This window comes from Phodopus roborovskii, unplaced genomic scaffold, assembly GCF_943737965.1.
Source record: "Phodopus roborovskii unplaced genomic scaffold, PHOROB, whole genome shotgun sequence".
NCBI lineage: Eukaryota > Metazoa > Chordata > Mammalia > Rodentia > Cricetidae > Phodopus > Phodopus roborovskii.
The window spans coordinates 678,792-750,880 of NW_026126541.1; the positions used below are offsets into that span (position 1 = coordinate 678,792).

The 72,089-nt window shown below is 41.8% G+C and overlaps 1 protein-coding gene across 1 annotated transcript; it reads left to right on the top strand.

Annotated features, from left to right (window-relative positions):
• The first annotated feature begins 2,080 nt into the window (after positions 1-2,080).
• Positions 2,081-54,715, top strand: Cacul1 (CDK2 associated cullin domain 1). Its single transcript, XM_051200074.1, has 9 exons — positions 2,081-2,491; positions 12,506-12,632; positions 13,439-13,541; positions 34,271-34,366; positions 36,297-36,399; positions 41,607-41,696; positions 45,168-45,306; positions 50,424-50,467; positions 50,779-54,715. The coding sequence occupies exons 1-9, from the start codon at positions 2,140-2,142 to the stop codon at positions 50,817-50,819; spliced, it is 1,095 nt and encodes a 364-aa protein (XP_051056031.1). The 5' UTR covers positions 2,081-2,139; the 3' UTR covers positions 50,820-54,715.
• The last annotated feature ends 17,374 nt before the right edge of the window (positions 54,716-72,089 follow it).

A 72,089-nucleotide genomic window follows, 5' to 3' on the forward strand; every position in this document is an offset into this window, starting at 1 on the left:
AGTTAACTGAAGTATGTCAACCCAGGACATGTTTTTTTTTTTTTTTTTTTTGGTGCTTAAAAGCCCACCCAGAGAAAGGCCTGGGGCTATCTGGAACACTCAGTGTCCTCACAAAGCCTAATAAAGACTTATATTGGTTTAAACCCATGTCTGAGCAATCTTCTCTGGTGACTGCCTCACAACTATTAGTCACCCAGCTACATTCATGATGGCTCTATTTTCTAGCAAAGACTCATCAGCGTGTCTATAAAAGGAACCCTGCCTCTACCTAGTGTTAATCCCTTGGGGAGTGTTGGAGCCAAGCTCATGAAGCCTTTTGGTCCAAACACCTGGGATGCTGCCGAGATTTGCCTGAATTGACTGGCCATGAAAAGGCAGGTGTCTTGTGCTAAGTGGTGCCAATCATGGACACTGTGGCACCTGCTGTGCTAGCTGATGGCAGAAGACCAGTCTTGCATTTCAACTTCATCAGACCAGACCTAGCAGGCCAAGCTGAGCTGCATTTGATCTGGGTACCCTCTTCCACTGAAATGGAATGCTGTATCACCCTGGCATTTCATAACTAGAATTTTAGTGACCCCCCCCCCAAAAAAAAACACTTCCCATTTCTCATCTCCAAAATTTCCAACAATCACCACGGAGGCTCATTTGTAAGATCAGAGGGTGGAGCTAACCACTAGCTAATCATACAGGTCTGGATGTCTGTACAGACGGACAGGAAATAAGGTGGCCGGTGAAGAAAGGAATATAGGTGGGTAGTGAGATGAAGGTGTCTTTGGCTCGTCCTTCTTCTGATTTCTCAGCTTTGCTACTATATCTGACTCGGGACGTTTATTAAGACACATTAAGATTTCTTTGGCTCATCCTATTTTTAGCTTTCTCTATAATGATGTTTAACCAACGAAATCATTATCTTAACGATATACAGGAAGAGTTCCTTATTTACTAGTGTGCTGGGAAAAAGTCCTTGAGCAGGGCCTTACTAGAAAGGTTTACCACGATTGTACCAATCTCATCAGTTCTAAAGGTCCTCTAGTTTTCATTATGACTTTCGTATCCATGAGTTGCCCCAAGACTAATACAACGGGTTCTTACTAGTTATTGTTCAGTTAAAGTTCCTAACTGCACAGTGTGGTTAGAATGTGTTTACGATGACATCAGTCTTCAAACATGCAGAGCCGCTTGCATTGGGACACACAGCATATTTATCTTTTGTAAATGTTTCACATATCCTTGGGAGGAATGTGTACTGTGCAATTCTTGAATTATTTTCTGTACTTCTCAGTTTTGGTGCCAAGGCTGAGAAAGGCACAAATAACAGCAGTCTGCCCCATTTAGAGCCTGTGCTGTACCTAGGGCCTGCTACGACCTTGAACTTCTGCCCCCAAGCAAAGGCTGCGAGGCCAAGGCCTGGGAGGCAAAAAAGTGGTGGTGGTGGGGTCAGCCAGCACGGGCATGATGGCTTACTGTAATCCTAACACTCAGGAGGCTGAGGCAGGGAGACAGCCAGGAGCTGGAGGTCAGCTCGGGCTACTGTGAGAGAGTTTCCTTTTTCCACCGCTTCGGCGGTTTCGCGCATTCCCGGGCACACCCTCGTTCCCAGGCGTTCCCGCAACAAGTTAGAGAACGCGCGCGCGTGCGTGCGTGGCCGGCCAGCCCTTTATCACGTAATGCTGGCCGGGGCGGGGCCAGCGGACGCAGGTCTAGACACCCGGCCTGAGCAGGGCGGGCGGGCGAGCCGGCTGCTGGGTCCCGTCTCACGTCCGAGGCGACTCATAGCTCCCGCCCCGTTTAGCCCGGCCCTTTGTGGGCCGGCCGCTTGCACCACGTGCCTTCCTGGCCGCTCCGCCCGCGGAAGCTGCTGTAAAATGTCGTGAGGGCCGTCGCCGCTTTGCGGCTGCCTCTCAGAAACAGCCCGGGAGCGCCCACCGCGGTCAGCGCTTCCTCCGGCCGAGTCCCACGGACGGACGGAGGGCGAAGGCGCTCGGCTGCGCCCCCCCGGCCTGCCCGCCGCGCCCGCCAGGGCTCCGGGCGATGTGAACGCGCGCGAGGCGGCTGCTGAGCTCCCAGGCCCGGGGTGGGGGTGGAGGAGGGCTGAGGCGGGCGGCAGGTGCCCGGGAGGCCGCCGCGGCCGGCAGCATGGAGGAGAGCATGGAGGAGGAGGAGATGCTCACCTACGAGGCGATGATGGACGACCAGAACCACAACAACTGGGAGGCCGCGGCAGACAGCTTCCGGCAGCCGCCGCCCTCGAGCCTCGCGGACCCTGGCCGAGAAGCCCCGGGGGGCCAGCTGCTGGCCGCGCCCGCGGGCTCGGTGGACAGGAAGGGCCCCAAGGAGGGGCTCGCGATGGCGCCTCCGCCCCTGCCGGAGCCCAACGGGGTGATCATGATGTTGAAGAGCTGCGACGCGGCCGCCGCGGTGACCAAGGCGGCCCCCGCCCCCACCCCCAGCTCCACCATCAACATCAACACCTCCACCTCCAAGTTCCGTGAGTCCGGCCTTTCCCCGAGCCTCGGCGGCTCCTCCAGCTCGCAGAACCCTCCCCGCCCCCGGAGCATCCAGCTCCACTTCCTTTGTTTCCAGGCCTAGGTCTCTCTCTCTTTTCCCTCTTGCCCGCCTCCCTCCCACCCTCGGTCCCTGTCTGGCCGACCAGCCCGGGCCGCTCGTTTACCTGCTCACACTCAGCCCCAGATAATGCTTCAGGCAAGATCTTTACAGCGCCTGACCATCTCTCAATGTTAGTAAGCTCTTTTCTTATGCGCCCCCTTTAAAGTTTCAACCTTACAGGTGAGAGGGGGAAACGAGTTCTTTTATTTCTTTTGCAGCCAGAGGGCAGAGAAATTTGACAACTCGTGTTCTTGTATACTTAGCCACTGTCATTTAAGCAAATCGGGAATCTGAACGTTGGCCTATATCAACACTTTGTTCCCTGCTTCGCAGTTTTGCATTCTGTCTCGGAATTCTGAGTGGTTTCATTATACAGCTGTTTTGAAGCTGATCTATAAAATCACTTTTCAGAGAAGCAATTCAAGTGGCCATACTCAGGGCCCTGCTGCATGTTGGAACTTTTTAGCGATCTACCTTAACATTCAGTTGCACGCGGAAGACACAGTTGGGTAGTGTGCTTCCATAGGTAGGAAATTAATGCGGTAGTTTTTTTTTTTTGTTTGTTTGTTTGTTTTAGCTTTGGGTGGTGGTGTGGTAAAAGGAACGTGAGCACTGTTGGTAGCCAGCGCCTTGTTAACTGCAGGTTTAAAATGACATTTGGTAGTGCAACTGGAGATTTTATTTCTAGTTATCTATTTTATTAAGCTATAACTGTAATTACCCACCTAATTGTGAAGAGAGGATTATTTGTCCTGGTGCAGATGTGTAGTCATAACCTTAGAAAAAAATTTTATGGGACTAGCTCACAACCTTACATGCCTTCAAGATATTGCTTTAGGCAAAGAACACTTGTGTGATTGTTCATAGACAAGACTATCATTTAATGTAGTTTACATGTTAAAGGTAATGTGGAGACAGTAGCAGTATTTAATTGCTAAAGGAAGTTTGGATTAATGGTTAAGTAACTTTTCCTTGACTTAAATGAGCAGAAAGAGAAGTTGTCAGCTAAGCCGAGAGCAAAAGGATTTGCCAAACCAAAAGATCACTTGAAAGGATTACTAAGTTTGGGGTGTTAGGAATGAGTCTGGGTTGATGAGCGAGTACTTGCCTAGTAGGCTGAAAAAGTTTGATCCCAGTACCTTATAAAACCTGACATGGTGGCTTAAAAGTACAGGCCCACCATTCTGGAGGTAAAGGCGGGAGGATCACAGATTTATTTCCTCAGTTGTATGTCCTGTTCAAGGCCAGCTTGTGAAACATGAGACCTTGTTAACAAAACAAAAACAAAAAAGTTAGTAAGCTATGAAGACCTGTTAAAGATTTTCCAGGGGAAAAGGTGCAAATAAATGAAAAACAAAAATAGAACGTTAGATTATTTTTAAAATAATTTTTAAATTTAAATTTGAAACAAGCTAGTTTTACATGTCAATCCCAGTTCCTGAACCCTGCCTTCCTCCCCTGTTCCCCCAACCAACCTCCCATTCTATTCCCTTTCTGCTTCTTACGGAGGGTGAGGCCTTTGAGGTTTAGGATTAGGAAGTGTGGCCTTGTTAGAAGTGTTGGCTCAGGCCTCTAATACCAGCACTCGGGAGGCCGAGGCAGGCAGATCTCTGTGAGTTCAAGACCAACCTGATGTCTACAAAGAGCTAGTTCCAGCCTAGCCTCCAAAGTCACAGAGAAACTCTCGAAACACACACACACACACACACACACACACACACACACACACACACACACACACACCCAAAAAAAAAAAACCAAAAAACAAAAAAACCCCAAAACAAAACTGTCAGTGGCAAAAGCCTATGCTAGGCCCAGTCTCTGACTTTGACAGTGATTCAGTGCCATGAATTAGTGCCACTAATTCTCCAGTGCCATGCCTCCAGCCATGCTCTCCACCATGGTGATAATGACTAAGCCCCTAATTAAATGCTTTCCTTTATAAGAATTACTGTGATCATGGTGTCACTTTACAGCAATATAGAACAATGACTAAGACAACTGGTAAAGAAATCTTTTGTATTTTCTGTGGACTTCTGTTCTCTTCTTTAATTTTGGGCCTCCATAAAAAACTTTTTGCTAATTCTTTTTTTTTTTTTTTTTTTTTTTTTTTGAGACAGGGTTTCTCTGTGTAGCCCAGGACATCCTGGAACTCACTTTGTAGATCAGGCTGGTCTAGAACTCAAGAGATTCTCCTGCCTCTGCCTCCCAAGTGCTGGGAATAACCACTGACTGGCTTGTCAATGTTTTTTAAAATTGATTTAGTCAGCATTTGCTTATCTGTAGAATATTTCTTCTAAGAATATTTTTTTTGCTGGATATATAACCCCTTCACCCCCATTATCATTTTAAATGATGTTTTTCCATTGTTTCTTGACCTTGTTTCTTTAAAATCAATTTTTATTAATTCCTTTCATGCATGCATACAATGTATTTTGGCTACATTTACCTTCTGTGCTCTCCTAACTACTTCCAGATCTCCACTTCCAAATCACCACCCTCGATCAACTTTGTGTGCTATTTTTTATAACCCACCCAGTACAGGTTGTACTGTTAAAATAAGCATAGTCTCTCCACTCATTGGAGAGCATTGTCAGTCTACCAGAGTTAGCACCCTTAAAGAAATCTGGCTTTGTCAGTAGCTCACACTAAGGGTGGCAGGTCCTGAGCCCCCTCCTTCCAGTGTCTCTTTTTTTTGAGTCAGGTTTTCTCTGTGGCTTTGGAGGCTGTCCTGGAACTAGCTCTTTTAGATTAGGCTGGTCTTGAAATGGCAGGTGTGCCTGCCTCTGCCTCCCGAGTGCTGGGATTAAAGGCATACACCACCAAGGCCTGGCCCAGTGTCTGTTTCTTATCTTGAATGTCTGAATAGTCTTTGACCCTCTCTTTGTGATGCTTCCCTCTTTTCTGGCTACTTTTTAATACTTTTTAAATCACCCACCCATCCATCCAGGGTCTCTTTATACTCACTTTGTAACTGAGGATGACCTTGAACTTGTCATGCTCCTGCCTCCACCCTGGGAGGGCTGGGATTGTGCCCAGTTAATGCCAGTTCATTATCCAGAGCTTTTGAAGCATCTTACAAACCAAACCACCACATCTCTAGCTCCGCTTTACTTTTTTAAGCATCAGCAATTTGTGATGTTTCTTGAAGGCTAGTTTGTCTAAAAGTGTTTGTGCTTAGTTTTTCTGAGCTTCCTGGATTTAGAGTTTGTCACATTATCTCACCTACCCCCCCAGTTCCATTTGGCAGATGGCTTCTCTCTCAATGAGCCCTGAATCACTGTTCACTTCCCTTTTTCTGTTTTGTTTTGTTTTTGTTTTTTCAAGATAGGGTTTCTCTGTATTGTTTTGGAACCTGTCCTGGAACTTGCTCTGTAGACCAAGCTGGCCTCGAACTCAGAGTTCCGCCTGCCTCTGCCTCCCAAGTGCTGGGATTAAAGGTGTTTGCCACCAACGACGGCTAACTCCTTTAGTTTTTATGGAATGTTACCCACCTCTTTTTCATTACTTGCTCTTCTGTGAATTCTGATTCTAGCTAGAGTCCTGAAGACATCATGAGCTCTCAGATTGATCAGCTTTCAACATGCTGGTTGAATTCATTCTGGAGCTCAGGGTTCTGCTATTGGCATTGCACTTATTTTCCTTAATAGGTGTGTTTGGACTTTGGATTAAATTCACTTGGAATTCCATAATATTAAGGACTCTTTGTAATTTTCTTGTATGTCAGCCTAGTGCCCCTGGCAGTTAAGACATGCTTTGATGGGTTTTACATGCTTTGAGTCCAAATGAGCTAGACGTTGTCCATACGCCTCCCACCATCTTCTGATCAGATTTCATAGTCCTTTTTCTCATTTCCATAACTACCTCAGCTTCCCACCAGGTTGCTTTCTGTAGAAACTTTGTCACATGTCCATAGGTGATAGTTTAACTCTTTGTGGCTGCATGCCATGTGCTACTAGAGCCCCCCCCCCCCAACATACACACAACAGTGGTCATTAGTGCCGTAAAATTTGTGAGAGAAAACCAAAAGTAGCTCTGAGCCTTTGAGCCAGGTTCCTCTGGGTAATGCCATTGACAAGTCACAGCTGAGTGAACCAACTGTGCTGTCCAGGAACTTTAGGTGTGTTATGAATATTTGGCAAGTTACAAGGATGGAAGTCTTAGCATCCCAGAGAGTGGACTGCTGCCCATGTCACCTTTCCACTCCAGTTCTGTAACTTGTCTCATCCTGAGGTTAGTGGCCAGACCCTGGAATTTGGAGTTTGACTGCCACAAACTCATGCTAGTGTTTATAGAAATGCAGCAGTATTTCAAGGCCCTTGCTTTGATTTGGCTTTCCATATTGCACTAAAGTGTGTTTTCTTGTCAGAACCTAATTTGGAAGGAAAGTGTCACTTTTTTGTTTAACTTCCCATTTAGAATTAGTGTGCTTTCTTTGAAAATAACCTCCAAATCTCTGGGGCTTACATAACAACGATTTTTTTCTTTTTCTTGCTCATATTATATTAATGGGTGAGACTGGCTGTGGCCCTTCATATCCTGTCTTATTGAGAAAAGCTTATTTTAGGTCTTATTTTGTTTTGTAGAGACATGGGAAAGAAAAACAGGATGTTTTTTTCTGTTTAGATTAGCATATGTGATGTAGCCTATCTGTAATGGCAGGTTTTGCCTGTCAACTTGACACAAGCTAAAGTCATTGGAGAGGAAGGAGCCTCCATTGAAATGTCCCCATGAGATCCAGCTGTAAGACTTTCTTAGTGATGAGGACCCAGCCCATTGTGGGTGATACCATCCCTATACCATCCCTATAAGGAAGCAGGCTGAGCATAGCCAGGTCAAGCAAGCCAGTGAACAGTACCCTTCCAGCATCCAACCCTTTTGAGTTCCAGCCCTGGCATAACTGTTCATCAGTGGTGAACAGCAATGTTGCAGTGTAAGCTGAATTAACCTTTCCTCCACAACTTGCTTTATAGACCTGGGACTTAAAATGTTTCATCCTTGACTTTAACCATGCTATCTATAATGAATGGCATCAGTTGCTACTTTGACTATGAGAAAGCTTATGGGAAACTTTCTTATGTTGTAATTGCCAGTATTTGTTTTCCTTTACTTTTTTTTTCTGTTCTCTTCATTCTTTTGAATTATTGACAGTCATGTGGAATTTCCAGTTTTTCTTTCAGCTAGCTGAGCTTTGTTGTCTTCTATTTCTCTTAATGATTTCATCTCTATTAGATTTTAGCTGGTTTTTGTTTTTTAATTTTGGAAGCACCTGGATTGCCTCTGTGTTAAGATAGTTTATCTTTTTAAAGTTACACTTATTGTGTGTGTTTGCTCATATTAGTGATCCTGTGACCCACAGAGTACAGGTAGAAGTCAAAGAACAACTTACAGGGATTTTTCTGCTACCAGGTAGGTTCTAGGTTTGAACTCAGGTCTTTAGCCACTTTCAGTCATTTGCTGGCTCTAGTTGTATTCTTCTATTCTTTGAATTACCTTTGTCTTTAGCTTGTCATTTTTTGTTTTGTTCATGTCTGAAATTTGATTGTCCTTCATTGTCTAATTCATATTAAATTAAGAGACTTTTTGGTAGGTCTGTGTTTGTAGGGGCCTTCTCAAGTTGTAAGTGTTGGCTTCAGTTCGGGTTGATTGGATGCAGAGCTGTTTTTTTTTTTTTTTAAGAACTGTCAAGTGCTAGTATGAGTGTCTTTCTCTGCAGATGTTCAGTTGCCTTCATTCTGAGAATAGGAAGGAGTGGTTAAGTGGAGCAGGAAGTAGTTTACCTCTTGTTGGGCTTGACCATTCATCCCTTTTACTACTGGGCTCCACCTCAGCACCTGTCTTTGTTTCATCTTCACAACTCAGACTTTTTTTTTTTTTTTTTTTTTTTTTTTTTTTTTGTTTCAATGCCAAGAGTGATCAACTTTGGAGGAGACAATACAGGATTTTAAATCAAGGGCATACTTGTAGTTAGAGTAGTTAGTTGAGAACATATTTCTTATTTTAAATACTTTTACTTTGGTGAGAGTTTGGATTAGGTGATGTTGGTACCATAATGTCATGATAAGTGTGATCACTTCATGTGCTGTCAAGTTTTTGTTTTGTTTTGTTTTTTGTTCACACCCGTGTCTCAAGTTGAAATGTGATGGTAGAATTGTAGAGCAGTGTTGTGCAGTACACACCACTGTACAGTAGGAACAGAGTGTTGGTTTCTTTTGTTTTGTTTTTCAAGACAGGGTTTCTCTGTAGCTTTGGAGCCTACATTGGAACTCCATCTGTAGATTAGGCTGGCCTTCAACTCACAAGAGATCTGCCTGCCTTTTCTGCCTGCCTCTGCCTCCTGAGTGCTGTAGTTAAAGGTGCTACCACCCAGTGGAGTGTTGATTTCTTGAACTGTCTAATGCTGCTTGCATTTCTACTATCCTAGTCTATTCCTCATGCAGAAATGGGTTCTAAGTAGTAGAACAGTATTATTGATGTTTATAATCTTTTAGTGTCTGGGAAGAGTACTTCATTTGAAGCAAAGTTATGTTAGATAGTAGCAAATAGCTAGCTTGTTGCAGCCTTATCTAGACCAGTGTATCTTTGGGGGCAGTTGAGTAGAGCAGAATTCCTGAAGAATGTTAAAGATGACCTTAATAAAAACAAGTTGCCAGTGTTATCTGGTGATAATGTTTATGTGACTAACTCTAGAACCTATAGGAAGAGTTATTTGTTTGTTTCTTTGTATCCACAGTAGACTGTAGTTGGTTGGTTTTTTATTCCTTGACCTGCTACCCAGCTCCCAAATAAATCACACAGTCTTAATCTTATGAATGCCCAGCTCTAGTGTGGCTTATTTCTAGCCAGCTTTTTAAAAATTATCTATCTTTTGCCTCTGAACTTCTACCTTTCTCTTTCTATGTATCTTTCTTGTTACCCCATGGCTTGCTGTAGCTGGGTGGCTGGCCCCTGGAGTCCTCCTTTCTTATCCTGTTCCTCCATCCCATTCCCAGATTTCTTCTCCTGTTCTCTCTGCCTGCCAGCTCTGCCCATCCTTTCTCCTGCCTTGCTGTTGGCCGTTCAGCCCCTTATTAGACCAATCAGGTGTTTTAGATAGGCAGAGTAACAGCTTCATTTAGGCAATGCAACAAATATAAAAGAATGCAACACATCTTTGCATCATTAAACGAATGTTCCACAGCATAAATAAATGTAACACAAGTTCTCTATAGTGTCTCCAAACTCCCAAACGTAGAAGTTTAGGTAAAAAAGAAATGTAGCTTCACTAGGTTTCAGATGGCTGCTCCTGTCTATTGGCAAATCAAAACATTACAAAGTAGGTGGCTCAGAGTTAGATTTGTTCTTATCAGTAACGGGCTATTTACAATGGACAGTTCTCCTAGTAACATCTAAGTGTTAGGTTCTGTGTCTATTTTCTTTTTTTGTGTATGTTTTTGTTTTGAAATGATCCTCCCATTTCTGGAGTGCTGAAGTTAAAAGAATATACCTCCATATCTAGTTACTGCTTAATGTGATGCTATCAACCCAGGGTTTTGTGCCTGCTAGACAAGCACTCTACCTACAACCTAGCCAAAAATTGATTCATCTTACAAATAGGATTTTGCTTCTTAACTACTCCCATAGTTGTTTATTAGAATACATCATCTTGTTTTCGTTCCTGCCATCTACTCCTATTTTTGAGGACTTCCTTCCCACTCTGAAGGTTTTATTCTTGGCCTTCAGCTCCTCTGACCAGTGCTTTAGAGTTCAGTCAACTCCTCCTGATGGAGTGAACAGTGCTCTACCTGATCCTCCCTCCTTCCTTCCCTCCCTCCCTCCTAGCTACTCACCTACCTACCCACCTGCCAGATTTTTCATCATGCATTTCAGGCTGGCATTGCATTTACTATGCAATTGAGCCATCCTCCTTCCTCAACCTTCTAAGTGCTAAGATTACAGGTGTGCACCACTATGCCAGGCTGTAATAATACAAGACTTTGTGGGTTTTTTTTTTTTTTTTTTAACAGAAGTAATAGGGATTGAACTTGAGGTCTTGTACAGGCTAGGTGAGTTGTCAAACACTGAGCTTAAATTTCCTCAATAGAGATTTAGAATATTAAGTCTTAGAATTTTTTTTCCCCTTCAGTGTTGGGGGAGTCAAACCCAGTATAATACATGCTAAGCAAAATGCTAGACCATCTATATTGTTGGCTCTGTGATTCATTTGTCAATGAGACTTTCACATCTCTATTTCATCTTTACCTCTGTAGTCTACAGTTTATTCATTGTATGGTCTACAGTTCTTTTGGTTCTGATACAAATAGAGTAGTATATTATTCAGTTCCATACAACACATCTCATTGCCCTAAAAATCTCACTCTTATCCCTTTGTAGATAAGCCTTCTCCTTAATGACAACTCCCCGGCAATCTCTGATGTGTTTTCATGCTATTGTTTTGGCTATGTTAATATTATATACATGGAACTCTTATAAGTATGGAGACTTTGGATAAGGCTTCTTACATTTAGCACTGCCCCTCACCCCATGGTGTTGATAACTGGACTCAGGGCTTCTCATATACTAAACAAGTATTCTACTGAGCTACATCCCCACAATGTACTTAAGATTATGCTATTATGAAACTGAGTGTGTTGGTGTACAGCTGTAGTCCCAGGACTTGGGAGGTAGAGGCAGGAAGATCAGGAGTTGAAGGTCACCTGTGGCTACATAGAGAGTTTGAGGGCTACATGCGACCGCCCCTCCCTTTTAAATTCTACTATGTTTTGTGAGTCAGTAAGTCATTAAGTGCTCTTTAGCATATATTTTATAGCACTAAAATTGAATTGATTTAGAGAAAATTGAATAATAACAATAGCAGTGGTTAATATATAAAATATTGATCCTTAATGGCTAAGGTTACACTTTAGGAATATAATAGCAAGGTTTTCTGTCTAGAATTAGCTGTATTTTTTGGAGGACGCCACATAACTGGTTTTTGGTAAAGTAAGCAATAAGATACTTGATATGGAAGTTGTTACCTCTTATCTTCCTGGGTATCTAGGGGTCCTTGAGTAGCTCTTTAACATCTGCACCTGTCACTCCTGAACCCATGGTGAGGTTTTGAGTTTGTCCACTGGAATGAAGTGAGCCTTCAATGCAAGGTTTCTAGGTCATTGTCTTTTTCCTTGGGCTTGTCAAGTTCCAAGTACTTCTGAGTGGTACTGTGATACCAATAATCTCAGTACATTTTGTGGGAGCCCCTTTTGAGAATAGTGTTATTTAAATCTCTGGTCCTGTAGTCCAGCCATTGGGTAGATTTTTTTTTTCCCCCTAAGGGTGTCTATAAAATAGATTAATTATGGAAGCCCATAATTAATCTGGGACCTTCTTGTAGTTCATTGATGGCTCATTATGTCACGTAATTGTGGCAATATGTACTTTGAGGGTCAGCCTATATTTGAGAATGCTTCACTGGTGATAGAAGCTTACAGCAAATTGGGAAAGTAGCCAATGGCTGCTTAACATTCCAAGCTTGTATATGTGTGTGGGGGGTATACCCTCACTTGCTAGTGTGTACGTGTGTGTGTGTGCGCGCACACACGCACAGGTGTGCTTTTGCTTGCTCTCTTCTGCTCATTCTCTTCCCATCTCCTCTTTCTCTCTTCTCTCGCCCCCCCCCCCTTCCTTTATTTGACATTGTCACCTGAGCTGTCTCAGAGCTCACTATGTAGATCAGGCTTTCCTAGAACTCAGAGATACCTGCTTCCTCTGCCTCCACCTCCCAACTTTCCCTCTTTTTAAAATTAAAATGGGGTGGACAAGTAATGGAAGGATAGATTTTTGAATGAGTGTACACTTAATGTGATTTGTATTTCCATTGGCACATAAAGTAATTTTATTGTACTTTTATTTGCAGTAATGAATGTTATAACAATTGAAGATTATAAGAGCACATACTGGCCAAAATTAGATGGTGCCATAGATCAACTTTTAACCCAGAGTCCTGGTGACTATATACCTATATCCTATGAACAGATTTACAGGTAAGTGACTCACTGTTTAATTTGCCTGGTTTGAATGGGATTCCATTGCTGACGACATGAATGTGATATATAAAATATGTAAGATGAAGTTGGATGTATGTGTATATTCACCACACTGGTGAATTGGTTTGGTTCAGAAGTGGTTTTCAAATCAAGATAGAGTATACCATACTGTTAACTTCCTTCCCTGCTTGCTTGTCTGCCTCTGTCACATATAATGAAAAGCCTCCAAGACCAGTGAGAAAAATTAGTAAAGTTTTTAGGAGATCCTAGTTAGCCCTGTTGATGTTTACTGGCATGCAGTTCTAACTCTGTTAGATATTTTGTTACCTAGCTCATGGTAAATGGAATCAGTAGAGTAGGAACTGGGGGTAGGAAATGAGGTCACCACAGTGACAGGAAGAAGTAACAGCTGTGTTGTTCCCCAGACTGGTGTACAAGGAGGATGTATTGCAGACACATTTGTGAGTTGGAAACCTTCCCTCTTCTGGTTATCACTCTCTTCCTTATTTTGACAAGTATTTTTAAAAAGTGAAAGAGAGGCTGACTTACTTATAAGGAGTTAACACATTAGACCATAGATGTCATTTTAGATTATCTTAGGCTTTGTGTACTAACTATTCAGGTCATTTGAAGTTAGTTGGGAATGTCTTTTCCACCAGAGCACTGACTGGGGAGGGAGGGTAGGTTTTTCTTCCTAGTTTGTGGTTGATGCCCATTATAAGGTGTTAAGTTTTATTTTGAAAGTGGGATTGCTAGGAGTGCCTCTTTATTGATTTGGTTTCTCTGCCCGTTTCTTCTTGCAGTTGTGTATATAAGTGTGTATGCCAGCAGCACTCGGAACAGATGTACAGTGATCTGATTAAAAAGATAACCAGTCACTTAGAGCGAGTCTCCAAGGAGCTGCAGGTCAGTACTGCTTTGAGTGTTTCTGGTAGGTGGAAGGAACTAGGCTGCCTCATGAACAGTTGGGTTGTCATTAATTTGATTTACCTCACAAGTTTATACTTTGTAGTTGGATACTGAGTAAGTGATCTGATCTTTAGAATAAATGGTTTGAAAATTTGAAGTAAAATATGGGACTTTTTATTTGGAATATATTTCAGTTCATACCTGATACCACAATGTCAGCATTTCTTTTATTTAAAACCATGTTTTTCTCTGTTAACTTGATTATAAGTTGAAATTAAATAATAGATCCACCATTTTAACTTTTTTCATTTGTGTTATCTTTCAAGAGTGAGTGGTTTGCCTTCCAGTTTCTGACACTTTCAGTATGAACAACCAAAGCTATGGCAAACTCTTGTAGGTGGTCTTACTATCTGGGTGACAGCAGATAACCCTCCGTGGGTGCTGGCCCCAGACACTAGCTTTGTGCTAGAGCCAGGTCACACTTGGATTCTGGTTTGAAGTTCAGTAGGTGACCAGGGTTCCAGCCGAGGTGAGGAACAGCTCCAACAGTGGTTTGTTTTTTTTTTACATTTTATCTTGTATGTGTTGGGGAGGGGGGTGAGGTGCGTGTGTGTGTGTGTGTGTGTGTGTGTGTGTGTGTGTGTGTGTGTGCATGTGCGTGTGTGCGTGCGTGCGTGCGTGAGTGAGCACAGTTAATTTTCTTCTACTGTGTGGTCCTAGAGCTTGGTGTGAGGCATCTTCTCATCTTTGCATGCTGAGCGACCTCATTGGCCCAACGGTTTTTTTCTTTTTTTTTTTTTTTTTCTCCACAATTACTGACATAATTTTGAAAAAACCCATTAACATGTATGTACTGCCTAGGTTCATGTGTCAGTTGTAGATGAAACCCCAGAATTTTTTATTATTCCTTAAATAGTTTGCTTTATTTCTGAACTCCCCTTCCTCCTCATTCTCCCTAAAGGCAGCTCAGGGCTCTAGTCCGTGTCCTGTGTACTTGCCCTTGCCCTTCCTCTGGTTTCTATTCCTGACTTTTTTTTTTTTTTTTTTTTTTTTTTTTCTGATTGGGTTTTGCTGATTGTTCTTTCTTCCTTTATGTATCCAGTTTTTGACTGATAATGAATGCTCTCCAGCTTTTAAACTAATAACACTTAAACAATGAATCACAAAGATAGCAGGTTAGACTCGCAAATTTTAGTCATCTGTGTCAGAGTTTGTGTCTCCTCACCCTGCTAGTGCAGTATTTTCAAAACTGAATTTTGACTTCCTATTAGGGAGGACTTATTAAAGGTTGAAACAGTGTAAAGGCACTCTTTTTAGTATGTAAGAAACTGACAGTAAATGTAAAGGTATATATGATGTAAAAAGGTATATATGGTGGAAATTGTTTTTAGAGTCAATGCATGTCCCACTGAGTTTGAAAAATACTTTTTTACCCCCCTTGGTGTTGTGGGGATTGTGCATGCTAAGCAAGTGTCCCCCACTGAGCTGTACTGCCCATGAGACTGCCTCACCTCAGCTTCACCTAACAAACACCTGCTGAATTGTAATTGTGCCAGGCCACCAGTGATCCTTCTGCCTTCGCTTCCTGGGTCCTGACATTATGGGCACATTCCACCCTGCCAGTCTTTGAATTCTTTTGTAACATGATAACCAGTTTTAAAGAGCTAGGCAGAGTAGGTAACAACACTGGGACCGCAGATCCTGGCCTCAGCTGTCACTTATCAGTTGTAGGTCCTTTCGTTAAACATGTTCAGATCATCATCGTCTCAACTTTTTCAACTTTAAGGTGAAGTAGCTTTATTGAAATAGCTGTGCCTCCTTTACACTAAGTTGTAAGATACTTTTTTCTTCTGCTACCTGCCTTGCAAAACCTTCTTTCTCAGAATTGATTACTGTTTACCTATGGACAGCCTTCCTGAAATTATTGTGGAACAAAACAGACAGTTGGCATGTGTTTATGGACGACATCTAGCCTCTTAGCAATAACAAGCCTGTTATTGCTGGGGTTGTATTATTGTCTTTGTATTCATGTCTATTTCTATGGCTCTCCTGGGAGGCAAGGACTCTGTGCTGTTTCTCTTCTTAGTCTTAATAACTGGCATAATCATAACTCAGAAAACATTTGTTGAGTGAATGCTCATCAGCCTGAGTTTTGACTTGTACTAGGGGTAAAAGTATCATGACTGGTCTCTTTAATAACTGTTCTTCATGTTTTCTAGATGTTTAGGTAGTTTGCATGAGGACCAGAAGAATATTGACCAGTCTTAGAGGGCAGAAGAACATTGTATTTGGCTGGAGCCTGTTATTTGCAACCTGTTTTTTTTTTTTTTTTTTTTTTTTAATTCTTGAGCAAGAGTATTGTGGGATGATTTGTATTTGGTAGAGAAATGGATTGAGCATTGCAGTTGACAGATCAATGGGTTGGACCCACAGAGCTTCAGTTCAGCCGCTGTCAAGGGCATCTTAAAATAGCTATTGGTTTGACTTATTTATCCATGTTTAAAGGGTACCTTAGAGAATATTGTTTTCAGATTTCATATATTAGTCTGTCTAACTTAAATATTTTTGTATGGTATCACTAGCTAACTTATGGTTTTAAAGCACACACCCCCACATTCCCACATACAAATTTCATTTTGGAATAGTGTCTTTCCACCCTTTCAATAACTTAAAATGTTGCTTGTTGAAGTGGTAAAACAAATAAAACAAATAGCTAAACCCATGTGGTAGTTTTCTTACTTGTTGCACTTGATCCTTGTCTATAGTTTCTGTTTGACATTGTGAGAGTTTATCCTGCCTAGGTTTCATTTTTTTAAAACCCTCTTCCTATAACTCCTGTCTCCTTTAAATGTCATAAGTCAATTCAGTTCCCCCCCAATATCTCCAGAATATTTGAATTTTTAAAGGTTTTTTTTTTTGATTCTCAAATTAATGGAACTAGTTATACAGAATTTTTTTAAAAAAAACAAATTAAGCAAATAATCTGCTTAGTTTTTGTTTCTAAGACAGGATCTTAGGAATTGAAAGTGTGCAAAGGTATGCACGACCACTCCTGGCCTAGCTGCTTAGTTTTGCAAAGTTCTGTTTAGATTTATAGAAATCACTGTTTGGGTTAAGGACCTGAACCAGAAGTTCAACATGCCTGCTGAGTTGTCACATTTGTAGCCAGGCTTGAGATTCTACTGCTTGTTTCAAGTAATTGTAGTTAAATTCTTAAATTATAAAACAAAAAAACAAAAATCCTAAAACAGAAGACAAATGAATTGTTTTATTAGTTGCAAGCATTTCTGGTGAGGAATTTTATATCTATCTATTAGGTACAGTGGAGATGTTCTTGGTAAGGTGTGGTTTGGTTCAGTCCTACTGAACAGTTTTCAAAAACCAGACTAGAACTAAACAGAAAACTGGGGAATTAGAGGATCAAGAGAGGATCTTGGCATTTGAATTGTCCGCTTGCTAGGGCCACCTATCTCTTCTGTAAGGGGAGGAGATAAATTCTGAAATGTATTCTTGTACTCTACTAATGAGCTACATTTCCAGCTCTGGACTGTTGAATTTAATAGAGCTCTGATAGACTTGAGGGGAAGATATAATAAAATTGGATGTCAAAGCACATCGCACTAAAGGAATAGGCCCCAGCAACAGTAAGGATGAGTGACAAGCTGTAGATCGACCTCCTCGGTCTTTCTTCATTCTTAGATTTTGATGGTCTAGACTGGCTGGCACCTTTAGTCATGAGAAGCGAAAGTAGATCCTTTCTGGAGAAAATAAACCTTCCCTAGGCATGAAATTTTCATAATCAGTGTCTGGCATGCAATCAGAATTAATCAGTCAAGAGTCAGAGTTTTGGTGATTCTCAAGTCTTGAGAAATACCACATAAGAATTGAGAATTCATCACCAATAGTCTCTTTAAGGAAATACTGCAGATCATTCTTCTGATAGAAAGATGTCTCCATGTGATGGTTTTTGCATTATCTTGTTATTTTGTCATGTTTAGCAGTTAATATCTTAGAAGCCCGTTCTTTCTAAATGATGAGACAGAAAGGGAGAGGATCCAGAGGGGAGGTCAGGTGGGGAGGAACTGGGAGGAGTAGAGGGTGGGGAAACAGTTAGGATATGTTGTATGAGAAAATAACCTATTTTCAATAAAAAGGGAAAAATAGACTATCCTTATGTTAGGAAAATGTTTAGGTGAAAATTTGGTGATTCAGATTGGTGTAAAGAACAATAACAAAGACAACACAGGTAAGTATATCAATTATGGTAATTTCTATTTTTGCATTTATCTATTTGTGTATTTATGTGTGTGACAGAAAGGATCATCTGGGGGCAGGGAGACTCACATACTGCAATGCACCTGTAGAAGTCAGAGGATAGTTTGTAGGAGTTGGTTATTTTTACCATGTCAGTCCTAGGGATCAAACTAAGATCTTCAGGCTTGTTGGGCCATCTCACTGGCCCAAATGATGTTATTTTCTTAGAGGGTATAAAAGATACTTGTAACCAAAACTCATGTACTATTACATAAGGGTTTGGAAACATTGGTTTTTTTTAAGGTGTCTTAAGGACTTTGTATTATTAGAAAAGTGGCAAAGTACTAATTTATTTTAGACTCAAGTAAGGCAAAGATATAATCTGTAAATAAACTTGGGGTGATCTCAAAGGGGGATAAATAGAACATAATAATAGAGGGAGAAAATATAGTAATTAAAAAATAATCAAGCCAAGAAATGGAGGGAAGGTCACAAAGAACAGATGAGGCATAGACTAATAACTTAAACTTCAGGCCTGTCTATCTTATGAAATGTTAAAAGCTAAGTACTATGTTAAGGAAAAGCAATTATCAGAAGCATATGTTGCTGCCAATGGCACAGCTGAAAGATATGGATAAAGAAGCAGAAAAATTGAAAGTAAATGTTGGAAATGTTAGACAGGCTGGGGAGGTGGCTCTTAAGTCCCCAGAGCCCATTTATAAGCTAGACACATGAGACCAGGGCTTCTATAGGGAGATGGTGGAAGACAGAAAAATCTTACAGGCACATGGGCCAGGTAGCCTGGTATACACAGAAATGATGGTAACGTCAACACCAAAAGAGGCTCTGCCACAACAAGACAGAAGGTGAGGGTTGGATAGAAAACAATGAAGTTTGGAAAACCAAAGTGCTTTCTCAAACAGATGGTAACCTAAGGAAAGCATTAAAGCACAAGGCCTTACTGTAGACTCCTGTGTTGTTTAGAGCCACCCAGATAACTATGGTTCAGAGCAGAAGGAACATGTTGCTTAAAAGCAAAAGGTGACCAATTCCAGCCTAGTTAAGGCAGTGAAGAAGATGACAGCACCTACAAAGGTTTGTCATAGAGAAGGGACAAGAGGACTTGATGGGCACAGAGATGTGGGCTTGCCCAGGTCTTAGGGAGTAGTTACGTGAAGAAGATGGATGGGCAGGGTGTTCAGTGGAGATGGGAAGGGAAAAGGTAGGCAGATTCAGATGGTAGAAGCCCTTGAATGCCAGGGATTGCATATTAGAGGACCAGGGTCATAAGCGTATAAGCTAGATGGGATATGAGAAAGATCATCTGTAGTTCCAGAATCTAAAAAATAAAAAGCTCTGAAAGATAGTCTTTTCTTAACTTTGGCATCCAAACTCATGTATTAAAACTTGATCTAGGGGCTGGAGAGATGGCTCAGTGGTTAAGAGCACTTACTACTCTTGCAGAAGACCCAGGTTTAATTTTCAGTACCCACATGGTGACTTACAATCATCTGTAACTACAGTTCCAGGGATTCGGATGCCTTCTTCTGAGAGCAACTCTGAGCATCAGGCTTGCATGTGGCACATAGACATACATGCAGGCAAAACAAGCATACACATAAAAACAAAAAGACAAAACTTGATCTAAATTTGTATGAATAATTTACTGGGACTCTTCTTAAACTTTATCCCAGAAATAGTGATTTCACAGGCCCTACTGGTCACATGATTATGTACTACATACACAGTGCCTTCTAAATTTGTCAAGCTCTTGAGTAAACTAAGGTATACACTTGACTCTAGGAGTTTTGATGACAAAACCATGGACCAGTTAGTAATAAAAAGGAGAAAGGCTGGCCATAGTGGTTAGTCCCAGCACCCAGGAAGCAGAGGCAGGTAGATCTCTGAGTTCAAGGCCAGTCTGGTTATGTAGTTCCAAACTATCTAGGGCTTTATAGTGAGAATAACTTTGGTGCTTATATTCTGAAATGTGAAGAGTGATGGGATAGGAAGATAAACTGAGTTCCAAGTCCTGAATAATTTTCTCTGGTATGAAATTTCTCATTTATCTCTGCCATTTCCTGTCTCAATAATAAGCCTCCTTGGATGCTTGATTGGACAGTAAGAAAAGATACCTTGTTGTAAGGTGTACGGTTTTTCTGCCCGCTGCCGGTCTGGACTTGTCCCGCCGCCACGCCAGCCAGCCCCAAATAACACACAGAGACTCTGTATTCGATATTATGCTGTTGGCCAGGTGCTAGTTTCTTATCGGCTAGCTCTGTCTTAATTATTAACCCATTTCTATGTATTTCCACGTGGTCTTACCAACTAGAGGCGGCTGGCGGTTCTATTCTCTCCAGACTCTCCATGTTGACTCCTTCTTACTACTTCCTCTTCCTCCTTGTCTCCTAGTCCCTCCTATCTTCCTTTCCTATTGGCCAACAGTGCTTTATTTATTAACCAGTATGAGAAACATATATACATAATGGCATCTCCCATCACCTTGTATCTTGGCTTCATATTTTTTTCTGATCCATTTTGATTTTCAGACTTCTCATGCTACCTTTTCTTAGCCTTTTGACTCCATTTCCCTCAAGATCAAGGTTATACATAGTCCTTGATGAGGATTTCAAGGTCTTTGCATAGTAAACTCCCCCCTGAGAATTGCACAGCAGTGTTTTGCCTTTAAGTTTAGATGGATTGCACCTTTACATATTCAGATCTTTTTCCATCTGGTTTCTTTGGCCAGTAGCTCCTCCCTCCTGCTGAGGAAGCATTCTGTTGGTGTGCTAGGGTTGGCTCCATTTTTAGTCTGCTATTCTTGGCAGATATTAATGTGCTTTCCTTTATATCGCCACTGTCATGCTTTTGTTCGCGTTGGAGCATTTAACTGCCCAACAGAATGCCATCTTTGAAACAATGTGTGGTCTTGAGAGCGATGATGATGCTGCTGTCTGCCAGCATGTCATGGTCTTGAATTAGGTCAAGAGGTGAATGCCCCAGCTGTAGCGCTGCTGACTTTGTTCACAATTCCATGTTCCTTCTAGAGATAAAGTAGCGTTGTACTCACTTGCTGCCTTGAAAGAAAGTCACCTCTTGCAGTTCCCTATGTTGCTGCTTCCTTGCCTTTGTTCCCAGCGACAAAAGCTCCTTCCTCTTAACCCTGGTCCTTAAGTAAGAACAGTGTGGACCAGATTCTCAGTACAGCTTATAACATGATTGAAAAAGAAAGTTATATTTTATTTAAACATAAATTTAAAGTTTCATTTGTATGTGTATGCATGCATCACGTGAGCGTGATGTACATATTTTCATGTATTTGAGTATTCGTATGGAGTCCAGAGTTCAGCCTCCCCAAGAGAGACATCCACTTTTTTGAGGCTAGGTTTCACTGGGACTTGGGCCTTGCTGATTAGGGCTAACCATCAAAACCCCAGGAATATCTCTGCCCCTGCCTCTTTGGTTCTGGGACTAAGGATGGACCCACCATGCTTTGCTTGCTGCTGCCTTTTTTTTTTTTTTTTTTTTTTTTTTTTTTTTGAGACAGGGTTTCATTCTGTAGCTATATAAACCAGGCTGGCCTCACAGAGCTCACCTGTCTCTGCCTCCCAAATGTGGAATTAAAGATATGTACCACCACACCTAGCCCCATGTCTTGCTTTTTACCTATGTGTAGGTATTAAACTTATTTCTTCATGCTTGTGCAATACATACTTTACTGTCTTCCCAGACCTACAATTTCATTTGTTACTGAGGTAACATTACATGTTCTAATATCTACTTTTTATTACATACAGTTCAGTGGGGTTTTTGTACAGTCAAAAGTTGTGCAGCTATTATTACTAATGTCAACATATTAGTCCTGACTGAAAGGAATCTATTGTGGAATATTTAACCATGTAAAGACATGTTACATTTGTTTATGCTGAAGAATATTACCTTTTACTGTGGTGGTGTGTTAACATTTGTTAACAATGTAAAGATGTTTAACTATGTAAAGTTTCATCTTGCCTGCCTAAGGTTGATTGGTGTAATAAAAAGTGAATGGACCAATAACTAGGCGAAGAGGGATAGGTAGGGTTATTGGACAGAGAATAATAAGTAGGAAGAGAAATCAAGGCAAAAGGAGAGAGAAGGAGAAAAGAATAGAGAAAGGTATACACCCAGGGCCAGCCTCCAGGCAGCAATCAGCCAGACTTGGAGACAGCAGGAAAGTAAAAAAAAAAAAAAAAAGGGGTTTGGGGGGGGGGTGGTGGAGTAAAAAGCCCAAGGCAAAATGTGGATAAAGAAAAACAGGTTAGAATAAGATTTAAACTAAGACCAAGCATTCAAAACTAATAAGTCTCTGTGTCTTGATTTGGGACCTGGTTGGTAGCCCAAAAGAAAAAGCCAGCTGCTGGGCTGTGGGGGTGTGTCTTTAATCCCAGCATTTTGGAGACAGAGGCAGGCAAATCTCTGTGAATTTGAGACCAGCCTGTTCTACAAGAGCTAGTTCCAGGACAGCCTCCAAAGCCACAAAGAAACCCTGTCTGGAAAAACAAAACAAAAGTAACAAACAAACAAGAAAGGCCTGCAACACCAATCTATTACTCTTCAGCAGTCACTCTGCTCTCCTTCCCTTTTCTTGGCAGGCACTGAACCTGTCCTCAGATTGCCTATTTTGGATACTTTAAATGGATCGCACAGTATGGGGCCTTCTGCTTGTTTAAAACCTAGTACAGTGTTTTCAAGGTTTCATGATACATGATTAGTGCCCCATTCATTTTTATTGCCAAATGACATTCCAGTGTAGAGACAGATGACATTTTTGAAAATATTTATTGTAGGTAATTGGGATCCCCCCCCCCCCCCGCTTTGACTAATACATTAAGTATTTGAAATTGACCGCATTTAAGATGAGTAGTTCTCTTATGAACACTTTCTCGCCAGCCTGGTGTCACAGCCGGGCCAGCCCCAAATAACACACAGAGATAATGTTTTTGATTTAAAGATGTTGGACAGCTTCTAGTGTTTCTTATTGTCTAGCTCTGTCCTAAATATTAGCCCAGTTCTATCCATCTTAAGTGTTTCCACATGGTCTTATCTTACCGGAGAGAGGGTCCGGACCTCTTCTCTCAAGTCCCTACATCTTGACTCACCTTACTACATCTCCCAGAATCCTCCTTGTCTTCCTAGTCCTGCCTACTTTAACTTCCTATTTGCCAACAGTGCTTTATTCATGAACCAATACAAGAAATATATTTACAGAATGACATCTCCCATCATCATTGTTCTGTTGTACTACAATTTTGGTAATGTAATTTAATTTAGTGACTATAACATTCTTTTTTCATTTTATATATTTATTTTATATATTTATCTAATTCATTCATTCGTTTATTTAGTTTGGTTTTTTTGAGACAGGGTCTTTTTTGTGGCTTTGGAGGATGTCCTGGAACCAGGCCGGTCTCAACTCTCAGATTTGCCTACTTCTGCCTCCTGAGTGCTTGGAGCACCTCCACCCAGTTAACATTCTTTATTCTTTATATATATATATATATATATATATATATATATATATATATAAATTTTTTATTTAATTTTATATAACAAAGTCCAATTAAATGAAAACAAACATTTATACACAATATTTGGGAATTTGGGCGTTGTTCTTTCCAAACTACTTCCTGCTGGTAAGGGGCGCTGTCTTGGGGGATTCGAAGAAGATTCAGATATCCTAGCTGTAGTCTGTAGGGCTGTTTTGTCCAGCTGTTTGGAATGTAGGATCAGCTTGTACTCTGTTTCAGGCGGTCTGGCGTGATCAAACCACATTAGTCTGGAAGGAATCCACATCTTTTCATTTTCTGTGGAAACAAAAATAGAAATCCTTTTCCCCAGTAACTTGTTTTTCAACCTTCTGCTTCCTCTGCTTTGTTGTTGTGTTCCATTCTAGTTGGTGTAGATTCCCTAGATTCTGGTGGTGTCATGTTTGTCTTTCTGTTGTTAGGTGTTCTCTTGTATTGCCTTCTTCCCATAGTTTCTTCCAGTAGGTGTTGGTGGTGTCTCTTCCCTCTCTCTATGGTCCTTCCCCGATGGGCTTATGTGGATCTGAGATTCAATATCTGTAGCTCTGTGTGGTCCAAGCTCTCTAGGAGGTTTCTCCGCAGACAGGGATCCAGGGATGGGGTCAAGGATGAGGATCTAGAAGAAGATGCCAGCAGGTACTCACAGTGGTCCTCTGGCCAATAGCTCTGGCCAATAACCGGCAGAAGAGGATGAGGGCTGAGCTTGAACTTGAGAAGGTTTTGCAGGGTAGTGGGATCTCACTGGAAACTGGCACTATCGAGCTGAGACCTCGTTCTTTGGCAGGGGCCCGGATTTGGGGGTCAAGGATCTTGCCCGCAGGAACTCCGAGTGGACCCGCAGAGATAGGCTGATCTCTGGGAGGGGACTCCAGCAGAGGACTGGAGGCGGGGTCAGAGACCAAGCCGGTGGAAATTACAGGTGGTCCCGCGTGGATAGTCAGGTCTCCTTTGTTCGGAGTTGCTCCGAGAAGTCTCCGAAGTAGGGTGGACTGTTGGCTCCACCCTCTGTCCCAGTGCTCAACCAGAGCGGCAGGACAGTAGGTGGGGTAGGGCACAGGGTGGGGGGGGGTAGGCTGGAGGTTGGGATGGGTGGGGGTGTATTAGAGCTCCAAGGGTGCTCTCAATGGGGACCGGACACAGGAGCAGCAGGATCAGGGGCCAATCCAGGGAGTTCAGGCGGGGGAGAGGGGAAAAGAGGTTGTAGGGGACAGGCAGCCCCAATTGGGCCAGACTCACCTCTGGCCAATAGCGGCAGAAGAGGACGAGGGCTGGGCTGGAACTTGAGAAGGTTTTGCCAACATTCTTTATTCTTAAAGCTATCTTAAATGATGATTCTGTATTTGACGCGTGTGTGTGGGTGTGGGTGTGGGTGTGGGTGTGGGGGGGGGGTTAATGCAGGATCCACTGGAACAGCTGTGAAGCACTTTTCCCAAGCAATTTTGTTGATGAGTTTGGTGTGCTTGGTTGAATTGTAAGTGTATCTTCTCTTTACCCACCCCAGCATTGTGACTTGTGATGTAGTTCATAGTCAATGACCATTAACAGCTGTTTATTTTCAGTCATTTGGAGCTTGTTACTGTGTGCTGCCCACTAGGCTGTTTAATAAAGAGAGACTAACATTCAAGTGGGGGAGCAGCACAGGTGATACGACTATCAGGTCCTGATAGGAGCAACAACCAAAACCAGAGCAGGGGAGGGAAATGGTACAAGGTTTCATTCCTTTAAATTTATTTCTTTATATTTTTATGTGTATTTTCCCCCTGCATGTATGTCTATGTGATGGTATCAGACATGGGCACTGGGAACTAAACTCAAGTCCTCTGGAAGAGCATTTAGTGTTCGTAACTGCTGACTCATATCCCTAACCCCCCCCCCCCCACACACACACAGCACTTTATAAAAGTGTTTATCAGCTGTTTTAATTAAAAGGAAGCTGACTGGGTACACTTAAAATATTAAAATAAAACTAGTAATTTTGGTACCTTTTAAGCTAAATGTATCTTGGTTTCAAGTTAATATAATTGATAAACCAATAATAAAATTAGTTGAAACTAAGCCACAATTAGTCTCTGTTGCTTAACTTTTATTAAGGCTAAACACTGGCATTTATAAGTCTTCTTACCCAACTGCTAGTAAAGCCTTGCTTGTTAAGATCTAGGCAGGTGTTGCATTGCTATTTGCTTTTTGCCCAGTGGGTGGCAGTGCAATCCAACTGGTTGTTTACAGTTGCCTTAGCCCCCCACCCCAGCCTTATTTTTTAAACCTCTGTTGAAGTATATAGTGTGTCTTAAAATCAGCAATAACAACAAAAAAAGAACCGCTTTACTTTCAGCATACTGTTTTTTCCTTATTAGATTGAACATTTAAGGTAATAAAGTTTTGGGGCTAGAGAAATGGTTTGGTGGTTAAGAGTACTTGTAGCTCTTGTGCAGGACTGGAATGTGATTCTGCTACCTACATTGGGTGCCCCAGCTCACAGGGTCAGTCGACAGGGACCTTGAGGGAGGGAGTGAGAATGAGGAGACAAGAGACTCAGAGATGGAGACAAGAGAGTATTCTTTAATGAATATAATCACAGGGTTTAAGTAGTGGAGAAATGAGGGAATGGGTCAAAGGGAGGATGTGAGGGAGGCAGCATGTCCTTACAAGCAGGATGCAGGTGTTCTGCTATAAGGTAACTTGATATACTATAAGTATAGCAGCTGGGACTCTTTCAGGACCAGGCTGCATCATGTTTAACAAGAGAACAATTATAGGAGGATGGAAAATTACCAGTATCTTAGTATCTAAGAGTAGGAAAGGTGGCTGTTAAGATGCTAACTTTGCTCTGGGGTTCCCTACAATTGGGCAACTCACAATAGCCTGTAACTCCAACTCCAAGAGATACTGATGCAAAATGAATATTACCAACCAATAACTCATTCACTTGTGAATTCTACTGAATGCTGTTATTAATTAGTGAGTTATCTGGAAGTCTGTTTTTATGAGGGGATTGGCCAGTGTGACCCTCTAACCCTCAACCATTTCCACAAGTGCACATTCAGGTAGTAATTGTAATGTTTACCATCAGCCTTTGAGGGTGGAGATTTTGCCTTAACCTGTTTTGGCGTAGGGCTACTGTGATCTTAGGTTCCTAGACAGTTTCAGAAATGGACGTTTTTAAGGTATTTGTATATGTTGAGTGTCTGTGAAAGTGTGTGCTGGTACCCTCAGAGTCCAGATATGTTAGATCCCCTGGAGTTGGAGTTAGACAGTTGTGAGCCACATAATATAGATGTGGGAACCAAAATTTGGGTCTTCGGCAAGAATATATACCCCTTCTGAGCCATCTCCAGCTCCCCTAGACCATATCTTATATTTTTTAAATGTTTATTTTATGACAGTTATCTACTTGTTTCAAAAGATAGGGGAGATTTCTTTTTAAAAAATAAGCACTTAGGGACTGGAGCTGTTCAGAGTGCTTGCTGCTCATCCATAGGACCTAGATTTGAATAGTAACACCCACATGGTAGTCCACAGTGTTCTGTAATTACAGTTCTTGTGGGTCCATGTGCACATTACACAGACATACCTGCAGGCAAAATACCCATACACATAAAGTAAGTAACACATGGGACTGAAGTAATGCTGGCTAAGCATTAGGAGACAGGGACTCTCATAACTGTCAACTTTCTCAGATCTCTCTTGGACTCTAGGGGAAGTTCTTAGAAGGGAAATAGAGATGAGGTGTGCGTTGCAGGCTGGAAGCTGTGAAGAATCTACTGTTGGTCACAGTGGCCAGCAATGCTTCACTCTTACTCGCATCCATGGTTATTGCCACTATTAAAGGAGAAGCAGCAGTCTGAGTGTTCATTGTTTCCTTCTTTAAGAACATTGTTTGCTGGTGTGTGTAAATACCCAGTGTGGGTGTCTTGACACAAGCTAGAGTCATGTGAAAGTAAGAAACCTCAATTGAGACGATGCCTCCATAAGATCTGGCTATAGGGCATTTTCTTTATTAGCGATTGGGCGAGGGTCCAGCCCATTGTGGTGCCTCCCTGTTGTTAGAGACTTTTTCCTCCGTCTAGCCAGGTTCCACCAGTCTGGTTTCCCTTTACCCACCTGGTCCCAGTAGCAGCTTATAACACCCACTTAGACGGGTTGTGGCTACTCATGCCTTTAATCCAGGCACTCAAGAGGCAGAGGCAAGCAGATCTCTGTGAGTTTGAGGCCAGCCTGGGCTACAAAGCTACACAGAGAAACCTGGTTTTGGGGGAGGAGAGAGGTATAATCACTCATAGACTTAATATATATTTATAATTGTTTGGCCAATGGCTTAGGTTTATTACTGGCTAGCTAGCTCTCTCATAAATTAACCCATTTCTACTAATCGGTGTTTCACTATGTGGCTGTGGCTTACATCTTTCCTCCTTGGTGGCTACAAGGCATCTCCGGGACCTGACCTCTTCTCTCTCTGTTTGGATCTCTTGCTTGACTTTACTCTGCTTAGCCATTGGCTCCAAACAGCTTTATTCATGAACCAGTAAAAACAACACATACTCACAGCATACAGAAGAACACCCCACATCACTACCCTTGTCCTGGTGGGCCTGGTTTCTATAAGGAAGCAGGTTGAGCAAGCCAATAAGCAGCACCCTTCCCTGGCCTTAGAGCATCAGCTCCTGTCTACGGGTTCCTGCCCTGTTTGAATTCCTGCCTTGACTTCTTTCAGTGATGGACTGTTAACCTGGAAATCTAAGTGAAATAAAGCCTTCCCAAGTTACTTTTGATCATGCTGTGTCATCATGGCAATGATAACCTTAACTAAGACACCTAGGTACACATACAGGTGTAAGATAGAGAAATATTGGATATCTGATACTCAGAAAACATGGGAGAGAGTAATCTCAGTGGTTAAACAGTACTTGTTGCTCTTGCTGAAGACCTAGATTCCGTTTCCAGCAACCACATGGCTGCTCACAAACATCTGTAACTCAAATTCTGAGGGATCCTCTTCTGGCCTCCACTGCTATATTCAGATGAAGTACTCAAACATTAAAAAAAAAAAAAAAAAATCTATAAAAGTCTAGATAGAGTGCTACTGTCTTAGTTATACTATTCTGTTGCTATGATGAGATACTGTGACCAATGTGAGCAAGTGGTACAGCTTGGAGCTTATATTGGAGCTGCAGTAGGACTTTTCTGGAGGCTGGGAAAGGTACCCTGATTTACTGGGAAGTCAGGCTATACTTGAAGCTGGGGCTGGTGGGGGATGGCCTGCTCCTCTTTTTGGAGATAGAGCCCTTACAGCTGAGCTCTGCTTAGTTCCCCTAAGGGAAAGAGCTATTGGTTTCTTCTGCAGCCCAAAATGTTACTTCTTCACTCTGCTAAAGGGGAAAGTATTGCGGTAAATAAGGATCAGGATAAACAAATAGGCCGAATAGATGTTTATTCAGGGAGAAATAACTTACAACCTAGACAGATGAACACCAGGAAATTCAACCCGATCCTCTCCTGTCCAAGTCACGCCAGAAAGAGAGCGCCTTCCTGGCCCCCTCCGACCTCCTTCCTCAGGTCACCTGGCGTACAATTCTGCCTTTTGTACAGAATTGTAAGGGCTTTGAACCACTTTGCTAATATTTCCTGATTTATATCCTGCCTTACCTGATTTATTTGCATCAGTGTAGAATGTATGAACTCCAGAAATAGGTGTTTTTCTTACAATGTGTGGAAGAATCCAAATCGTTTTCTTTATGAATTTGATTCTCTCAGTTTTGGGATAGTTGTTGCTAATTGTTCCCAAATGTAGCAATCGCCTCTGAGAAAAGTTACTTTTACTGTTCAACTCCCAAGGGAGTTTCCTAGCAGATGTAACTTATTTTCTTGTTCCAGAAGGGAAAGTTTCAGGAAAGGTTCTTTATTTTTTTACTGCTCAGCTTCCCTAAGTGAACGTCTCAGTAAAGGTTCTTCTAGTCTGTGCCAGCAAAAGATTCCCCCCCCCAAAAAAAAAAAAAAAAAAAAACTCTTTTAAGAGATTTGGGAAGGAGGAGTTGGAGTCCAGCAGAGTGGCTGTCTCTGTCTCTGCCACTGTGGTGTAGGACAGCCTGCAACTGAACTGGCAGGGGAACTTACATAGAGCTTCTTAGAGGTGGAGTTTTCCCAGGGAGATTTGCTGCTCAGGGGTTGATTAGTTGGTCAGGAGCAGAGTTGACTTTGGTTTCAGGGCCAGACTGTTTCTTTCACTGGCCTTTTAGCTTTTTCGCTTTATTTTCAGGTGTATGGTATGAATATTTCTTTCACTGGCTCTGGTTTTAGGGCCAAAGTATATTTATTTGGCTCTGGTTTCAGAGTCAGGGTGTTTTCTTTGGTTCTGGGTTCAGGACTAAAGTATTTCATATATATAAGCCTATATGGGCCATTCTTAGTCAAGCCTCCATAGCTAATATAAAGATAAAAACATAAGAGGTGTGGAAAGCATCATTCTCTGCAGTCCCCTTCCTGAGAACATAACCTTATCCATAAACATGTCTTCCATTTTTTAGACTATTAGTATTGTTAATCCCACCAATGAGAGTAAGACCACAACCACAGTTAAATCCAAATTTGAAGCAAGCTTTAATTAAATACTGGCCAGGTGGGTGGTCTCTGGCCAGGTTCATATCGTGGTTTAATAAGGATCAGGAAAAACAGATAAACTGAATAGATGTTTATTCAGGGAGAAATAACTTATAACAGACAGATGAACACCAGCAGGTTCCTGGTCCCAAGGATGCCTTCGGGTGCTCTTCTGTCCCCATGCTGCAAGCAAGAGAGTGCTCTGGGACCCCTTCCCCAGACCCAGTTGCCCCAGGTCACAGCCACCTCTGTCCCCACCCCCAATGGGTGTGGTCAATGCCACAGGGGCATACAAAGTGCGTATCTCTCTACAGGTTCCTGGTCCAGAATCAAGTATGGCAAGAGCTTATGATGCAAAACCCATTTCATTTCCCATCAGGTTCAATCCAGGGCAAGCATGCATCCTGAACCTCTAGCCTGTGAACCTCCTGCCCACATGTGAACAAGTACATCTGGTGCATATGGGTCAAACAAACTTGTTTAGGGAAGTCTGTAAGAAATGTGTGTACTAGTGTAGTTTTGAAGACCTTAGTGGTGAGGAAAAAAAAAAAAATACAGCACAGCCTTAATTTTAAATTGAATAGCTTTTGTATGGATTCAGAATTCCAAAGGTGTCACACAAAGCTGGGGTTGTTTTGGTCCTCGTCCTTGGATGCCTGAGCTCAGAGGTACCTTGCTTTCTGGGAAAGAAGTTGCTTTTTCCAAAACTAAGCCTCATTCTTTGGTGAACTCTTATAGCTTCCTTCAAAATGGCTCCTTTCCCTCATTTGCTGTAAAAACATCCTGCTTCATCTGTTCTTCCTCTTGACACACCATAGGATTCAGATACCTTGGCTTCATATGTCTATTAAAAACTGAGGGTCATGTTCTCTGGACTCTCAGTCTGTGAAGCTCATTGTACCTAGTGAGATCTGTTGTACCTAGTTAGATCTGTTCATGTACACTCTCCATGCTGTGTTTCAAAGTCTCAGTGATTTTCATTTCCCACTTTGGCAGTACCCAAAGGGCAATTATTCATTTGTCCCATTCTTGCATTTGACAGTAGAGTTATGTGTTAGGAATTAGTATGTCTATCTAAACACCTTTGCTGACCAAGTTGCTCATCTTAAAATGTTTATAATTTGGTTTTAGGAATTGTATATGCTTTGGCGAGTGATAGTTAGTATAATGTTTACTAAATCCACCTTGCCTGGGCTCTTGATGGTTAAGAGTTGATAAAGTCCAGTTTTCTTTGTTTTCAGGCCATACTTTTTTACCGTGTTACCCAGGCTATTCTCAAACTCCTGTGCTCAAGGGATTCAGCCTCCTTGGGAGTACAGGCACTCTTCACTGTACCTTCATTAATTCCAGATAGAAAAAAAATATTTAATGTAACCCACATATAAATAAAGGCTTTTTGGCGCCTTTAGGTTAAAGATTTATCATTATTTTCATGTGTATTTGTGCACTCAAGTGAGTTTATGGGCACCATGTGTGTACAGAAACCTGTGGACAAGAAGATAGCATCAGATCCTTTGTGAAATGACATGTGTGTGCTGGAAACTGAACCTGGGTTTCCTGCAAGAGCAGGAAGTGCCGAGGCACTCTCCAGCCCATCTTCAGTTATTTTAAATAGTGCATATGGTTCCAGACACCAAAATGTTCCAAGACTCAACAGAATAAAACCTACTCCAAGATAGATTGTTAGGAAAAGTATACATTGGCATTACTATAACTTAACATTTGTGTAAAGAGTTATTAGACTCTTATTTCTACAAGCAATATATTTTGAAAGGGTAGAAAAGAATTAAGGGGCAGTAATTTCAGGGAGAAAGAAGTGAAAGTAAAACTTTAAACCCGCTTGAACTAGCCGAGAGTGTGGCTGTGGCGGAGCACTTTTTCTGGCACTGGGTGAGGCTCTAGGTCCCACTCAAGCACTTGCACTACTTCCCTAAAGATTGGAAGAAGCTCAGAGTAATTATTTTTTCCTCAGTTTGCTTTTTCTTATTTGATGTGAGGGCATTTCCCCCCCCAATTAATATCCAAGCCAAATAACTGCCATTTTGGAATAGTGAAACTCAAACTTGGCAGCATTTCCTCCCTCCCCCCCCCCCAAGTGGGGACTGAATGTAAGTTTTAAAGAGGAACAGTTTGATTAGTGTTTTCAGAATGACATTTATTTCTAGGTTCCTGGAAAAGATGGGCTATACTTTCTCAGACTGTCATAATTTATCATCTTGTCATTTCAAAGGGCTTTGAGTAAGTGCTGCATGAAATATAGAAGTAAAAAGCTAAGTGTTCTGACATTTGATTCAGCACAAAAAGTACTTTTAATATTCCTAGCCTTTGAGGCTTGGGGATTTTGTAAAGGAATAAAGAGCTCAATTTTATTTATTTTCTTGCTGTTAAATGTGCCTTTTGATCAGTGTCCTTTTCATGAAAAGGAAAAAAAAATTTAACAGCTTTTCAGATGTTTTCTTCTGTGCATGTAAAATTTACTTCATTGAATGCTGAATATCATTTCCGGAGTTGTTTGAAGCTGCTTTGGGGAAGATGGGGCATGCCAGTCTACTTATTTAGGGTGGTTATGTTTGCCCACAATGGGGAACCATTTCCCCAAGTTGACAAAGATTGCTTTTTAAAATATTACTGGATTTTTCTAAGTGTTAGGCACATGGACACGGTTGCTGTTTACTCCTATTCATATAGATAGGAAATTTTTTTTTTTTTTTTTGTTCAGGTCTAGCTCTTGTAGACCAGACTGTTCTCCAACTCACAGAGATCCGCCTGCTTCTGACTCCTGAGTGCTGGGACTAAAGGCTTGCACCACCACTGCCCAGCAGTGAGACACATCCTTAGAAACAGTGTAGTGGTTCCTCAGTATGGAAATTGAAATTTAAAATTCAAAGGGATGAATTAGTTGCTCACTACCATAAAACTAGGTTAGATTTAGATGTAAAGTTTAGATTTCAAAAGACTGTTCTTGAAAAATACATCCCTGTCTCCTGTATGCTCGTCATTCTGGTTAAATTAGAGAGGAACAGGTAGGACACACACAGATCTTGCCTCAGGGGGCTCTCAGGGGGCTCTTGCAGTTAGTGGCAGAGACTAGTGGGAACGGTAAGTGAGTTGCTCATAGATTATTTTGAGGAAGTTACAAATCTTGAAGGAATAAAGTCTGCTGAGGGCTAGGAGAGAGCTGTTTGGTCAAAAAAACACTTGGGATTGGATAGATGGATGGTCCATGTGCTTGCTGAGCAGTGTGAAAGAAGGTATAGGCTGTGGGAGCAGAAAAGTAGTAGATAGTGTGTGCCCTAAATTTAGAAGTCTAAGTTATAATAAAAGGCCCGGGCTTTCAGAATACTGAGAAGGGAGTTTTGGTACAAAATAATTCAGAATCACCAGCATCTGATTAAAACAGTTTAATATTTCTGAGCTGCTTATATTCTATGTATGATGGAGAAAACCTTTTTTCCATGGTCAGTTAAGAGGACTAGAAAAGAATTGGAAAGAAAACACTAGACCTAGAGATAATTCCCCACATATATTCTAAGTTTCTAGGTATAAGTGAAAAAATTTATGAGGTGTTTTTACAAATTACACATTTAAGAAATTAAAACAGTTTAAGAGTATTAGACCATTGACCATTTCTCATAGCTTAAGACATGGCTTCTATAATTTCACTTATTAAAAGATTTTTAATTTCTTTTATGTGTACTTGTGTGTGTGTGGTTGGGGGGGGTGGTGAGTGGGTACCAGAAGAGGGCTGGGATATTTTTGGTGCTGCAATTATAAGTGATTGCGAGCTTAGGTCATTTGGGAGAGTGGCAAACACTCTTAACCACTGAGTTATTTTAACCACTGAGTTATTTTTCCACTCCCGTTATTTATTTATTTATTTATTTATTTATTTATTTATTTATTTATTTTTGATCTGTTACTTAGGAGTTCTAGTGTGGCAGAGCTTGCCATCAGGATGTTGTCTTTAAGGTCTGATTGTCATATGTGGTAAAATTTCCAAAGGACAGTCCTTATGTGGAATATGTTTTTTGTATTTTATTCATTGCCATTCCCCAACACACTGACTCAGGAATTACATTTTAGTTGAGCTTGTAAATCTTTCTCCTCCCTTTCTTTTCTCCCCTCCCCGTCCCTTCCCTTCCCTCCACTCCTCTCCCCCTCTCCCCTCTCATCCTGTTCCCTCTGTTTCTCTCTCATACAACACTCCCACACTTAACTGGGAATTTGGGTTCTTTCTGACTTTGTTTTTATTTATTGCAGGAGATTGAAGGACTTTGACCTGGTTCTCAGTGCTTATGTTAATCTTTCTTACAGGCCAGCCCTCCAGACCTCTATATCGAAAGATTTAATATAGCTCTGGGACAGTATATGGGAGCATTGCAGAGCATCGTGCCTCTTTTCATATATATGGTAAGTTAGAGCTCTGTTTACCTTTCCCAAACTATGAGGGGTTAACTATATTCTGGTTTTCTATATGTTGCAATTTCTATTCCTGAGTCAGATTAAAGATGGGTTTATGAGAGTAAAAGGTCTAATCAACACCATGTTCTTTATAGCACATCTAAATGGAATGAGCCTAAAAGTAGAACAAGAAAAAATTATGTCCAATTTCATACTGTATATACAATAAATTATTTACTTTCTCCTCCAACCCTCTCTTATCTCCTGTGCTGCCCAGAAGCCCCTATGCCCCTATCCACACAGGTCCCATTCCCATATTTTTGAGGAGAGAAAACCTTTAAATGTTATCACGAAGTATAGTATTAGTTGATGTAAGAATGAAACAAAATAACAAAAATAGGTGGAGAAGTTTGCAAAACATAAGACATAGGTTTATTTTCTTTGCTAACTAGTTTTCATGGATTACTTAGATAAAAGTCAGTAATTCTATTTTGACAAAGGGTATGAATTGTGGATAGTTCACAGAAAATACTTAGCATAAAAAAGGAAAATATATCCAACATCTTTGTTAAGTACAAGTTAGTTATTTTTTTAAAAAGTTTTTGGAAATGCTCATTTGTAATGCAGCTGTAGAGAAATAGGGGCATAACTTAAAGTGAATTATAAATTGGTAAAATAGCTTTAGAATACTTAAAACTTTATCTAAAACTCATAAATAGATGGCTGTGTATTATGTGGTAATTTCTTTTTAGTAACAGAATATTGGACATATTTGTATTGTAATCAGTTGGGGACAATTTTTGGAAAACATACAGTTAAAAATAATGGCATGTTTATATATTTTTGTGAAGAACAGCCTCCTAAAACCTAGCATTAGGGTAAAAGAGCTCGGTAAGGTATAAGCAGTGTGCTGTGTTTTTCAGCAGGTGCTTTCTTCCAAGGAGCGTAGGGGTCCCATCTTCACATGCCAAGAGTGGTTCATTGCAAGTGTACCGTATGCTTTTCTCTACAGAAAGGGACCAGGAGAGGTAGACCACAGGGTAAACTCTAGGAAGCATTTGATTACCCATCTGTTGTCATGGTTGTAGTTTTTAACCAACCATGTACATTGGTTTTATATTGTTTGTTTGTTTTTGAGACAGGGTTTCTGTGTGCAGCAGCTCTGCCTGCTCTGCTACTTGTGCTTTGTAGACCAGGCTGGCCTCCAACTCCTGGAGAGCCGCCTCCCTCTGCCTGAGATTGAAGCCGCCACTGCCTCTTTTCTATAGCTTTTTATTTCTTTTAAAGAAAGGAAAACACTGTTCAGAACTAAGAGAGTGGGCTAGCATTTAAACATGAACAAATTTAATGGTTTTACTTTTTTTTTTTTTTTTTGTTTTGTTTTGTTTTGTTTTTTTCCTAGTTAGGCTGATTTTGATTGCAAGAAAGAGAAACTTGTTTAAAAGTGACTGGTAAATAAGGAAACAGACTTTGAGACCTTGAGCATAGGCAGTTCCCAGGGGTGTTGGAGTCCAGCGCTCTGTTTTGTCCCTTCATGTATACCATACAGCTCATCTTGTTTTGAATGTAAGTGAACAACTTGATTCAAGCACTGTTTGCTCTCAGCCTGGTTAGGGTATCTGACCATTGCTGAAGGACATGTTGGCAGAGACTGCCCTCAGCTTGGATACAGAGGAGTACCTTTCCTGAGTTTCTCAGAATTGCCTTTTAATGCTTGTGATGAGCAATTGAAGGATTGTTGGTATCTTCCAGCCTTTCAATCTCATGCAAAAAACACTAGGAATGGCAGGGTTTTACTGTTTGCTGGGTATTTTTATTATTTTTAATTTAATAATATTTTAATTATTTAATTTTAATACATTATTCCCTAAAACTATAATTCACTCACTTATGGGGATGATCACTTTCCCTTGTATAAAAACTTTTTTTTTTTTTTCAGAATAAGTTTTACATAGAAACAAAGCTTAACAGAGACTTAAAAGACGATCTTATAAAGCTGTTTACGGAACATGTTGCAGACAAGCACATTTACAACCTAATGCGTAAGTGATTTAGCTTCTTATGGGGGTGAGCCAGCTGTAGCCATGGTCTCCCTTTTCTTTCCTCCCTCCCTTTTCCAGCTCATTCTTAAACTTTCCTATTATCTGAGAACACTGTTTTCCAGACTCCATTATTGACATCTCTAGAACCAGAGAGCAGGAAGTAGTAAAACCTACCTCAGTGTATAGAGACAAACCTGGGGATTGAAACTATGAGTTACTCATCTTTTCTGGGATACTTAGGCAGGTTGTGTTTTAGACACTGTCTTGTGCCTGGCCTGCTCTGTCTAGCCATTTCCTCACTGATCAGTAATATGATTGGCAGGGTCACATGTTAGTAACTGCACTGTCTGTGAAGAAGGCCAGCACAGGCCCCTGTCTGGTTTCTACTGTTAGTCTAGTGTGGCTGCTATTCATCTTGTTAGCAAGCTGCTGGCCTTATGTGGTTTAGCAATATTTACCATGGCTGTATCGATAGCTAAGTAAGATGCAGGTGCCAAGCTCAGACAGTCTTTCCTGATCTCTGGCTCACAATAGGTGACACCGTTTCCTTTTCATCTAAAGGAGTGTCCCTCCTCAAGTGGACTTGAGGTATACCATCACTTGTCACCTAACACCTTCAAAAAAAGCTCATGTTTTGGTCAGTATCCAGCAAGGCATTCTTTAGTAATTTGGTACTAATGTAAATTATAGTTTTATATATATATATATTTTTTTTTTTTGCAGTTTTTCAGTTTATTGACATTTACAAAGTAATTGTTTTAAGCTTGTTCACAAACTCTGTTTTTGTCATTTTTGATTTTAAGAGAAGGGATTTATATATTGGATCAGTTTTTCTTTTGCAAGGCACAGTTATTACAAAATGTATAGATTAGGTTGATACTGTCTTGCTCCCAGAGAGTCCAGAGTTCAAGATAGAGGTTCAGAGGCTTGGACCTATAGCATGCATTGTTTTTACAACTGGACAGATACTTAGAATTTTTGTACATTAACCTTGATAGGCCTCTTGTTTTGAGAGAGGGTTTTGCTTAGAACTTTTAAGTCCAAGTTCTGGAATTACAGAGATTTATTACTGTCCCAGCTTCACGCCATTAGTTATAGTCTTGGATACTGACATTGTTTTTAACTTTTTAAAGCACATTTTCTTTGTAAATATTTATGAAGAAATGCTGTGTCTGATAGAAATATGTATTTTCTTTCTAAATATGTCTTTATATTTGCTAATAATTTGTAAGTTAACTTTATGGGGCAAATGGAAAGAATATTGAATAGGATATTGTAATTAGATTGGATGAGAGTACTTTCTAGTGTGGGGTTTTCATGAAGGAGACAGTGTTTTTCCAGAAAATAGAAAAAGTCCTTTTTTTTTTTTTTTTTTTGTGACAAGGTTTCCCTTAAATTTTTGTAAATGGGATAAAACTAAACACATTAGATACTCATTGAATTTATTGAGCAGTTAGTGGGTATTGTACAGTGGAAGATGCAGAAAGTGACTGCTATCTACATAGTTTGGGTCCAAGAACAAGGGAGCTCTCTGAATATTTTTTTACAAGTTGTATAGATCACCATCACAAGGATTTTTGAACAGGCACACACAGCTTTACATGTAGCAGAATCTGTTCTAGTATTTACAGTTCATGACACCAGGTAGGTGGTCATTACGCAGAGAGTCAAAACAATTATTCAGGTTTGGTGTTTTGACTCTAGCAGCTACAGCACAAGTAAGTACAGCCAGTGTCTGATTTTTCTAAAAATCTGAACATTAGTTTCCTTCTTTTTACTACTTTTAACACACTTTGAGATACTACTATTCCATTTACTGTTATTTGGAAACATTGTGGCTTCAGCTAGCAGGCATCTTTTATTTTTAATTTGCTGTGTAATCTGAAAAAGGTTTGGTGAAGCAGTTTATCTGCCCTGTTTACGCTGGCTGATGTGGTCTAACTAGGGCTTCTCACTGCTGGCTTCCATGACTGCCAAGTTAGTGTGGTTTTTAATTTCTTAGGTTTTCTCCAACAGTGAACATTCAAATATTCAGAAAGTAGAAACTTGGAAACTGTGTCTAAAGTCCTGGGCTCAAAAAAAATTTACTACATTCTATTGGGTGAGCAATCACAGGGCCTAAACTGTGAGGGCCTATCATGGACCTCTGTCTCTCAATGGGAGGTATTTCAAACTAGTGTGTGAGGGTTAAACTAGTAAGGCAGGAAAAAGAAAATCCTATATGCTAAAAACAAATTGGCACTCGATGCCTTCATTTATGAATTAATATTTTGTGAATAAGAAGAGTGTTATTATTGTAAGTAAGGTTAGTTTCTTTTTGACTGGTAACAAAATTGCTTTCCTTAAAAATTAGTTTTTACTTTGAATGAAACTGAATGTAGATCTAGGAGGACTTAAAATAATTGAAAGATTTGCATGGTTATATACTGAGCGTATATGACAATAAGTCTGTGGTAATCAGGTTGGACATTTTCAAAGAAAGTATAATGTGTTGACTTTTGTAGTTAAAGATACAGTTTACTTTTAGACCATGACACATTTTGAATTCATGTAATTTTTAGCTTTCGTTTCCAGAACAAATTAGTAAAAGAATCCCCTGGACAATGAAGGCAGTAAGATGAGTTTCTGCCAAGCCTGACCATCTTAATTCTTGGAAATAGGAGAGTAGAGAGAGAAGTGGCTCTCACAAATTGTCTTCTGACCACCACACATGCACTGTGGCATTCATTCATGCATATTTGTGCACTACACACGCTAGATGAAGCAAGTATACTTAAGAATTTAATGCCATAACATGGGAAGAGAGATTAGAACTAGAGGTCTACACCTAGGCTTAACACCTAATGATCTTTTTCTGTGAGTAAGAGGACTGTTGAAACACCCTGTTGTTGATATATGGCTTTCAGAAGAAACCAGTTACTAAAAAACAACATATGACTAGCATCAGTGCATGTAAAACCAGTATCTCTGTGGTAGTATGTACATGGTTCAGAGGGAATAAAAGTTCTCTGGAACTGCAGGCTTTTCTGTTCCACCCAGTCCCACGGTGCAGCTGTTTCTAAATAAATAGTCACTCAGACTTAATAATAAATGCTTGGCCGGTGGCTCAGGTTTATTACTAAGTAGCTCTTTTATTTAAATTAACTCATTTCTATTGCATTGCCACATGGCCCGTGGCTTACTGGAATACTCTGGTATGTTGCATGTTGCTCCCAGACTCTGCCCTTCTCCTGTATCTCTGCTTGGGTTTCTACCTGGCTCTACCCTGCCTTGCCATAGGCCAAAACAGCTTTAACAGCTTTATTTATCAACCATGGAAAGACTGCCATGTCAATTCCCCAACCATATGAAATACTTGTCTAGATAAAGCAAAGGCCAGAACTTTCTGGGTCCAGTAAACACCCACTCTCTGGCATCCTTTACAAATCCCAGTTCTTTAGGGGGCGGGGTTGGAACATCCTTTAAACTTAAATGCTTTCTTCTAAGAGTATAGATAGAGAAGACAGCACCCCTCTCCCCCTTAGGTTTGGAGGTTTTGTTTGCTTTATTGAGACAAACTCTTGTACAGATGATGTTTGGCTTCTGATCCTCCTGCTTTCCCTTTCCATGCTTGGTTTATGTGGTGCTGGGAGTCAAACCTAGGACTTTGTCCATGGTAGGCAAACACTATCAAACTGAACTCATTCTCGGCTTGTAGTAATAGTTACCCTTGAATATAATTATTTATAGTTCATCTCAAATTATTTATACACATTTCATATGCCATGTATGTCTTTTTAAAAGTAGCCATTTCTTCATAGCTGTGTGGTTGACATAGAAATTATGGTAGGGAATGTTGACAGAGGTCAGTACTTAGCCATATATTGAGTATGCTGTTAAGTGTGAAGGCCTCAAGTATTGGTTAAAAACTGGGAACAAAGATTAGTAAAAAAAGAGCACCTACATTTGAGGTACATGCTAAGTACATAAGGCTTTCAGAACACATTAGAATTTCAGTTTTTAAACATTAGATTTTAAAGCATCATAATGACAGTTCACATTTGTCATCCTTAAAATTTGTCATTCAAAATCAAAACTATATGTGGGTGATGAGATGGAAAGAATAAACAAAGCAGCAAGTCATACCCTATGTCTGAAGTTCCCAAATCTTTAAAGTAAGTAGGTCTTTTTAAAAATATGACATGGATAAAGGAAAATAATTAACTACAGACCTGGCTTATAAAATCCCTTCATTTAGTTCCCCTTTTTTTGTTTGGTAATAAATACATAGTGGGTGTTTTTGTTTTTGTTTTTTAATCTTTGAGAGACAAATGAACTATTGTAGTGCTTGCTCTGTCCAATAAACATGGAATTAGTATCTGTTAACAATATAATAGAAGTGTTATTGAAGTTAATATTTGTTTTAAAAATAGAGGAAATTAGGTAATTTAAAAGAAAGCTGACTCTGTTTAGAGTCAAAAGTCAAGGTTAGTTTCAAAGTTGCTGAAGTAGAATTGGTGAATTGTCATCTCTGGCTTTATGCATAGGAAGATTTTTGAAGATGGAGCTATGGTTTTTGTGAGTGTGGTCTTTGTTAGTAAAATTACTGTTGGTTGAGAGAGATCTGCCTAGTTCTGCCTGTGAGCTCCTGGTTTAATGGTATGTGCCACCATTCTCAGCTGAAATGTGTAGATTTTTGAGCACGAAAGAAATTCAAGTTTTCCAAATTTGTTGAATTAGGGTTGCTCAGCCAATAAAGTCCAAAACAATTTCTGATCGAAGCATTTTAGACAGGGGTGATTTGAAGAAAGAAGGGCAATGGTTATTCCTCCCTCCCCACCCCACCCCCAATACAGGCAGGCACTTTGAGCTAATTAATGGTGTCCCCAGAGCTGTTTTGTTTCTCTTAGAAGGCATTACTTCTCAAGATTCTTATGCACTTCTTCGATGATTAGTACTGGAGCAAACTAGTGCAGATACCTGTTTTATCAAGTGCTGTGCTGAAGGCTTTTGTAATCTTCTGTCTTGTGCTGATCTTTCTCGTGGTGTTTACCATTCAGCCTTAGAAATACTGAGAGAAATTTTTACTGTTAGCAAGTGTTACATGCTTTTTTCTTTCTTTCTTTTTTAAAAATTCTTTTTCTTGTTTATTTCTTCTTTTGTTTTCTTTTTCTTTTCTTTTTCTTTTTTTTTTTCTTTTTTTTACCTGTTTTTTCTTCTTATTCCAGCTTTACTTTTAGAAGCCCAGTCAACACCATTTCAGGTCACACCTTCAACTATGGCAAATATTGTGAAAGGCCTGTACACTCTCAGACCAGGTAAACACCTGTCATTTCTGTTGGGATTGGGCCTGTGTTTTTATTTATTACAGCCTTATCCAAAAGGGCAGTGGTTCTTTACATGCCTCCTGAGGCCAAATGACATTTGGGTTTACTGTAGTAAAATCCTGGAACTCAAATCTGCGTGAAATGTTGGTTTAGGGCTCACTTGGAACTCATAGCTCCTAAGATTTGGAATCCACAAAATAATTTGCTGATGCATTTCCTAGGTGTGCTGACTCTTGAAAGTACCATCATCTGTGAACTGAGGCAGGAGAATAGTGGATCTAAAGCCAGCCTGAAAGCCGCATAGCTAGACTGTTCAAAACAAAGCAAGAAAATGAATCTCCTGTTTGGTCTTTGTTGTTAGGGAGTTTCTCCTTCATTTCACACTGAGTATGCATAGGACTACACACTCAAATTATGTCTTCTAGTTCACATAAATAATGCCTATATTCACAAGCTAGGCCTGTGAATGACCTTAGTGTGTGCCTACTTCATAGTAAAAGCATGATTAGACCCAGAGCATTCCAAAGAGGCTTTGTGGGGCCTCAAGCTTGACACTGAGTCATGTAGACATTTACAACCTGTCCACAGAAGAAGCTTGTAGAAATCGCAGGGTAAACACTGCCATCCTATAATCAATAAACACAAAAGAAGAATCTAAGAAATAAAATGTGAATGAAGAGTTTAACCTGGGGGCTGGAAAGAGGACTCAGCAATTAAGAGCGCTGGCTGCTCTTCCGGAGCACCTGAGTTAAATTAGCAACCACTCAGTGCCTCACAATCATCTATAGTGGGATCTGATGCCCTTTTCTGTCATAAAGCCTAGAGCTTCATATACATAAAATAAATAAAACTTAAAAAAATTTTAACCTCATACCAATTAGCTATAGTTACTCATCCCTTGAATTTAGTGATTATTTTAACGATTGATAACTGATAATTAAATTAAGACACTTCAGAATTTGGCTTCATAAATTAAGTAACAAGTTTCAAGGAAGCAGATTCAGTAAATAATAATTACTATTACCTTTGGAGTCAGGGTTTCCCTGTAGTCCTGGCTGTCCTAGAACTTAGAGATCCACTTGCCTCTCTGCCTCCTGAGTGTTGGGATTAAAGGCATCTGCTATCATTACCAGACAAATTATTCTTTCTTAGGCTACTATAAAATGATTAGTGACTTGTAGAGTGTTCATTTTTATTATCTAACTTTGGCTTTGGTCTTGAGCCCTGTTCTTTATAACTTTTAACAGAAATCATTTGTATAATTTTGTAAAGTTACACAAGCATTTTATTACATTTTCTATTGTTTTCCTGATATTTAAATTTCATTTTTCCATTAGTGTTATTAAGCTGTCCATTTTTTTTTTTTTTTTTTTTGTATACTAGTATGACAAATTCTGTCTCTTGTAGGCAGGTTTATTGACCATGGCCTTTTACACATGTTGCAAAATTACAGAATAAAGCTAATCACTAGGGTAGAAAAATTTTAGATGCTTGTTTATCTAAATGCTGTTTTTCCAGGGTGAGTTCTTGTAATAGGATTTATATTCCTTGTGAGGAGAATTCTGTATTGAGAATTGTCCTTTTCAAAAGGTGAATTTTATCACAGACTAACCTTTTGCTGCCCTAGGCGTTTTCAGAGATGCTATTAAAACATGTTTTGGCATTTTCATGTCTTGCCAGTGCCCATTATGTTCCTGGTCTAGTAAAATTCTAGTCACTTGACAGATTGAGGTTAGAGTATTTCAAAAAGCTGCATTTAAATACAGAAGCTGCTTCTGCCACAGGTGTCCTTAATAATGTTGGTCTTTGTGTGCCACATTTCAATCACATTAATAGGTTTTCAACCTTAGATTTGTGCCCTCACCCACTGGCAATTTGGAGGACTTGGCATTGATGCTAAGTTTCCACCAGAGTTTTTAGACGCTCCCTTTAGAGACGGTCCCTTTAGAAGCGGCTGCAGCAATCTTACTCTTGCTGCTCTTATTCAAGTATGTACACTTTTGTTTCATTATCTTTATCTTAATGACTACTTGAAGTTATAACACTTGGTGGAAGGATTTGGCTTCTGGAGCCTCAGGCTGATTTGCTTGTCATTCTCCATAACATTCTAATGCCTCTTTAAAGCCACATTGCCAGAGGGGCATACCATGGAGAGCATTTGCCATGGTACCGTGCCAGGTGTACGCTGGCCTGCATTGCTCCCAGCTCTTGCATGGTTCCTGTAATTTTTTAGCTCTTCTTTAATTGGATATTGTTTTTGTTTGTTTACCTACTTTTTTACTTGTCATTGACTACCATCACACAGAATGTGGGCTTTCAGATTGAAGTTTTTAAAGAGGGCTCACTGGCTTTACAGAGCATTGGCATTTTCATGTTTTCTGAGTATAAACATCCAGAATGTTTATAAAGGGGATATTTTGAAAGTCCTAACCTGAAAAACTTGGCAAAGGCTGAATAGTGCTCAGGGAAGATCTGTTCAGGAGGCCAGGTAGCAGTTCCATCCTGAGTGGAGGAGTAGTCCACATGTGTGTTTTTCCTTGGATAATTAAAATTAGCAAGCTTACTTAATGCTGTGTATTTTTTTCCTTCGAATAATCCATTCCTGTCTTTTATTTGTTTGTTTCGAGACAGGATTTCTCTATGTAACACTACTAGCTGTCTTGAAACCTGTTTTGTAGACCAGGCTGGCCTCAAATTCACAGAGAGCCACCTGCCTCTGTCTCCCCAGTGCTAGGATTAAAGGTGTGTTCCACCACCACCTGGCCCATTCCTGTCTTTTACTCACCCCAGAACCCAATTTGTACAAATACTCTAATACACGCCTTTGTTATGTCTGGTGGAAATACATTCCTACGACCTCTCTTTGCCCTTTCATTTTATTTTGTTTTGTTTTTTCTCTTGATAACCATATAATCCTCTTTACCTTTACTGTTGTGCACCCTCCCCCCTCCCACCCCTATGGAGTTGAATTTAAAAGGGGTCAAAAAAATTTTTATTCCAAAGCACTACCTAGTTCTCCACCTCCTTGCCCCTGTTTGGGTTGTTTCCTCTTTGGTTTATATGTACTATTTCCTCCGAAGCACGGTCTTCTCTCTCTTGGGCTGGTGTGTTGTTTGAGTTAATGGCTCATAGAGCTTGTTTGCCATCAAACTGCTTCCCTCCACATCCTCTTCCACTTCCAATTGCTTAGTGATATAATTATTAGTGTTTTCCTACATCTGCATAGTTTTTTTTTTTTACAAGATTTATCCAAAAGTTATAGATTTTCATTCAGTTTTCTTGAACCAGTATAAAAAGAATGTCCATTTTCTTTATACTTTTTAGAAAGAAAATACATAATTTATGTGTTCACCAAAATAGGGCTGAACCAAGTTTTTCAATATATATTTTGTTGTTTAAATAAGAAACTTGTTTCTTTCATTAGTGTTATTTTCTTAACGAATCATATGTTTTCCCTCACAGAATGGGTTCAGATGGCTCCGACTTTGTTTTCTAAGTTTATTCCAAACATTCTGCCTCCAGCTGTGGAATCTGAACTTTCTGAATATGCCGCTCAAGATCAGAAACTTCAGAGAGAACTTATACAGAATGGTTTCACCAGGCAAGTTGGCCTTTCTTTTAGTGACAATAGTAGCCCACTTCCCTAGACTTCTGGCTTGGCTACAGAGAGTGCCTAGTGCTGGGGCTGTGAGTTCCTTGTCTGGACAGCCCCAGCTGTTGAACTGGTAGGAGCTGTGCATTTCTGTGTGCATTTTGAAGAACGTGCAGTTAGATGGGACAAGGCCTTCCAGCTTTGAAGGCTCTCAGGTTGATCCTGAACACAATGAAAAACATTATTGCCATGTTTTGTCTAAATCTAAATGTTCTTTAAAAGTAGAATATCTCCTTACAAATGTCCAGAAAACTCCTTTCCCTTGCTTTTGGTGTATATGTTTATTCTTCTAAAATGTTTGCGAGTCCTTGTTATGGTTATACCCCAGAGAAATTGTAGAAAGTATGGGTTTGTTTTATATTTTGTTTTTTCTTCTTCTTTTTTTTTTTTAATTGGAATGAATTAACATAAAAGTTTGGTGATTTTTCTTGGTTATGTCAGGAAGTAAAGCACACTTAGTAACTTATTTTTATAATTTTTATTCTGGTATCTGAATACCTAACGTTTTAACGAAACTTGTGAGGAAGAAGACCCAAGCATCAGATTGAGTGTTGTTGACCTGATTATCTGATGGGACAGGAATGCATATTCCTCTAAAAAATTCTGAGGCCAAACTGAATTTCAGAAACATACAAACCAAAATAGACAAGCAAAACAAAACAAAAGCCTTTACCATGGTTGCTTACTTATCTGTTACTGGTTAAGAAAGAAAGGACATTTTGTTTTGTCAGTCCACAAATAGGACTTTCTTGCCTTGGGAGTGTGGTCTTGGTGGCATCTATAGTTGCAAGGTAGTTGTAAGGAAGCACCAAGAATTCCACAGGCCGTTTTCTTCCCTCCCTAACAGTGTATATACATATATCGGGGGTGTCAGTGAAGACCCGTGTTGATTGGATGTAAGCAGATGGCTTTTCTCTTTGACATTGATGAATCCTGCATATCCCAGTATTAAAGCATCTGTCAAATGAGTAGCTCTTCAGCTGGAGCCTCAGGAACCCTTCCTTCCTATATTCATTTTTCAATAATATAAAAATAAACAGTAATTTTTATTTCCACTTGTCTATTCCTACCCAATAAGTAATCATTGTTAAGGTTTTTTGTTTGTTTTGTTTTATTCTCCCCCCCCCCCAATATAGTACACTATGTGTTTAATTAGACTATTAGATGGTATAGTTATTTAACTAGGCCTTATTAGTTACTTGGTAATATAGACAGCTGTGATGGAGAAGTAAAATAATGCCTTAGTCTGTGCTGTAGCTTAGCTGGGTCAAGGGTATATGTAATTGAAAATGTGATTGACACTGCCATTCTGGGCTACACACATTGTATACATGAGTATAATTATATTTTAGAAAAGTGTAGAACTACTCAGAATAAGTTAAAGCTACATTTCTCTTACAAATCTGAGCACATGTTTGCATTCATTTTTCTGTTAACTTTTATGTCCTTTGTCATTTCTCTTAGTATTTTTTTCTTGATTTCTAGGAGTTCTTTATATAGTCAAAAAGTTGGCTCATAGTTCAAGATACATTCCTCATTTTTTTTTTTTTTTTTTTGGCTTTGCTTTTAATCATGAGAAAGTGGGTTTTTTTTTTGTTTTATGGTAAGGCTTTTTTGTGACTTCTGTAGTTTGTATTATAATTACATTTTGCCTTAGATACTTTTATTTCACTGTTAATGAGATTCATGGGATCCCCTTAGTGTTGGAGTAACAGGTTGGACTTTTGCTCAAGTGTGGGTGCTGGGAACTGAACCCAGGGCCTTAGCAAGAGCCAAATGCTTTTAACCACAGAACCATCTCTTTAACCCCTAGATACTCCCCCCACCTTTAAAAAATTACATTGCCTTTTGAAAACCTACTCTTGTGTTTGTCACTGAGCTGTTGCGGTTCATCCAGAGTTGTCTCCTAGTCCTAGCTTGGGGACTAGAACAGGTGAACAGGGTGTGGGGCTGCTAGGTGATTGGCTCTCATGTCAGCTTGGGTTGAGATGAAACAAATAGCAGAACTCTTTTTTTTTTTTTTTTTTTTTTTTTTGTTGTTGTTGTTGCTTTGGAAGAACTATTTCAGTATTGTGCTCCCAAGGCTGAGGGGATCAAGGAACTGCCTTGGGCTTTTGGTGTAAATTAGAATTTTTATTACTCTTAATGGGGTTCTTTAAAACAGCTTTTAGCTGAGTTTTAAGTATTAGTTCATATTCTAAGAGGTAGTAAAATTGAAATGTCTTATAGCACAAACTTAATCAAGCCACTTTTATAGTTAATACCATATTACACATTTACTATGAGGATTAAACCCTGTCTTCTAAACGATTCTGAATGGTACTTTGGATAGAGTAGTCTGCCAAAGCTGATATCCTATGACCCTTTTTCTCCCCCTTATTTAACCACCCACTAGAAAGAACTGCCAGGCTGAACTGAAAGTTTGTCTTTGCTTGTGTCATGGTCCTTTTATGTAATATACCCTGTCACTCTTAGGTTCTCTTTAGTCATTCTCTAGCTAGGATTGTTGTATAGAGAAATAACATTCATTGATGTGAAAGGGGAGGAAACAAACAACTCAAAAATATACAGGTTATCAAATAAGTCTTTCACTTCTATTTGGGCATGAGCAGTACTTTGTGAATTTTACTTCACCCAAGTTTGTGGTTCTTTGTTGGTATTCCAAGCTCTTCATTTTGCATCAAAATTTTTGAAATTTTTTATATAATGTGCAAATGTCTTCAGATGTATTCCCTCTGTAGTAGGTCTTTAGATGCATGGAAGTACAGGGAAGACTGTTATTTCAAAACTAAAATAGACACCTGTAAGCTCAAAGCATTATGATCTTTCTCTTGTGGGTAATTTAATCTGTTGAAGGGGGGAATGGATTGGTGTCTGCTGTCAGAAATAGCCTTTTGAGAAACAGAAAACATGATCCCAGGGCTGGAGTGTACCACTCAGGTCAGCCTAGAGCCCACCAAACATTTTGTAAAGGCAAAGAAGATGCTTCATCAAAGAAGAGGACACCTCAGTTTCTGGAGTACAGTAGACCCTTGTAAAGGTACTGATATTGTTTTGTGTTTTAGCTGAGAGGGTGGCCCCTGAATTTGGGCTTCTTTTACTTCATAGCAGAGCACAGTGTACAGCTGATAGGCTTCACGAGTCAGTAGTCTTTAGCATGTACATCAGTTACTTTCTTCCTTCTGTTTTCCCATTGCAATTTCTCCCCTTGGATGTCTTCTGTTTCTGTTTAACCAGTGAAGGAGGTAGGAATGGATGCTTTGTTTAGAAGTGAGGTTCCAGATATGAAGTTTTGTATCTTCAGTTTTAATCAGCATTATAACGACATAAATCACTTGTCTGGCTTGGTAGGAAATCTTTTTAGGCTACTTAGGGCTATTCTTGGGACAATACAGTGGAATTTTTTTTTCTACATTCTCACTGTAAAAGATCATATACCTCCCAGTCATGTCTTATGGCCACTATGCCAATCATCAAGGATCCTTAGCTTAGCTGGTTGGAAGCAATTAGAAAAAGAATAAACTTGAAATATCTGGAAATTTATCCAAAATCTTACAATATTTCAAAATTAGCATTGATTTAGTAATCAGATATTGTTTGGTTAATTGAAAAGTGGGGTGTTCAGGTCAGCATTTTAAACCAATTTGTTAATTTAGGAGATACATTTCCAGTGTTTATGTGCTAGAAAGCACCAAGGTGAACAAGGCAGGTCAAGTCCTCACTTACGGTTTACTATTGGCAAACAAATGATAAACTTGTAAAAATACAGTTTCAAGTTAAAGATAAACACTGTGAAGAGAGTTAGAGAATGAAGTAGTAGAGTTGGGGGTTATCAGTGCCATGGTGTTGGCTTCCAAGGGGATGACTGAGCTGAGGTGAAGAGGAAGAGACAGCTGTGTGACTGCCTTGGGAAGGGAGTGGCAAACAGAAAAGGCTAACCAACATACAATAAGCAGAGGTGATAAGGGCTGGGGAATGAGGTGGGAGAGAGAGTTCAGAGCCATGACACTGGCTGGGAAATGAATTGGAATTGATTTTGAACTGAAATGAATGAAAGTTATGAAGAGTTTTAATCAGAGGTGTGAACTAACCTTGTTTATGCCTTATGTAAGCTCACTCTGGCTCTTTAGATTCTAGACTATTACAAGCCTGAAGATGATTTAGGGATAACGCTGAATAGACATTATGTACTGGGTATGATAATTTTCAGTGTGCATTTACTGATGAGAATGCTGAACCTACAGATCTCAGATAGTCAGAAATCAGAACTGCCTGTAAATCTCTGAGCCCCAGACTGGTACGGTCTGCATCTTAGAAAGGAGGGAAGAATATATAGGGAGAAGAAAAGGTGGCCTGGGACAGTGTTAAGCCACACCAACAAAGGGCACCAGCAGTGGGTGGGAGAGGGTCAGAGGAAGGAGGGATGATTGCACCCTTGGCTGAGAGATGAGTAACTGGAGCCATTGTTGCTCTTTGTTAAGCACTGCAGTTTGGGTTAGTGTCTGAAGCCAGAAAGCCAGAGTGTGATGCATGGGAGGCATGCAGCCTATTCACAACCACTCTTACCTGCAGTGCAGAACTTGACTACTTCTAGGCTTCTGAGGCTAGGCTGGGCACTGCATCTTCCACCCACAAGGCTTTTCAAGCACTTTAGTTTCTGGCTTCCAAAGACTTTGAGAGTCTCAGTTTGGGGCTTGAGGGGAAGATTTTTAATTCCTCTGTTCGATATTTAAAGTCTTGCTAGTACGTGCAGATTATTGGGAATAATGTTGGTAGAACCTGAGGTTGTCGTCAAAGACATACTTTAGCTTGTTCCTAGTCCTTAGCATAAACTGTCCTTATAGATGATCCTTCATTTAATAACTTTCTATATTTAACAGACTACATGTACCTTTGAGGGTAGAGTACTTGTAGTAAATAACTCCGCTGACGTTTAATGTCTGTTTATACAGGCTAGGCTTTTGGGTTAGAATCTGAAGGATTTGCTGTCACGTACATGGATTTATTTCTAATGCTTTTGTAAAGAAACCAGCTAGTTTTGTTGACTTCTTCCTTCTATTCCCTAGAGGTGACCAGTCCCGGAAGAGAGCTGGGGATGAGTTGGCTTATAGTAAGTGATGATGCTTTTCCTGTTTTGATAGGTTTTTGATGTGGGCCAGCTTCTGAGGATGAGTATGGAGACCATGTGGGTAGAGGTGGTGGTCTAGATGGCATGGCACGGCATGGAGATTCTTTGGGATAATGCCCCAAGATCAGTTCCTGATGATACCGACTCCTTTTCAGTTCTCTCAGAACTTTGTTATTTTTTTCAGAGTTTTAAAATAAACACACCAGAGATATGGGGATCAGGAGAAAAGTGGTTTATTGTGAACAGAGTGCTCGCTGTCCCTCATGGTTTTCCTTCTGACCTTTGTTTTTCAGACAGTCCGTCCGCTTGTGCAAGTTCCAGGGGATATAGATAGTGACTGTTGAAGGACTTTTCTCCCGGAGAGAAGACACACTGGAGCTGCAGAAACTGTTCTGGGCACTGCTGGGCCTGCACCACTCAGGAGCTCTGTCAAAAGGCCGTTCAGTTTTCAAAAACAAGAACTACAAAAACAATTGCTGCTAGATTGGGGGTGATTTTGAAATAGGACAATCTTTTAATGAGTTTTATCTACAGAGCGAGTGTCTTGGAGAGTGGCCATTACTAAGTGAAGCCCAACATGCAAATCAGCTTCCTCCAAAAAAAAAAATACAACAGTGAAAGAATCTTAATTTTTAAACACTCATCGTTCATTTGTGGACTTGGCACATGGTGTCTTTGTCTCATGTCAAAATATCTTTGCTTTAGAACCAAGCAGATGTGACAATACAGTATTTTCATCCATGTCCCAAATAATCTGTTTTAAATTCAGAATTGGTCTATGTTTAGCATTAGTCTTACGAGGAAAAATGCTAATAACTGCTTTCACTACAACTTTTCCAATCAGTTCACGTTTTTAACTCTGTGCCTTGAGCTTTGTGCACTTTGCAACTGTGGGACCTTGTCATCAAACTCACAATGCTTCCCGGAGAAGTTGATATCCCCAATGGGTCCACCAAGGCCTCTGGTGTGGCTTTGTAGCAGGACAAGGGTCAGAATTCACCCTCCTGTCCCAGTTCTCATGGGGACCAACTCTTACTGAGTGGTTTTTTTTCTGCTATTGCCTCACCTGATCTTACCAGCCTCTGTAGTCTGGGTGGAGTCCTGGTTCAGGACTGTGATACTGTAGAGATTGTCCAGCAGTGGGAGCTGCTCTCTGGATCCCTCTAGGGAGAAATAGTTATTAAAGCCAAATATTGTGAGTAGTTCTTGGCCCATCACATTTTAATGGGTGCATTTAGAATTTACAAAAGATCAACTGTGCCATGCATCTTGTAAACGTCATGGTTGATATTTGAGTACAGCGGGGGATAGTTGCACTGGTGTCTGAAGGCTTCCTTCAGCTGCGACAAATCTGTATTTTCTGTTTCACTACACCAACAGTGCTCTTTAGATCTTCACAAACATCTGACGCTTACTCTAGCTGTTTTTCAGTGGTAAACAAGAATTGACATGGTGAGGGAAAAATACTTTTCTTCTCAATTTTGCTTGAATGTGAGGTGTGCTGCCAGGCTTTAGCCAGCAGTGACTCTGACCCTCTATAGAGAATTGCCCCTCCCCCCCCATCCTGCCCCCCATGCTACTACTGCGAACTCAGTGGGCAGAAGAGTAAGAAAGGGGCAGGGGGGCAAGAAGGTTGCCTAACAGCAGTCCCAGATTTGTGAGTGATGGCCTCTGCAGCTGGTAGAATTTGTGGGGTCTTTAATTGGTTTCATTTTACTTGGGTTATATTGAACCATGAGTGAGGACAGGCAGGCTCTAATTATGGCCCATACAGTTTTGTTTTTTTTTTTTTCTCTAATGTCAAGGGAAATTTTCATTTTATCAAGAAGCCCAAAGTTTGCTTTTCCGTTGGAATGTTTGTTACAAGGTTGTAAATACCATTTGGAACTGGTTTCTTCTACATGCCTTTAATATTTTTGACAGTAGTAAAGTTGGAACATTTCTTGAGACATAGGTAAGTGGCCCAGTGTCTAATTTTTACCCTCCCTCCCCTGAAGGAGAGCATTCTTTTTATCCAACAGAACTTTCCCTATAAAAGCGTTATAGTACATAAATTGGCATTAAAGTGGGTGCTTTTGCATTATTAAGTTAATGGAGAAATAGACGTACTCATTCTATGTTAGCACACAATAGGCAGAGGAAAGCCTGTGGGATTCTCTAAGTCAAAGTCTGGGAAAAGTATGTGTGTGATCCCTGAAGTTTGTAAAACTTACTGAAGGTGAAATTGGGCCTTGCTTACTCATTCATTGAAGTCTTGACAGAATTCTTAGTCCTCAACTGTGAGGAAATAAAATCTGCTCGCTCCCACTTAGTATTTGTAGAAAAATATTTTCTTTTCATATATGCTTGTGTTCTTGCCAGTGCAGTGTGCAGTTTTTCTACCCCTGCTGAAGACTGCTTTCTAAGTCAGATCCTCAAAGGCCAGATGGTGTAGATTGGCTAGCCAGTGTGGCAAGTGTGTAGGTTTGCCTACAAGTAGGCCTTTAAAGAAAGTTGTGGAAATGTCTTTTTTCTGGTCTCAGTTACAATTCACTTACTCTCCCTTTTGCTAGGATGAAGTTGGTTTGTGTGTAGGTGAGAGTGCTGAGGAATGCCTGCCCTTGGTCATGGTCATGGCACTGCTTATATGTCTCCAGTGCTCAGACCAGTGTAGCTGCTGGCCCGCCCCATCCCCTACCCGTTTGCTTTCTGTCAGGTTGCAAATTTGCACACATGAATGATTCCTCAGGAACAGTTTGCACACTCCTCACTTCAATGTATTCTGTATAGACCAAACAGCATCAAAGGTTATAGCACAAGAGGCTTCATATACCTGCTAGCACAGGCCATGGTGAGCTTGCAAATGATACTGTTTATGCAGGTAATGGGAAGAGGGGCACAGAGTGTTTAAGTGACCTCCTGATTCTTCCTGTAAATAACCTAGACTGTGCTGTCTTATTGAGGCTGTGTTTGTTTGTTTTGTTTTCCTCTCTCTCACAACAGTTAATTATTTCCATGGTTAATATGCAAGAGGAATTGCCCTTGAGCTAAGATTCAATTGTTTATTAAGCAGCCAACATTAAACTAAGCATTATTCTTTGAATATATGTTCATAGAATATACTAATTTGGCATAATAAACAACTAAAAAGCAAAACAAACCCTGCGTTAGCTATCCAGCTGTTAGTGTTTAGATGTTTGTTTTTGTGGTGTATCCCTTGAGCTTTTGGCTTGGAATATTTGCTTTTATCCAAGTGTAGGTCTCTTAAGGGGACATTAAAATTGGAATGTGACACCATTAACTGACACCCGGCACAAGTCTAGAGTACCTTTTCTGTTGTGATTACTGCTTTCAGTATGACCATGCAAAATAACGTTCATTTTTACCGGGAGGCGCCAGGGTTCATAGAGAAATGGCGCCTGAGCTTTAACTACCATGTAGAAATTTGCCTTGGTTTCTGACCCCATAACATTTGGAAGGAGGTACCTGATCTTTCCCAAAGGAAATGCCTCTTCCCTGGTCCCCCTGCTGCTCACCTACAGTCACTGCCTCCTCCTTCCTGCACTAGCTGAGACCTTAACTTGAACCAGGGCTGGTGGCAGGAATGGGGGATGGGGGGGCGGTGTCTGCCACTTATCTTCATCTGGATTCGTTGTTAGGAGAGTGCTGATGGATCACACCTCTGGGAATTTCAGCAGCATGGCTCTGGGGTAGAGAGTGCAGTGGTTTGGAAAAAATATCGTGTATTGGGTGTTCTGTGTCATTTAAATACTGTCACTATACTAAATTGCAGTAAGACTGGATGTTCTCCTGGGTGTGTTTGGTTGGATGGTTGACAGTATCCTTGGCTCTTTTAGTCTTATTTGTCAATGTTACAGCTGTGCAGTTGTGGAGAAATTTATGTCAAGTCCTGAGAAACTGTGGCTCAAACAAATGCTTATACAAAATTTGGAGATCACGTGCAGGCAAAAAGCTTTGCCACCCACCAGCATAGCAGAGTGAATGAAGCATTGCTGTCTAGTCTCCCTACCCTTTATCACGAGGCATGGCAAATCTGGTACTATCCTTTGCCACTCATTCATTCACAGAACATGACTAAAGCGCTTCCTGAGCTGGGGCACAAAGCTGCTGGCCTGGGCTCTCTCCTTATAAACATTTGGTGGATTTTGAATCACTCCTCTGTATTAGGTGTATATTCTCACTAAAACATTGTGGTTAATGAAAAATAAACCTTGTATAAATGTCCTTAAACTTGTTTTTAAGTTTTGTGCATCCTAGATGTCCCAGCTCTGAAACCTGGTTCACTGTGTTAATATAGCTGTTCAGTTCCACTTACAGGGTACTGGTAACATGGTAGCCACAACTTAGACACAACACAGTCAGCCTTAACCTCTAGATCAGTGACTACGAAACTGTTCCAAGTGTTTTAGGCATTATAGTATTTAAGCATGTACTGTAGGTGTAGTGTATAGTGTGTAAGTATGAGTGAACTGTAGGTATAGTGTGTGTGCACACGTACTGTGAGTGTATGTAGTATGCATATATGAATGTACTGTAGATTAGTGTATATGTATGAACGTACTGGAGGTGTAGTATGTGTGCATGTGCTTTAGACATGTGATGTTTGTGTGCATGTGCTATAGGGCATATATAATGGGGCATGATTTCCTTGGTGGAGGAGCCCAGAAGCTCATAAGCATTTTTTGATAATAAGAACATTTTGACTGTTGTAAACATGTCATTTCCTTTTGGATTAATATGAATTTATACAAAGCCGTTACAAAGACCAAAAGCCTGTTTTTAATTAAATTGAAAACTTCATGTGAAAATAGAAAAAATGCCCATTGAAAGAAGAAAGAAAATAGGAACTTGCTGTACTAAAAAGATACATCACATTTTTCAAAACTACTATTAAACTTAAACAGTTACAATGGTGTAAACATAGACAGGGTAATGGGTAAAAATAGGAATGATGCATATATTAACACGAGCTTTTAAGAGTTATTCGGGCCATGAGGAATTATTCATTGAAAACTGCTGGAGAAAATTAAATCGATGCTGTCATACCATTCATCAAAGAAAGCCCAGATGGACTAAAAATTAATTTTAAATGCACAGCACAGAAAAGACAATATGACTCTACACCTCTAGGGATGGAGAAATTTCTTTTAAGGACACAATCATATACAAATGCTGTATAAATGCTGCCATCTGCCTTTGTGCTTCATGGAGTGTTCGGTGTGTGTACTTACACATTTTCAACTAAAAAACAAAACAAAACAAAACAAAAAAAACTTGTGTATATGTGTGCCTGAGTTTATATGTGCCATGTTCATACAGCAAATGCAGAGACCAGAAGACCTCTAATCTAGAAGTAGAGCGGCAGTTCTCAATTGTGGGTCCCAACTCCTGGAGGCGTTCGTTGAAAGACCCTTTTACTGGGGTCGCATATCAAATAACCTGCATATCAGATAATTACTGTACAATTCACAGCTACCAAAATTGCATTTGTGAAGTAGCAATAGAAAAAATTATGGTTGGGGTCACCACAGCTTGAGGAGGAACTGCATTAAAGGATCGAAGCATTAGGAAAGTCGAGGACCACTAAGGTAGAGTTACAGTTACGAGTTGTGTGTGTGAGAGAGAGTCTGTATGTGTGTGTGTCCAAAGCCAGGGCCTCTGCAAACATACATCCGCCAAATTCAAACATGTAGTCATATACTAGTACACATAAGACAAAAATGAGATGAAATATTTTAAACTATTGTGGGTGAAATTTTTATCTTTTAAAATTACATTGTTTATTTTAAAAAAGTGATCTTTTGGGGGGTTTTGTTCTTTGTTTTTGTTTTTTTGTTTGTTTTTTTTTTTTTGGACTGACTGAGATGGGGTTTCTCTCTTTGCCTCCTGGCTGTCCTGGAGCGAACTATAGAGAAGGCTGGCCTTGAACTCAGAAATCCACCTCTCTCTGCCTCCCTAGTGCTGGAGTTAAAGAAATGTTCCCCCCCTTCAAAAAAAGTTTTAAGTGAGAGTCATCCTATTAAAAAATAATTTGGTACTGGGAGATCATCCTAGAGTTTGCTCTGCATGTGTGAAGGTCGAAGTCTGACTCTGTGGATCTATGAAAGCTATAGCATTCCTATAGCAAGGTGGGAGATGGAGACAACTCCCTGGAAGCTTGATGGCCGATTACTCTGGCATTTTAGTAGTAAACAGGGACCACATCTCAAAAATACAGGACGAAAGGCAAGGAGCCACACCCAGGGTTATCCCCCGATGACTTTGAACTGTTGTATGTGTGCACAGGAACTGCTGTATGTATTTGGACACATACACAAACTGTTTTATAAATTGGTCCTGGGGTTTCTATTGTTTTCAAGCATCATGACCAAAAGCAAGTAGGTGCTTGTAGTAGTTTCTCCAAGATTAAAACATTCCATCCTGCAGGGAAGCTTTTTAAACAAAAAGGCAAAAACTAGCTTCAGGGAAGTCCCTAAAACCAGATTCCCTAGGTACCCCTTTGCCAGGGTAAATAATAAAAGCTCAGAGGAAAAAGCTAATCTGCAATGAAGACTCAAGCAAGCTGAGCTACAAAAAAGAACCGGGGGTGGGGGGGTGGGGGGGTGGGGGGGTTAGAGTTGCAAAGAGATTCTGACCAGGCTGCTTGGAACAAGTAAAAACCAGCTCAGCTGCCTAGAAGAGGTTTAGACCAGAGTCACTTGGAAAGGCCGCTCTAGACTGTGGCATGCTCTAGGTTTCCCTGCCTTTGTGAGCTGTTGTCCATACTGGAGTGGGCCTTGGTGATGCAGCTGTCTGGGTCCTTCTGCTTTTGTAAGGAACTCCAATAAAGCTCACTGGTTCACAGAGTTGGACTTGGGTGGCATCTGTACGCTGGTCTTGACACTAGCACACTAGCACATGGCTCTGGCAGGCCTTGCCCTTCTCTCTGTTCCCTTTGAAAGACCTAAAAAGTAATGTTAATGATGGGCTAACCTGGAAACCAATATCTGTTCTTGGAATTTGCTAGCTTCCTCTCACAAGGCCCTGAGATAAGAATTCACACTGCCCCTCCTTTCTGCCCCTCCTTTCCTGTGAGTCAACAGGTGGTAAATAGGGTCCTTAGGAAACAAAGAGATAGTTGTAACTCTGGTTTGCCCAGACAAGATTAATTAGCACACCTGAGGCCCTAAGGTCTGCTGACCCTAATAGCTGACCATCCTGCCTCCAAGGGTCACATACTCAATGGACAGAGGGTCTCACCCCCTCCCTAAGCTTGTGGGTTTGCCTTTAAAAACACCTGGGCCCAGGGGAGGGGGCTTCTCTCTAGCCTGCGTGCTGGAGGAGCCCGTTTGCGCAAATGTTTCCTGTTCGTTAAAGCCTCTTGCGTTTTGCAGCAACTGGACTGGACATTGAGTTCTTGGGGTATCGACCGAACCTGGAAGACTCCTCATTCTGAGGGTCTTACACCTTTGTCTTGCCCAAGAATGCTAGGTTACATTCCTAAAGCTAGCCATCAAGGCTAAAGCTAGCCACCAAGGTCTCTTCACTTTTTTTTTGGCCACGTCCTCCTCCTGAGGCTGACTACCAAGGTCCAGCTATCAAAGTATTGAAGTCCATCAGTCAAAAGCCCCACGTTGGCTCACCTAATTAACATGCCCAATTGAAATGAAACACCTCATCCTAACTGCTACCCCTCTATCTAGACACAGTTCTTGGTTCCTCTCCAGGACAAATATCTCTGCCCCTTCTACCTAATTCCCTCCCTCCCTTCCTGTGTCCTCTATCTCCTACTTTTGACTGTTATTCCCTGCCCTCTGTCCCTCTGGAGCAAATACATCTCTTCTGTGCTGAGAACTTGGTCTTGGACGTCTTGAGCAGATACCAATCTCTTACAGGGATCTCTGTCTGGGTTAAGTAGATATAGGTGTGTGTTGTATCTCCCCAGAAGAAGTATTTATCACACAACAGTTGGGGAGGAAAGGATTTGTTTGATTTGTACTTCCAAATAGTAGTTAGTACATTATTGAAGGAAATCAGAGCAGAACTCAAGCAGGATAGCAACCTAGAGTCAGGAGATGATGCAGAGGCCATGGAGGGTGCTGCTTACTCGTTTGCGTTCATGGGTTGCTCAGCCTGCCTCTATATAGAACCAAGGACCACCAGCTCAGGAGTGGTATACCCAAAATGGTCTGGGTCCTCTCCCATCAGTCACTAATTACTACAGGGTCTGAGTGACTACAGAGTCACTTGCAGCCGCCTGATTTTTTTTTCTTTGTTGTTCAGTTTTTAAATTAATTTTTTACATTCCAATCTCAGTTCCTCCTCCCTCCTTCCCTTCCATTGCAGTCTGATCTTAGGAGGGATTTTCTCAATCGACGTTCCTATCTTTCAAGGCTGTGTCAAGTTGACACAAGACTAGTCATAACACTTAATCATCTTAAAACTTATAAATAAAAACATCATACTAGAAATCACAACAAACCTTTAAATTTTAAAGGAGTTATTTTTGAAAAGGTTTTTGTTTTTATTGTAGTGCTAAGAACCACTGAACTATATTCTGAGCCCTTAAAAAAATGTTTGATTTCTGAAACTCTTTTTGGACTTTATGCAAAGAGCTTAATGCTTTGATTCTAAGGTAAGTTTATCTTAAGACATGATTTTAGAGGCTACTTAGTGGCTTGTCTAATGCTTGAAAGCAGCTATCACTGATACCTTTGGGTGCAGAATAGCTATACTTTCTAGAAGAAATATTCAGTTCCAACTGCCTGGTTTGTTGAGGTGTTTTTCAAACACTTGATAGTACATTTTTGTCTTTCTTGATGTCAGTAATCTGATTTTGCTGAATATATAGGAACAGTCTTTACTACTGATGACAACAGCTTAAAACCCAACAGAGAAACTTTAACAGTACACTTTTGTGTGTGGGTGGATATTTTTATGAACATATTGTGCTTTTTTTTGTCAACTTGACACAAACCCAGACATATCTGAGAAGAGGGAATTTTAATTGAGAAAATGTCTCTATAAAATGATTTTTGTTGGTCCATCTGTGGGGTAGTGTCTTAATTAAGGATGTGCTAGAATTTTTAAGAAAGGCCGAGCAAACCATGGGGTGCAACCCAGAGACCAGCAATCTGGCATGTCCTCTGTTTCAATTCCTACCTCCAGTTCCCTGCCTAGAGTTCCTACTGTGACTGCCTTTGATTGTGGTATGGACTTGCAAGACAAATAAACCCTTTCCTCCCCAAGTTGCTTTTGGTCATGGTTTTTGTCTCCGTAATAAAACCTGTAAGACATGAATCTAATAATCCCAAAGTATCTTTAACATGAATTTCTTTTGATTGGATCACAATGTTTTGTTGTTGTTTGTGTCTCATAATTGCCTTGAAGAATCAGGAGGACTGGAGAGGTGGCTCAGTGATTAAGAGCATTTGCTTTTGTTGCAGAGGATCCAAGTTCAGTTTCCAGAGCCCACAGGATGCTTACAACTAGCTGTAAATTCAGTTCTAGGGGATTTTAGTGTCCTCTTCTGGCCTTTGAGTGCACCAACATGCAAATATACTTTTCATGCAGGCAAAGTACTCATAAAAATAAATCTCAAAAAAGGTGTTACCTATTCAGTCTATGAAAATTCTTTCTAGGTGGCATATCATTACAAACACTTGTTACCATGTCAGAAGACTGGCGGAATCATTAATCATTGTTCTTTTTGATGATTGTTTTTTATTGGTTTTATTTATGTGTGTGGATATTTTGTATGTATTCTTTGAACAACATGTACCTGGTGCCTGTGGAGGCCAGAAGAGGGTGTTGGATCCTCTGGGACTGGAGTTGCAGGTAGTGTGTAAGTGACACTCACGTCCCCTAGAAGAGCAGCAATTACTCTTAAAAGGTGAGCCATCTCTTCAGCCCCAGTTTGACAAAGTGATTTGAATAGTGCAAATGAGATAATCTGCAAGTCCCTTTGGTGTTCAGTTTTTCTTGTTTTTAGACTGTTGCCAGAATGCTGTATGGTTGATGATTAAGTATATGCATCAAACTAATGGAGACTATGCTACTCATAAATGGATTAGTGCAATCCCTGGCCTGGCACTGGGAAGCTGCCACTGGTCATTGGAGGGTTCCTTGAATATCCCTGTGTGCTACCTGATCCTTCACATGGAGACTGGGATTTGCCATATATTAGAAAAGTCTCTCTTCTCTTAGAAATGATTGTATTGTAACTCCTGCTTTTTCCTTGTACCTCAATGGAACATCTTATTCTCTGTGCAGACATCCACTTAAGGGAAATTTACTTTCAAACAAAAGTGCCAAGGTTAATAAATATCTAAAGGGTGTACTCAATGATGTGGGTAAATGAAAATGAGGGCAGAGGTGTGGTTGAAGAGAAGGTTTTTACTGTAGATATAGATTGACATTTCCTATCCTGACCACCTACTCCCAAATAACTGGCAGCCACCTACCCAAGTCATTGACTCAGACTTAATATAAATTACAAATGCTCAGCCTATAGCTCCGGCTTGCCACTAGCTAACTCTTACGTTTTAAATTAACCCATATGCCTTATTTATGCTCTGCCATATGGAGGTACCTTTATTAACATGTCAAGTTCGTCCTGCCCCTATGTGTCCTGCATCTCTTCTGACTCTGCCCTTCTTCTTCCCAGTATTCTCATTTTGGCTTTCCTTGCCTAACCTCCTCCTTCCCAGCTATAGGCCAATGAGCTTATTTATTAAATCCATCAGGGTTAGAGACGGGAAAAGTAAGAGGGGGGACCAGGAGAAGAACCAGGAGAGTAAAGACCAAGAGAGTGCATGGCTGAAATAGGTTGTATAGGAATCAGAAGCCAGGGGAAGGAGCGGGAGAGGCTTAGGGTAGGGGATGGGGGTGTCTGGAAGTGCTGAGAGGGGTCAGGACTTTGTAACAGGTACTTTTGATGCTGAGGGAGTCTGATGTTAATAGATAACCCCAGTTAGCCATTGTTCTGGCTTTCTTTGGAACCTAACAGTGGGCTTCTTCTGGCTTTGTGCCAGGCCAGCCATGGCATAATGGTTCATCACGATTGTCATCTTGATTGGATTGAGGAATGCCTAGGGAGATTAGTAAAACAAACAGGTTAAGGAGTGCTTAGCGATAGTAAAACACACATCTGGGTGTTTCTGAAGGTGCCATCAGAGGGCAGTAAGTGAAGGGGTTCAGTATTCCCAAGTGTGGGCAGCACCATCCTCTAGGCTCTGGTTCCAGATGAAATTAAAAAAGAGCGAGAGAGAGAAAGCCCAGAGCACTGGCTGTAACGATGAAGGCGCAAGGGAAACCTTGGTGGATTTCATGTTGAGCAAGGTTGACCAAGGCAGGGGACAAACACGCCAAGCAGACAGAGCTTAAGTGAGGAGTTTATCACAAAGGGAAGTGGGGGAAGGAAAGAGAAAAGAGGTAAAGACACAGAGAGAGAGAGGACAGAAGAGGGAGACAGGAAAAGTGCTGTCTGCTCCAGGGAAACAGCAGGAAAGAGGGGAAAGTGGGGGGAGCAGAGAGCGGGAAAGGAGAGTGGAAAGAAAGGAACGGGAAAGAGCATAAATGGGCGGGGGCCTTTTAGAGGGGCCCTTTGCATCTGTGTGCAGACTAGTAGTCATGGAACACTGGGCTGACCAGAGCACTGTGTTAAGGGAGCTTGTCTTTCTAGCCAGTCTGGTCCTGCAGCTGCCTTGCCCCAAATAAACACACGGACGCTGTATTAATTATGAAACTATTGGCCAGCTCTGTCTTAATTATTAACCCATTTCTATTAATCTAAGTATTTCCCCCTGGCCTGTTGCATCCTGTCTTCCCTGTGGCTACATGGCGACTCCATCTGACTACTTTCCCCAGAATTCTCCTCTTCTGGTAGCCCCACCTATTCTTCCTCCCTGGCCACTAGCCACACAATGCTTTATTCATCAACCAATAAGAGAAGCATATATGCAGAAGGACAACCCCATCAGTACTGGCTGGATGCATTCCGCCAGGAGCAGGCCCTCATAATGCCCAGATCCTTAACACTGGCATTTTCTCTGTTTTCAGCCCTCTGAGATATTATGAGCTCTCCTCAGAACGATGGACGGACAACTCTGTAAACATGAGTATAATCAATCTTCCTGGCATTATTTTCTTGGGTTATTTGTCCCCAAGATAGAACATGCATCACCCCTTGTGTTATCTGGGTCTTCATGCTGTTCTCTTGGCTGCTGAAGTAGTTAGCTATTACATTAGTGAGCTGAACAAGAGGTTTCTGCCCCCAGGATGTCTATTTAAGAGCAGCAGTGAAACGTCCCAGAGACTTCTTGGTACCACAGGGAACATATTCAATCTAATAACCAGGAAGGAGAATGTGCCAGTTTTTTTATCTGTTGAACCATGTGGTCAGCCTGAGTTCAACTGTTTTATTCTCAATATTACCTCATTGCCATTAACAGTACATTTTTGATTGCCAGTCAGGGATTAGTGGAGTTGATGTTAATTTACCTTTAGCCATGTCCTTGTATCCAGTCAGGGGAAGCATGGGAAAGGGACCTTTTGAGTCACTGGCTGGGAGAATTCCCTGAGCACTCTCTTTAACTTAGCACAAATTGCTCTTGGGTATTTCAACAGTGATTTCTCTGACAGTCATTCTCCCACAGACTTGCAGCTCCCAAGTGAGAGGAGAAGATGAGAAATTGGTCTAGTCCCTGCTGGTGGTGGGGAGAATTTCTTTCAGCCTTCAAGTATAGCCTGGGGAAGACACAAGCCTCCAGGCCTTTCTGCTAATACAGGGAAGGACTATAAAGGCTTGGAAGAAGATAAGTAAGGATTTTCTCCTGAAAGGGACCAGCTTACCAGGTAAACAGGGTCTAGGAAAGAAAGAAAAGGTGGAGCAGATTCTGTGGGAACTGTTGATCGTAAATACATTTCAAGGGGTAAGACTGCTAAGCACAACAGGTCTTGGTCTGCTGGTCAAGCCATCTCATACTAGGTTGCCATCCTGGATGAGCTCTTATGGGCAGGAGACAAAGGACTCTTTGTTGCATGCACTGTCTGTGGAAATAGGACTCAGAGGCTTAATAATGACTTGAGCCTCTCTCACTGGCAGGGTGGATCCAGGACTGAACAGTTTTCCCTTTACCCAGGGCTTGTTTTATTGTTTATTTGTTGATTTCCATATCCTCAAAACATCCCGATGAAGCTTCCAAAGAGACAATGTCAGGTGCAAATTCTCCATTCAGGAGGTACCAGGTTTTCCAGGTTGCCCCCTAACCAAGTTTTGCATAGGCTTTTTGACTTGGGAGACTCTCAGGCAAGATTCACATATAGAGTAACAAGGGGAAAAAAAGGTAACTGCTAAACAAAAGATGGGCTAGGGCTAGGTGCTAGGACTCTGGAGCCAGCCCAGGGATTGCCCAGCAGAAATGTTCCCACAGCTCCTGTAGAGGGATTGAGGCACTGGTGAAGCTGGGACCTGAGCTTGGATCAGGGCTTCTGGGAGGCCTGCAGTGGGTGAATGCCAGAATTTATGTCTTTGAGGTCAGGTAGCTCCTGGGCCTGTAAGTTGTGCCCCTGTATTGGTCACCTCCTTTACCTCACCCTAGTATCTTCTTTAAAACTAGCAACCCAGTGCCTTCCCTTTCTCCTGGTTTCTCAGCCCTAGAGCTCACACATTCTTTTTCACTAAATGATGGCGAAGTCCCTGGAATGGCAGAGCCATTTGTCCACTGTGTCCGAGAACTTGACAACAGTCTGTTCCACAAGACAACTGTGAAGTGATCTGATCAAATTGTGTCCCAACAGCTGGACTTACTATTCATACTGACCAGCATTGGTATAGGGTTTCAAGGTGTAACTGCTTACGTGAGATTCTTGGCCCGGCAGGTCCCGTTGCCTTTGAGCCCCAAAATAAACACACAGAGACTTAGACTTATATTAAACATGAAACTGTGGGCCGATGACTAGGGCTTCTTATTGGCTAGCTCTGTCCTAATGATTAACACATTTCTATAATTCTAAGTATTTCCATGTGGTCTTGGCTTACCTGAGAATGTCTGGACCTGTTTCTCCTTTTTGCAGCTGGCGTGGTAACACCATCTGTCTACACTTCCCAGAATTCTCCTCTACTCCTAGTCCCGCCTATCTTCCGGTTCTGTTGGCCAACAATGTTTTATTCATTAACCAACAAGAGAAACGTATACACAGGACAACCCCCATTAGTAACCATGTCACCACTAGACAGAACAGGAGGCCTGGAAGTACCCATATCCTCGCCTGTCCATAAAGCAGGCTATGCTCCATGGCAGCCTAGCAGCTTTTATGGCAAAGATGCTCAGGTTGTGAACAAATCCCCTGTTGTTGTCTGCCACAGCTGTGGATGACAAAAGACAAACCACAAAACTCAACAAAACACACGTAGAGTTTATTGGGGAAAGGGAGCAAAGGGAGGAGTGGGTGTTGGCCAACCGGAAATGGAGTTGGAAGGGGAAGAACAGGTAGGAGGCACTCACTTAAAAGGGAAAGCTTGTACATGGGTACAGAGTCCTTACACAGCCACGTAATACACGACACAGCCTCGTAACACATGACATAGGCACACAACACAGACCCCTTTGAGTTGTCTAAGTATCTGCCTGAAAGCCATTGCACGTGCCCTGCAGGTTGTCAGGGAGCAGGGTCAGCATAATGCCTGGATAGCAACAGCCTCTTCCTCAACAAACAGCAGTGGCCAAGCCTGCCATCTAAGGGCTATCACCAGACTGTGACAGAGCTCCAGGTTATTGCTCTAACCAAGTGCTCTATCATCTGGAAGTACAAAGCTAGACTTTGTGGGTACACGGAGGGAGAGGCATCCCACAGGACTGTCCAGAGCACCATTTCAGTGAGGCCAGAGACTACTAAACTCCAGTGCCTATCCTGTCAATAGGATCAGAAAAGTAGGACACCCTGAAAAGGCTGGTTAATGGATTGCGGAGCAGAGGGTGGGAAGTACAGTCCAAGGTCAGGCTTGCTTAGAGGAGGATGGGCATTATTATGTGGAGGGCTCATCCTAGAGTCTGGTTCACTCCTCCATTAGTTCACTAGGTAATTTATCAAGCCTTTCTGATCACCCACTTCTCTGTGCTTTAATAAATTAGCTGTGGTAGAGAACACCAACATTGGGGTGTAGTTGGCCTTCCCCTGCCCTTCATGCCATCTAATTGGCAGTACTTCTATTCACCATAGCTGTGAGGGTATGATTGGTGAAGGGGACCTACCTCCCTCAGCAAACAGACATGTGACCTAGCTAATTAGGCTTCTCTTGGAGCTGCAGCTGTTTAACGGGAGCCAGCCCTTGCCAGGAGTGGACACTGCTGGAGTCCTGCTATGGAGATTCTGGCATTGTCTGGTACTGGCATTCCCGAAGTTTCCCTTTGTCCTTTGTGACTTCCTTGGCCGCCCCCGTGCCGTGCCTTCACCTTGAAAGACGAGTCCGTTTTTGTTGCTTGTAGGCTGTGTAGCCTGAGACTCCTAGAAAAGCTTCTGGGAGGCTTCTGCTTCCCATATAACTCATTTCTTACAAGCGGGGTCTTTGTTACCCATTTCAGACCAGTTGTGAAAAGGGTGAGCAAGTGAATGAATCCATCTAAAGAGAGCTACTTGCCAGTCTTCTCATCTCTTTGTAAGCCAAGGGGACACTTTCCAGGCTGCTCCCTGTCTTGGCTCTCTTTGTGTTGTAACCACAAAATGCCTGAGGTTATGGAGACGGAGAAATTCTTGCAAGGCTTCTAGTGAGGGAACCCTGGGTAGTGGCTCATGATAGGGAAATGGAAGTGGAGACAGTCCTGGGCAAAAGACAACCTGCTGGACAGCCTTATTTATAGGAAATTCTTTCCCATGAATGAGACCCACCAGTTAACAGAAGTAAGCTCTCTTAATGGCTTCACAGTTCCTTCTAAAGGCCTCACTGTCCTGCACTAGGAAATGGAGCCTCTGTATGAGTTGGTGAGGACAGAATGGAGTGCCCAAGAGCCCCTCATCCTTGATCACTCACCAGCAAGGAACCTCAAGGGTCTCCTCATCAGCCCCTGCCGACTCTGGATGAGTGAGCGTCGATGCACAGTGTGGATATGTCTGGAAGCCTTGGTCCACACTGTTTAATGAACTGCCAAACACCTCTAGCTGCTTGTCGCTTCTGGCTGACCGTTTGTAAATTGCTTTTGCCCTGCTTCCTGACAAGGTGAAAAACGCATTTCCCAACTCCAGGCAGCAGCAGTAGTATACTGGCTGCCACCACAGCAGGTGCTCACAGGGCTGGCCTGCAGCCTTGGATAGGGATTACTGTGCAGAGTGTCCCTGGCTTTCAGAAGACTGGCCATCTCCTGCAGGGTGGGAGCCAGGCCAAGGGGATAGAGAAGGGGCAGGTGACTGGCCTCTATTGGAGGTTCTTTCCCTACCCAGCAGGCTTTAAAGACTGCCAGAAGTGGCCCATTCAGAGCTGCCGTGGCCTCAGTGTGTTCTGAGCAGGACACCATTCTCTGTACAGGCTGTTAATGAGAGCTTGATGACAAGTCCAGCCTTTCTCACAGTGTGCCAAACGTCCCCACATGGTGCCCTGTGCCGATGGTTGCTGTCTTTTGCTCCATGTTTCACCTGAAATCCCACTGTTGGGTCCTGATCAAGGCTTCTGACCTCAGAGGGGCTTCTAGTATACTGGGAGTTCAGATGGTTTGGGCCTTCTCCACCTCCATAACGCACAACGGTGTCTGCAACCCTAGGGGGCTTTGTGGACCTTCCTCTATTTCTCCCTTGAGACAAGAGTGAGGGCATAACAGTTGGCTCACTCTCCCGGTATTGAGTACAGGATGCTGGGGAAACCAGAGCATAGTCTCACAGCTCTGCTCCTGCAGCTGTATGATCCCACCCTCCATCTCCACTGGCACAGGGGACACACCCTGCCCAGAGCTGGCAGAAAATGACTATAACTACAATCATCAGGCACAGAAGGCTTTTCACTTTAGAAGAAAACAGTTTTCTGTAAAGTGTTGAAAAACCAAATTACCGTGCTGTCTAGCCATAGCCCATTATTCACATTGCCATTTAACTTTCTTTTGGAAAGTTAAAATTAGAGTCTTATTTTCTTTTAACTCAATGGATATTTACCAAGCATCCTCTATGATTGGATTAGGTGATTGCCATGGTAATCCAAAGCACCCACATCTTATTATAGTTCTACCAAGGCCTCGTCCTTGGATACAGGTAATGGCTTCTAGTTATTGTTTCTTCTTTGGGGGCTGAGGAAGCACCTCTTATGGTCAGTGGCATTTAATTTCAAGAGTCATGTGTGGGAACTGATAGCATTTAAAAAACAAACAAACAAACAAACAAACAAATAAAACCCATCAGATCTTATATAGCCCGGGCTGGCCTCAAACTTGCTATGTAGCCAAGAATGACCTTGAAATTCTGATCTTTTTGCCTTCCTCTGGACTCCTGGAATTACAGGCACATACCATCACTCCTAGTTGAGGTAGCACTGGGGAGTTGCACCCAGCGCCTCCTGTTTGTGTAGTAGGTAGCATACAAACTGAGCTACAAGCACCAGCCCTGGCAGCGGCTAAAATTTACGGTGCAATCCAGGAAAGTAGAGTTCAGAGAAATCCATTCTAAGTTCTCAAGTTCAGGGAAGAGGGAGCTTGGTCCAGCTTGGGAATCTGACCCCAACAGCTCTTGGTACATGGGGCCCGCACTGCAGATCTGTAAGGCCACAGGGGAAGGAGACTAAGCTACTTTAGAATTCTGAGACCCTTAACTGGAACCTGATACTTCTTAGAAGGACTGCTTAGCCAGCTTATCGGGTAGTTTGACTGCAGTTGGTATACTGTCTGATCCAAGCAGCAACCCTTGACTTCTCCTCTCGGCTGAAGTGTCTCTAATGTAACAAGCCGGAGAATTAAGAAGTGACTGACCTCAGTCTGAGCAGAGGCCTCTTCCCAGGTCAGGAGTCTGATCAGTATGGGAGGGAAGAGATGGAGGGGCTCCTTCTGGCTCTGACTTGGATGCTCCCTCTCCTGTCTGAGGTTGGGGGCCATTCATGTGACCAGCCTAAACCATCCCACCCTATCCAGAAACTCGATGGCCTGATTATTTCCAAACTTCAGAGAGTGGTCACTGAGTGTCACTCAGCCAGCAGATGGCAGAGCCCAGACCAGATCAACAAAGCCACCCCCCTCCCTGAAAGATGCTGCTGACTGAGGTGAGCCTGCTGATTGCTGCCTAGGCTCCCTCTATAGGCATCTAAGATCATCCAGAGGCTCCCACAAACGGAGGTCAGACTGGCCCAGCTGCTCCAGCTCTAGAGTTGGATCCCAGACCGTGGTCTTGCCCAGCTGAGACCCTGGTCACCTAGCTCTAGCTACTCCGTTTCCTCACCGGCAAAAGAAGAGAGCTCTTGAGCTTCTGTGTGCAAAGCTGTGTGTGGCTAAGAGGCTTTGTCAATCGTGGGGCTTCCTTGCCTGTTACTCGTGGCTGAGGTTCTGGCTCTGTACATGTCCAGTAGCCCCGACACCCATTCCTCAGCCCCAAACTCTAGATGGCTCCTCTTGGAGACACAGAAGCGGGGTCAAGTCTCAGACTGTTGTTTCCACACCGTCTAATTGAAGACTCCTTTTTTGTCCTTTTTCAGGACAAGGTCTCAGCTAGCTTGGACTGCCTTGATTTCTTGTCACCACCGACCAAGTACTGAGATCACTGGTGTGTGACACCACAACCTGCTTGAAGACTAATTCTTAGGTCATCTTTGAATTGTTCTTATTTTAGGGCTAAAATTAGACTCTCAATTTGGGCGACCTTTTTATTCAATTTTGTCACTGCACCCTGAGCTCTCTTTATGGAGGAGAACTTGGGGGCAGGGCTGAGAGGGACACAGAGTACCAGGTCCACATGATAGAGTCCTGGTGGCTGCTGGAAGAGGCTCGGTACTCTGGTAGGTCTAGCAGACAGCATGCAGGAGCCTACAGGAATGCATGCTGCCTCTCTCCTTGGCCTTGCATCTGGGATCCCAAGAGGAGATTTCCCAGGGCCCCCTCCTTCCTCCAGAGGCAGAGGCATAAATACAGCTCAGGTGAGAACATCCCCAGTGGCTGCTGGTCTAGCCAAGTAGCTGACTGTGATAGTGAGACTTTGTGGTGGAATGCCCCTTCCCACGTGCCTTCTGCAATCGGAGACTTACACTGATGGACAGACACAGGATGCTTAACTTCCTAAACAGATAGATTTGAATGGTTACTTTGGTAACCAGAACCGGGCCCATTCTTTGCTGGGGGAAGAGACTGGTAGGATTTCTGTCCCCGCCCATGGATTTTGCCATCAGTGAGCCTAGGGGTGTGGGTGGGGTACTGTCACTTAAAGGGTGCTATTGGCTCTCCTCGGGCTCTGAGAGAAAGTAAGTCAGACACTGAGTGGGTACTCAGGCAATGAGTGGGCATCCCTGGCCACTGAGCTCCAGGGCAGTGGTGGGCTAGGAGGGTGCCCCTTAGCTCAAGGCCCCTGGATTGGAGACTTTAGAAGACCAGACAAAACAAATGTGGACGTCTCCTATAGGGAGGTCCCCGGGCTGTGATGTGGAAAAGCTTATTGCAGGGAGGCAAGAGACCCTGTGGATACAGAAGCCTGTCTGGAAAGAGTCACCTTGAACTCCCCCTCACCCCACAGAATCTGGGGGTGCCCTGTTGAGCTTCTCCAGAGGGAAGGAGAGCAGGGGCTGGAGGAGCAGAGAGGCCTCTGACCATTAAGGCTCAAACACCACCTTGCTGGTGGCTTTGAGTCCTCTCTGCAGAAACAAGACTGGCCCGGCAGCATTGCCGGTGGTTTCTGCTGCTGCTAAGGATGGGCTGGATGGTGCCCATTGATCCCTTCTTCATTATGGTGCCTGTGACAGTCCCGAGCACTGTGTGAACTCTCTTTCTCTCACCAGCATAATCTACACATTCTCTGTCCCCAGCAGTTCCACGAGGCCCAGAGAGGCTATGCTGCAGTCCAGTGTCACACAGCCAGCGGGCAGGAATGCAAACTGTGTGCTCTGGCTCTGACCTGCTGCAATTATTTGTTGTCAGATTTGTGCCAGCTACTGGCACACCCCTGGAGGCCTGATATCTCTGAGCCCAGACTCAGGGCTCCAGCCTTCACCTGACCTTGTCTCTCTGGCCTTGGTCCTCTGGTGGGCTGGCAGCATCTGCGGCAGATGTGGGTAATAGCAGATGCATGTTTTTCCAAAGCTAGCTGTCGTGCATAGACAGACAAAGGGGGAAACTCATTCCCAGTTTCTGTTGCCATTGTCAGGAAAGCCGGGAGAGCCACCCGGAGCAGAGCCACATGCCCATGCCCATGGAGGGCCAGTCTTGAGCCTTGAGCAAGGCACCACCTCGTTTTTAGGTCTTTCTTTGGTCTTATACTCAGATTAGACTAGACTGGCTCCACCTCCCTGGACTTGGCCTGCAGTCATTCGAGTCTAATTATCGGAATGGGCGCAACTGGAAACCCCAGAAGTGCCAGGAGTCATCAGTACTGGAGTGTGTGGGGTACACTGTTGATCAGCAGTTTGTGTGCAGGTCAGAATGTTCTAGAACTGCAGCATTGAGTGTGGCCCTTGGGGCCCTGTGTATAAGGCCAGTAAGACAGAGGGGCTGGGGTTTATGTCTATTTAATGCAATGAACACCAACGGCCAACAGTCACGTGATGGCTGCCCCTGCTGGACCTGACCCCATCCCTGGTCATGCTGAGTTCAAGGTCGGGCCACCTTCATGGCTGTGTAAGGGATGGTGGGTAGGCAAGTGAGGCTAAAGCCAAGGTTTAAATTCAAACTCCATGAGCTGTGTGACCTTTGGCAAGCGATTGCTTCTCTGATTAGGTTTCATATATGCAAAGTGGGACTATTACTAGCATTTGCTCTAGAGGTTTGCTTTGAGAATTAAAAAGTAATTTGGTAAAGTGCTCTTGATCCCTGGGAGGACAGAGGCTCACAGACACACCCTCCCAGAATGGTGCTTACTGTAGCTCAGTGCTTTAGCACCAGGGCCTTCCTTGGGCTCCAGTATTATTTTCTTACTTGCTCCGCACTGCAGCCCTAGGGCGCAGCTACTATCCTTAGCTTTATCTGGCACACAGGGACTTCAGCACACATCAGAGAGATCAACCAGTAGCAGGAAGGCTTTGAATACACTAGCTACTAGCCGGTACACCAAGCTGTCTCTGAAGATGTGGTCCTCAGATCAAATGAGAAAGGAGATTCCTTGGGTCCCTCCCCAGACACGCTGAATCGGGAATTCAGCATACATCCACCCACCCACCTAACAAGGGTCCCAGGTGGTCTGATGAGGGTGGATGGACTCTCAGGACCTCCCTTTTGAGCTTCAAAGGACCTGGACTCTAAGCTGAAACATTGTCCCCTGTACCTTCTTCCCAGCCCAGGAGGCTTCCCTGTTATCTGTGCTGCCTCAGAGATGGGAGCTTTCTTTCCAGACCTGTCACCAACCAAGATAAGCCCTGTCTTAGTCAGTGTCCTATGGCTGTGAATAGACACCATGACCATGGCAACTCTTACGAAGGGAAGCATTGAATTGGGGCTGGCTTACATTTCAGAGGCTTAGT

Coding starts and splice junctions, on each gene's coding strand:
- Cacul1 (XM_051200074.1), top strand. CDS start 2,140: ATGGAGGAGAGCATGGAGGAGGAGGAGATGCTCACCTACGAGGCGATG. Junction 12,633..13,438: donor TCCTATGAACAGATTTACAG/GTAAGTGACTCA, acceptor TTCTTCTTGCAG/TTGTGTATATAAGTGTGTAT. Junction 50,468..50,778: donor TGGGGATGAGTTGGCTTATA/GTAAGTGATGAT, acceptor TTTGTTTTTCAG/ACAGTCCGTCCGCTTGTGCA.